Source organism: Coregonus lavaretus (genome assembly GCF_964263955.1).
Source record: "Coregonus lavaretus genome assembly, contig: HAP1_SCAFFOLD_3755, whole genome shotgun sequence".
Taxonomy (NCBI): Eukaryota; Metazoa; Chordata; class Actinopteri; order Salmoniformes; family Salmonidae; genus Coregonus; species Coregonus lavaretus.
Window position 1 is genome coordinate 1 of NW_028159018.1, and position 58,793 is coordinate 58,793.

Sequence of the window (58,793 nt, forward strand, 5' to 3'; positions counted from 1 at the left end):
CTGCCAAGTAGATGAGCTATAGGTGACCTAACGGTAGGAGTCTCTCAGAGCGTTCGTAGCCACTGACTATTCAGATCCCAGCGTGCGACAGAGCTGCAGGAGTTGTGACCCATTTTTGTTGGTTGTTTTGTCGTAGTTCTGTCTAGGGGGGCATATGGGGGAGGGAATGCGTTCACCTCCAGGTAGGTGTTTGTCCCCCTGTATGCTGAGAGTGTCAGGTAACCCTCTCCCTTCCCCCTGTCCCTGTCCCTGTGCTCTCCCATCTCTCCCTCTCTTTCCCCGTCTCAGCCCCCCAGGCAGTGGCTACTCAGTGATCCGGTTGTGGATGGGTCAGTTTGAGACCTAGTACTCTCAGAGGGGAGTGTTGGGTGCTAACAGTAATCCCCCATCATGAACTCTTTCAGCAGATCAACCCCTGTTCCCGGGAACAGTAAAGCCCAGAGCAGGGAACACACACACACACACCCCTGGTCAAAGTAGTGCACTATTTAGGGAATAAGGTAACAATTGGGATGCAGCCCTGGGCTCTTCACATCAAGATTATAACCTGACTGAGTTTAATTGATTTGGCAACACACTGTTTCTGTACACACTGAACTGAACTGATTAACAACACACTGTTTCTGTACACACTGAACTGAACTGATTTACAACACACTGAACTGATTAACACACTGAACTGATTAACAAGTAGTCAATAGTAATGGTAGTCCTTTTTACCCATTGTAGACACAAATGAAAAAGTGACAAAAGATGAGTCGACAAATATTTAATAATTACCAAAAAACGAAATAGTGACCAAAACATACAAAGTTACCAAAAATGGAAAAAGTGAGCAGTGTTGTCATAAACTGTACTTCCAAAAGAGGTTCCCCCTCCCAGAGAGCTATGAACTGATGTCAGTGATAGGAGCCCTGAGTCAGAGAATGTTTTTTGAATGAGTTGCTTCGTTAGTGAGCCTGCTGATATGAGCCCCTCCACCCCATCAAAGGGAAACTTAAAGCCACAGTAGGGTCACATGGGTTGGGCCAGTAATCTCTCTTGATGATGTCCTGCTGATGTAGAGTCCAGTCAGGCATACCGGGAAACGCAAGTCAGAGAGGAGGTGGTCTGTCTGATTAGATCTGACCTCCTTCTGAGAGAGAGAGAAGTCTGACCTCCCTCTGAGAGAGAGAGAGAAGTCTGACCTCCCTCAGAGAGAGAGAGAAGTCTGACCTCCCTCAGAGAGAGAGAGAGAAGTCTGACCTCCCTCAGAGAGAGAGAGAGAAGTCTGACCTCCCTCAGAGAGAGAGAGAGCGAAAGAGAGAGACATTGTTTGGTTGTTTATTTCACTTTTGTTTATTATCTACTTCACTTGCTTTGGCAACGTAAACATATGTTTCCCATGCCAATAAAGCCCTTGAATTGAAATTGAGAGAGAGAGAGAGAGAGCAGAATTAGGCCGATACCCACTAATTATCAAAATCCAGAAAAGAGCCGTTAAATTCTCCAACCACCTAAAAGGAAGCAATTCCCAAACCTTCCATAACAAAGCCATCACCTACAGAGAGATGAACCTGGACAAGAGTCCCCTAAGTAAGCTGGTCCTGGGGATCTGTTCACAAACACAAACAGACCCCATAGAGCCACAGGACAGCAACACAATTAGACCCAACCAAATCATGAGAAAACAGAAAGATAATTACTTGACACGTTGGAAAGAATTTACAAAAAAACAGGGCAAACTAGAATGCTATTTGGCCCAAAACAGAGAGTACACAGTGGCAGAATACCTGACCACTGTGACTGACCCAAACTTAAGGAAAGCTTTGACTATGTACAGACTCAGTGAGCATAGCCTTGCTATTGAGAGAGGCCGCCGTAGGCAGACCTGGCTCTCAAGAGAAGACAGGCTATGTGCACACTGCCCACAAAATGAGGTGGAAACTGAGCTGCACTTCCTAACCTCCTGCCAAATGTTTGACCATATTAGAGACACATATTTCCCTCAGATTACACAGACCCACAACGAATTCGAAAACAAATACATTTTGATAAACTCCCATATCTATTGGGTGAAATACCAGTGTGCCATCACAGCAGCAAGATTTGTGACCTGTTGCCACAAAAAAAGGTCAACCAGTGAAGAACAAACATCATTGTAAATACAACCCATATTTATGTTGATATATTTTCCCATTTGTACTTTAACTATTTGCACATTGTTACAACACTGTATATAGACATAATATGACATTTGAAATGTCTTTATTCTTTTGGAACTTCTGAGTGTAATGTTTACTGTTAATTTTTATAGTTTATTTCACTTTTGTTTATCATCTATTTCAGTGCTTTGGCAACGTTAACATATATTTCCCATGCCAATAAAGTCCTTAAATGAATTGAATTGAGAGAGACAGAGAGAGAGAGAGAGAGACAGAGAGAGAGAGACAGAGAGAGAGGAGAGAGAGAGAGAGAGAGAGAGAGAGAGAGAGAGAGAGACACAGAGAGAGAGAGACAGACAGAGAGAGAGAGAGAGAGAGACAGAGACAGAGACAGAGAGAGAGAGAGAGAGAGAGAGAGAGAGAGAGTCACCGGTCCCAGGCTGGCTAGTCTACTGAAACAGGGACTGTGACATGTATTGATCACCATAGAGAGAGTCACCGGTCCCAGGCTTGGCTAGTCTTCTGAAACAGGGACTGTGACATGTATTGATCACCATAGAGCTTAGAATTGTGGTTCTGATGACAGATGTCTTAAGTGTTAACTTATTTATTTTTATTTTTTAACTGCTTATATAATTAAAATGCATTTACGTATATCCTTAGGGGAAATTATCAATCAACATTTTTAATCCTGCCCATGTCTAAATAAACAAATTAGAGAGGGTTCAGGGAAGATAGACAACATTGAGAGGCTCTACTTTGGTGAATGAAGACACTATAATCAAGATGCTGTGGTGACAGAGGAGGCATTGACGTCTGGGGCAGATGGTCAGGCAGGCAGGCAGGTAGAGAGACAGGCAGGCAGGCAGGTAGAGAGAGGCAGGCAGGCAGGTAGAGAGACAGGCAGGCAGGCAGGTAGAGAGAGGGCAGGCAGGCAGGTAGAGAGAGGCAGGCAGGCAGGTAGAGAGACAGGCAGGCAGGCAGGTAGAGAGGTAGGTGTTACCTACATCAGGACTTTGGTAAACATAGCTCTGGCTTTCTCACAGTCCCATCTGTGTACAGAGGCTCTGTGTAGTGTGTGTGTGTGTGTGTGTGGTCAATAAACCTAAAGTTTGACAAAATCAAACCAGCTCCAAATGAGGCCTCAGAGCCAAGGCACACATTTCAACCTGCATGGGTTAATACAGTTCAAAATCACTAAAATAGCAAAGTTAATTAATAATTTTTCCCATTTGAATAATAAGTCCATTCATTATTGCTAAAGGCTATAAATTAAAAAATTAAAATTAAAAAATGTACATAGCTACTCTGTGTGTGTTTGTGTGCTGTAACAAATGGACAAATTAAGTTGTATTGTATGCAGGGCCGGCCCCAGGCATAAGCAGCATAAGTGGTCGCTTAGGGCCCCCATCCACTAGGGGCCCCCGTCCACTAGGGGCCCCCGTCCACTAGAGGCCCCCGTCCACTAGGGGCCCCCGTCCACTAGGGGCCCCGGTCCACTAGGGGCCCCCGTCCACTAGGGGCGCCATCCACTAGGGGCCCCCGTCCACTAGGGGCCCCCGTCCACTAGGGGCCCCCGTCCACTAGGGGCCCCCGTCCACTAGGGGCCCCCGTCCACTAGAGGCCCCCGTCCACTAGGGGCCCCCGTCCACTAGGGGCCCCGGTCCACTAGGGGCCCCCGTCCACTAGAGGGCCCCGTCCACTAGGGGCCCCCGTCCACTAGGGGCCCCCGTCCCAGTCAACTTACTATTGAGAGTATACTAGAATACACCAGCAGTTTGTCTTGTCATGTCACTGACAGTCACTCAATTAGCCATGTCAGCTAACAACTTTTAGATGGGTAGTTAGCCTAGCGGCCAGCTATCTGTAGTAATAGGGCGAGTACTGACTGGGCAAGCAGGGCGTATGCCCAGGGGCTCTGACCTCCGGGGGGCTCTGACCTCCGGGGGGCCCCCCATCACTCAGATATCATATTAACATGGCATGGCAAATGTGTAGAAATGCAGGAAATTAGCTTTAAAACTGCTAAAATGTCTCCACCTCATGGCAACATGGCTAGAATTGAGGGAAATTAGCTGTAAAACTGCACTTTCGTTTTTCTCTGCCCCATGGCAAAATGAGTAGAATTGCAGAAAAAATAAACATGTTTTCTTCACCGTCAAGTGGGGGTCCGAGAGGTGGGGGGCCCCCAACCAAATGTTTCACACAAATGTGCTGCAAATGGGAAAGAGACAGAGAGACAGAGAGAGAAATACCACAGTGTGCATCACAGCAGCAAGATCTGTGACCTGTTGCCACAAGAAAAAGTGCAACCGGTGAAGAACAAACACCATTGTAAATACAACATACAGTGGCTTGCGAAAGTATTCACCCCCCCCCCCCCCCTTGGCATTTTTCCTATTTTGTTGCCTTACAACCTGAAATTAAAATTTATTTTGGGGTGGGGGGGGGGGGGGGGGGGGTTGTATCATTTGATTTACACAACATGCCTACCACTTTGAAGATGCAAAATATGTTTGGGATGAAACAAATAAGTAATCTCTGGAAGAATTTCCCTGTATTTAGCGCCATCCATCATTCCTTCAATTCTGACCAGTTTCCCAGTCCCTGCCGATGAAAAACATCCCCACAGCATGATGCTGCCACACCATGCTTCACTGTGGGGATTGTGTTCTCGGGGTGATGAGAGGTGTTGGGTTTGCGCCAGACATAGCGTTTTCCTGGATGCCCAAAAAGCTCAATTTTAGTCTCATCTGAGCAGAGTACCTTCTTACATATGTTTAGGGAGTCTCCCAAATGCCTTTTGGCGAACACTAAACGTGTTTGCTTATTTTTTTCTTTAAGCAATGGCTTTTTTCTAGCCACTCCTCCATAAAGCCCAGCTCTGTGGAGTGTACAGCTTAAAGTGGTCCTATGGACAGATACTCCAATCTCCGCTGTGGAGCTTTGCAGCTCCTTCAGGGTTATCTTTGGTCTCTTTGTTGCATCTCTGATTAATGCCCTCCTTGCCTGGTCTGTGAGTTTTGGTGGGAGGCCCTCTCTTGGCAGGTTTGTTGTGGTGCCATATTCTTTCCATTTTTTAATAATGGATTTAATGGTGCTCCGTGGGATGTTCAAAGTTTCAGATATTTTTTTATAACCCAACCCTGAACTGTACTTCTACACAACTTTGTCCCTGACCTGCTTGGAGAGCTCCTTGGTCTTCATGGTGCCGCTTGCTTGGTGGTGCCCCTTGCTTAGTGGTGTTGCAGACTCTGGGGCCTTTCAGAACAGGTGTATATATACTGAGATCATGTGACAGATCATGTGACACATAGATTGCACACAGGTGGACTTTATTTAACTAATTATGTGACTTCTGACGGTAATTGGTTGCACCAGATCTTATTTAGGGGCTTCATAGCAAAGGGGGTGAATATATAATATGCACGCACCACTTTTCCGTAATTTTTATTTTTTATTTCACTTCACCAATTTGGACTACTTTGTGTAAGTCCATTACATGAAATCCAATAAAAAATCATTTATGAATATGAATAATCATATTTGTCTTGGTAAAATGTATTTTATAACATAAGGAAGTTACATTTAAATCACCAAAGCGCGTTTTCACCCACTCTGGGCAGTTGAGCCAGGAGAAGATGTGAATGAGGCAGGTCATAAATGAAGATGTGAATGAGGCAGGTCATAAATGAAGATGTGAATGAGGCAGGTCATAAGTGAAGAATGAGGCAGGTCATAAATGAAGATGTGAATGAGGCAGGTCAAAAATGAAGAATGAGGCAGGTCATAAATGAAGATGTGAATGAGGCAGGTCAAAAATGAAGAATGAGGCAAGTCATAAATGAAGATGTGAATGAGGCAGGTCATAAATGAAGATGTGAATGAGGCAGGTCAAAAATGAAGAATGAGGCAGGTCATAAATGAAGATGTGAATGAGGCAGGTCATAAATGAAGAATGAGGCCGGTCATAAATGAAGATGTGAATGAGGCAGGTCAAAAATGAAGAATGAGGCAGGTCATAAATGAAGATGTGAATGAGGCAGGTCAAAAATGAAGAATGAGGCAAGTCATAAATGAAGATGTGAATGAGGCAGGTCATAAATGAAGATGTGAATGAGGCAGGTCAAAAATGAAGAATGAGGCAGGTCATAAATGAAGATGTGAATGAGGCAGGTCATAAATGAAGAATGAGGCCGGTCATAAATGAAGACGTGAATGAGGCAGGTCAAAAATGAAGAATGAGGCAGGTCATGAATGAAGATGTGAATGTGGCAGGTCATAAATGAAGAATGAGGCAGGTAATAAATGAAGATGTGAATGAGGCAGGTCAAAAATGAAGAATGAGGCAGGTCATAAATGAAGATGTGAATGAGGCAGGTCAAAAATGAAGAATGAGGCAAGTCATAAATGAAGATGTGAATGAGGCAGGTCATAAATGAAGATGTGAATGAGGCAGGTCATAAATGAAGAATGAGGAACGTCATAAATGAAGATGTGAATGAGGGAGGTTAAAAATGAAGAATGAGGCAGGTCATAAATGAAGATGTGAATGAGGCAGGTCATAAATGAAGAATGAGGCAGGTCATAAATGAAGATGTGAATGAGGCAGATCATAAATGAAAATGTGAATGAGGCAGGTCAAAAATGAAAATGTGAATGAGGCAGGTCAAAAAAGACAAATGAGGCAGGTCATAAATGAAGAATGAGGCAGGTCATAAATGAAGATGTGAATGAGGCAGATCATAAATGAAGATGTGAATTAGGCAGGTCATAAATGAAAATGTGAATGAGGCAGGTCAAAAATGACAAATGAGGCAGGTCATAAATGAAGATTTGAATGAGGCAGGTCATAAATGAAGATGTGAATGAGGCAGGTCATAAATGAAGAATGAGGCAGGTCATAAATGAAGATGTGAATGAGGCAGGTCAAAAATGAAGATGTGAATGAGGCAGGTCATAAATGAAGATGTGAATGAGGCAGGTCATAAATGAAGATGTGAATGAGGCAGGTCATAAATGAATGAGGCAGGTCATAAATGAAGATGTGAATGAGGCAGGTCATGAATGAAGAATGAGGCAGGTCATAAATGAAGATGTGAATGAGGCAGATCATAAATGAAGATGTGAATTAGGCAGGTCATAAATGAAAATGTGAATGAGGCAGGTCAAAAATGACAAATGAGGCAGGTCATAAATGAAGATTTGAATGAGGCAGGTCATAAATGAAGATGTGAATGAGGCAGGTCATAAATGAAGAATGAGGCAGGTCATAAATGAAGATGTGAATGAGGCAGGTCAAAAATGAAGATGTGAATGAGGCAGGTCATAAATGAAGATGTGAATGAGGCAGGTCATAAATGAAGATGTGAATGAGGCAGGTCATAAATGAATGAGGCAGGTCATAAATGAAGAATGAGGCAGGTCATAAATGAAGATGTGAATGAGGCAGGTCATGAATGAAGAATGAGGCAGGTCATAAATGAAGAATGAGGCAGGTCATAAATGAAGATGTGAATGAGGCAGGTCATAAATGAAGAATGAGGAAGGTCATAAATGAAGATGTGAATGAGGAAGGTCATAAATGAAGAATGAGGCAGGTCATAAATTAAGTTGTGAATGAGGCAGGTCATACATTAAGATGTGAATGAGGCAGGTCATAAATGAAGAATGAGGCAGGTCATAAATGAAGATGTGAATGAGGCAGGTCATAAATGAAGAATGAGGCAGGTCATAAATGAAGATGTGAATGAGGCAGGTCAAAAATGAAGAATGAGGCAAGTCATAAATGAAGATGTGAATGAGGCAGGTCATAAATTAAGATGTGAATGAGGCAGGTCATAAATGAAGAATGAGGCAGGTCATAAATGAAGATGTGAATGAGGGAGGTTAAAAATGAAGAATGAGGCAGGTCAGAAATGAAGATGTGAATGAGGCAGGTCATAAATGAAGAATGAGGCAGGTCATAAATGAAGATGTGAATGAGGCAGATCATAAATGAAGATGTGAATTAGGCAGGTCATAAATGAAGAATGAGGGAGGTCATAAATGAAGATGTGAATGAGGCAGGTCAAAAATGACAAATGAGGCAGGTCATAAATGAAGATGTGAATGAGGCAGATCATAAATGAAGAATGAGGCAGGTCATAAATGAAGATGTGAATGAGGCAGGTCAAAAATGAAGATGTGAATGAGGCAGGTCATAAATGAAGAATGAGGCAGGTCATAAATGAAGATGTGAATGAGGCAGGTCATAAATGAAGAATGAGGAAGGTCATAAATGAAGATGTGAATGAGGGAGGTTAAAAATGAAGAATGAGGCAGGTCATAAATGAAGATGTGAATGAGGCAGGTCATAAATGAAGAATGAGGCAGGTCATAAATGAAGATGTGAATGAGGCAGATCATAAATGAAGATGTGAATTAGGCAGGTCAAAAATGAAGAATGAGGCAGGTCATAAATGAAAATGTGAATGAGGCAGGTCAAAAATGACAAATGAGGCAGGTCATAAATGAAGATTTGAATGAGGCAGGTCATAAATGAAGATGTGAATGAGGCAGGTCATAAATGAAGAATGAGGCAGGTCATAAATGAAGATGTGAATGAGGCAGGTCAAAAATGAAGATGTGAATGAGGCAGGTCATAAATGAAGATGTGAATGAGGCAGGTCATAAATGAAGATGTGAATGAGGCAGGTCATGAATGAAGAATGAGGCAGGTCATAAATGAAGAATGAGGCAGGTCATGAATGAAAATGTGAATGAGGCAGGTCATAAATGAAGATGTGAATGAGGCAGGTCATAAATGAAGATGTGAATGAGGCAGGTCATAAATGAATGAGGCAGGTCATAAATGAAGAATGAGGCAGGTCATAAATGAAGATGTGAATGAGGCAGGTCATAAATGAAGATGTGAATGAGGCAGGTCATGAATGAAGAATGAGGCAGGTCATAAATGAAGAATGAGGCAGGTCATAACTTAAGATGTGAATGAGGGAGGTTAAAAATGAAGAATGAGGCAGGTCATGAATGAAGACGTGAATGAGGCAGGTCATGAATGAAGATGTGACTGAGGCAGGTCATCAATGAAGATGTGAATGAGGAAGGTCATAAATGAAGAATGTGGCAGGTCATAAATGAAGAATGAGGCAGGTCATACATTAAGATGTGAATGAGGCAGGTCATACATTAAGATGTGAATGAGGCAGGTCATAAATGAAGAATGAGGCAGGTCATAAATGAAGATGTGAATGAGGCAGGTCAAAAATGAAGAATGAGGCAAGTCATAAATGAAGATGTGAATGAGGCAGGTCATAAATGAAGATGTGAATGAGGCAGGTCATAAATGAAGAATGAGGCAGGTCATAAATGAAGATGTGAATGAGGGAGGTTAAAAATGAAGAATGAGGCAGGTCAGAAATGAAGATGTGAATGAGGCAGGTCATAAATGAAGATGTGAATGAGGCAGATCATAAATGAAGATGTGAATGAGGCAGGTCATAAATGAAGATGTGAATGAGGCAGGTCATAAATGAAGATGTGAATTAGGCAGGTCATAAATGAAGAATGAGGCAGGTCATAAATGAAGATGTGAATGAGGCAGGTCATAAATGAAGAATGAAGCAGGTCATAAATGAAGATGTGAATGAGGCAGGTCATAAATGAAGAATGAGGCAGGTCATGAATGAAGAATGAGGCAGGTCATAAATGAAGAATGAGGCAGGTCATAAATGAAGAATGAGGCAGGTCATAAATGAAGAATGAGGCAGGTCATAAATGAAGATGTGAATGAGGCAGGTCATAAATGAAGATGTGAATGAGGCAGGTCATAAATGAAGATGTGAATGAGGCAGGTCATTAATAAAGAATGAAGCAGGTCATAAATGAAGATGTGAATGAGGCAGGTCATAAATGAAGAATGAGGCAGGTCATAAATGAAGAATGAGGCAGGTCATAAATGAAGAATGAGGCAGGTCATAAATGAAGATGTGAATGAGGCAGGTCATAAATGAAGATGTGAATGAGGCAGGTCATAAATGAAGATGTGAATGAGGCAGGTCATTAATAAAGAATGAAGCAGGTCATAAATGAAGATGTGAATGAGGCAGATCATAAATGAAGATGTGAATTAGGCAGGTCATAAATGAAGAATGAGGGAGGTCATAAATGAAGATGTGAATGAGGCAGGTCAAAAATGACAAATGAGGCAGGTCATAAATGAAGATGTGAATGAGGCAGGTCATAAATGAAGAATGAGGCAGGTCATAAATGAAGATGTGAATGAGGCAGGTCAAAAATGAAGATGTGAATGAGGCAGGTCATAAATGAAGAATGAGGCAGGTCATAAATGAAGATGTGAATGAGGCAGGTCATAAATGAAGAATGAGGAAGGTCATAAATGAAGATGTGAATGAGGGAGGTTAAAAATGAAGAATGAGGCAGGTCATAAATGAAGATGTGAATGAGGCAGGTCATAAATGAAGAATGAGGCAGGTCATAAATGAAGATGTGAATGAGGCAGATCATAAATGAAGATGTGAATTAGGCAGGTCAAAAATGAAGAATGAGGCAGGTCATAAATGAAAATGTCAATGAGGCAGGTCAAAAATGACAAATGAGGCAGGTCATAAATGAAGATTTGAATGAGGCAGGTCATAAATGAAGATGTGAATGAGGCAGGTCATAAATGAAGAATGAGGCAGGTCAAAAATGAAGATGTGAATGAGGCAGGTCATAAATGAAGATGTGAATGAGGCAGGTCATAAATGAAGATGTGAATGAGGGAGGTTAAAAATGAAGAATGAGGCAGGTCAGAAATGAAGATGTGAATGAGGGAGGTTAAAAATGAAGAATGAGGCAGGTCAGAAATGAAGATGTGAATGAGGCAGGTCATAAATGAAGAATGAGGCAGGTCATAAATGAAGATGTGAATGAGGCAGATCATAAATGAAGATGTGAATGAGGCAGGTCATAAATGAAGAATGAGGCAGGTCATAAATGAAGATGTGAATTAGGCAGGTCATAAATGAAGAATGAGGCAGGTCATAAATGAAGATGTGAATGAGGCAGGCCATAAATGAAGAATGAAGCAGGTCATAAATGAAGATGTGAATGAGGCAGGTCATAAATGAAGAATGAGGCAGGTCATGAATGAAGAATGAGGCAGGTCATAAATGAAGATGTGAATGAGGCAGGTCATAAATGAAGAATGAGGCAGGTCATAAATGAAGATGTGAATGAGGCAGGTCATAAATGAAGATGTGAATGAGGCAGGTCATAAATGAAGATGTGAATGAGGCAGGTCATTAATAAAGAATGAAGCAGGTCATAAATGAAGATGTGAATGAGGCAGGTCATAAATGAAGAATGAGGCAGGTCATAAATGAAGAATGAGGCAGGTCATAAATGAAGAATGAGGCAGGTCATAAATGAAGAATGAGGCAGGTCATAAATGAAGATGTGAATGAGGCAGGTCAAAAATGAAGATGTGAATGAGGCAGGTCATCAATGAAGATGTGAATGAGGCAGGTCATAAATGAAGATGTGAATGAGGCAGGTCATAAATGAAGATGTGAATGAGGCAGGTCATAAATGAAGATGTGAATGAGGCAGGTCATAAATGAAGATGTGAATGAGGCAGGTCATGAATGAAGATGTGAATGAGGCAGGTCATGAATGAAGATGTGAATGAGGCAGATCATAAATGAAGATGTGAATGAGGCAGGTCATCAATGAAGAATGAGGCAGGTCATAAATGAAGATGTGAATGAGGCAGGTCATGAATTAAGTTGTGAATGAGGCAGGTCATACATTAAGATGTGAATGAGGCAGGTCATAAATGAAGAATGAGGCAGGTCATAAATGAAGATGTGAATGAGGCAGGTCATAAATGAAGACGTGAATGAGGCAGGTCATAAATGAAGAATGAGGCAGGTCATAAATGAGGACGTGAATGAGGCAGGTCGTAAATGAAGATGTGAATGAGGCAGGTCATAAATGAAGAATGAGGCAGGTCATAAATGAAGATGTGAATGAGGCAGGTCATCAATGAAGTTGTGAATGAGGCAGGTCATAAATGAAGACGTGAATGAGGCAGGTCATAAATGAAGAATGAGGCAGGTCATAAATGAGGACATGAATGAGGCAGGTCGTAAATGAAGATGTGAATGAGGCAGGTCATAAATGAAGAATGAGGCAGGTCATAAATTAAGAATGAGGCAGGTCATAAATGAAGATGTGAATGAGGCAGGTCATGAATTAAGTTGTGAATGAGGCAGGTCATACATTAAGATGTGAATGAGGCAGGTCATAAATGAAGAATGAGGCAGGTCATAAATGAGGACATGAATGAGGCAGGTCGTAAATGAAGATGTGAATGAGGCAGGTCATAAATGAAGAATGAGGCAGGTCATAAATGAAGAATGAGGCAGGTCATAAATGAAGATGTGAATGAGGCAGGTCATAAATGAAGACGTGAATGAGGCAGGTCATAAATGAAGAATGAGGCAGGTCATAAATGAAGATGTGAATGAGGCAGGTCATAAATGAAGATGTGAATGAGGCAGGTCATAAATGAAGACGTGAATGAGGCAGGTCATAAATGAAGATGTGACTGAGGCAGGTCATAAATTAAGATGTGAATGAGGCAGGTCATAAATTAAGACTGAGGCAGGTCATGAATGAAGATGTGAATGAGGCAGGTCATGAATGAAGACGTGAATGAGGCAGGTCATAAATGAAGACGTGAATGAGGCAGGTCATAAATGAAGACGTGAATGAGGCAGGTCATGAATGAAGACGTGAATGTGGCAGGTCATGAATGAAGATGTGAATGAGGCAGGTCATGAATGAAGATGTGAATGAGGCAGGTCATACATTAAGATGTGAATGAGGCAGGTCATAAATGAAGACGTGAATGAGGCAGGTCATGAATGAAGACGTGAATGAGGCAGGTCATGAATGAAGATGTGAATGAGGCAGGTCATGAATGAAGATGTGAATGAGGCAGGTCATACATTAAGATGTGAATGAGGCAGGTCATGAATGAAGATGTGAATGAGGCAGGTCATGAATGAAGACGTGAATGAGGCAGGTCATGAATGAAGATGTGAATGAGGCAGGTCATGAATGAAGATGTGAATGAGGCAGGTCATGAATGAAGATGTGAATGAGGCAGGTCATACATTAAGATGTGAATGAGGCAGGTCATACATTAAGATGTGAATGAGGCAGGTCATACATTAAGATGTGAATGAGGCAGGTCATTAATGAAGATGTGAATGAGGCAGGTCATACATTAAGATGTGAATGAGGCAGGTCATACATTAAGATGTGAATGAGGCAGGTCATTAATGAAGATGTGAATGAGGCAGGTCATTAATGAAGATGTGAATGAGGCAGGTCATACATTAAGATGTGAATGAGGCAGGTCATTAATGAAGATGTGAATGAGGCAGGTCATACATTAAGATGTGAATGAGGCAGGTCATACATTAAGATGTGAATGAGGCAGGTCATTAATGAAGATGTGAATGAGGCAGGTCATACATTAAGATGTGAATGAGGCAGGTCATTAATGAAGATGTGAATGAGGCAGGTCATACATTAAGATGTGAATGAGGCAGGTCATACATTAAGATGTGAATGAGGCAGGTCATTAATGAAGATGTGAATGAGGCAGGTCAAGTATAGTATGTGTGAAAAGAAGACCATTTGTCATCTAACATTAGACCACCACTGAGTTGGGCCACTGTGGTCAAAACAGTTGGACACAGAAAAACCAAACTTTTCTAAAATGATCACACAAAAAATGTATTGGGCACAAAGTAGCCTACCAATCCTTTCAAACAGCTTATTCAGGTCAGAAACTCATTGTCTACAATCTACACCAGACCAGCATGGTTCAAAACCAGCATGTATTATTTGATTTTTGAAATGTAAAATGGACTAAGTGTCTCCAATCAGAAGGCAGTTGTTTGACCCCTGGGTGGGTCACAGAATAGCTGCACCCTCCAGGCCTTACTCTCCTTTAAACCCTGTGTGTGTTGCAAATGGCACCCTACTCCCTGTGTAGCGCCCCTATGGGCTCTGGGTCCAAAGTAGTGCACTATATAGGGAATAGGGTGCCATTTGGCTTCCCGTAGGTTTCCCATGGAGAGTAGATCCCCGTTGAAGGCTGTGTTTAATAAAGCCAGAGGAAGCACTGATTAGCCTTCCATTCCAGCAGAGCAGCTTATTTAGAATCCTACATTAGTTTATGACCCTGCCCTGCCCCCCCCCCACAACTACCCCTGGTGTGGCCTGCTAGCCAGCCCTGCCCCCCCCCCCCTCCCACAACTACCCCTGGTGTGGCCTGCTAGCCAGCCCTGCCCTGCCCCCACCACAACTACCCCTGGTGTGGCCTGCTAGCCAGCCCTGCCCTGCCCCCACCACAACTACCCCTGGTGTGGCCTGCTAGCCAGCCCTGCCCTGCCCCCCCCCACAACTACCCCTGGTGTGGCCTGCTAGCCAGCCCTGCCCTGCCCCCACCACAACTACCCCTGGTGTGGCCTGCTAGCCAGCCCTGCCCTGCCCCCACCACAACTACCCCTGGTGTGGCCTGCTAGCCAGCCCTGCCCCCCCCCCACAACTACCCCTGGTGTGGCCTGCTAGCCAGCCCTGCCCCCCCCCCACAACTACCCCTGGTGTGGCCTGCTAGCCAGCCCTGCCCTGCCCCCACCACAACTACCCCTGGTGTGGCCTGCTAGCCAGCCCTGCCCCCCCCCCACAACTACCCCTGGTGTGGCCTGCTAGCCAGCCCTGCCCCCCCCCCACAACTACCCCTAGTGTGGCCTGCTAGCCAGCCCTGTCCTGTCCCCCTTTCCCACCCTAGTCCTGAGAGCCCTGACCCCGATCCCACCTCCACCCTGCCCCCCATCCCACCTCCACCCTGCCCCCCATCCCACCACCACCCCCACTACCACTACTACTACCACCAAACAAGGTGACCGCACCTCCACCCTGCCCCCCATCCCACCACCACCCCCACTACCACTACTACTACCACCAAACAAGGTGACCGCACCTCCACCCTGCCCCCCATCCCACCACCACCACCCCCACTACCACTAACACCAAACAAGGTGACCCCACCTCCCCCTACTCCCCTGCCCTCCCCCCTGCCGTTGTAAATCAAAGGCCACAGCAAACTGCTGGAAGAAAGGACAGGAAAGGTCAACACACCATGTTGACATTTCCCCAATGGCTCTCTCTTTCCCTCTCTACCTTCTCTCTCGCTCTCTCAATTCAATTCAAAGGGCTTTATTGGCATGGGAAACATATATTTACGTTGCCAAAGCAAGTGAAGTAGATAATAAAACAAAAGTGAAATAAAAAATAAAAAATTAACAGTAAACATTACACTCAGAAAATACATTTTAAATGTTAAATTATTGGCAATGTTGTAAGAATGTGCAAATAGTTGAAGTATGAAATACAGGTTGTATTTACAATGGGGTTTGTTCTTCACTGGTTGACCTTTTCTTGTGGCAACAGGTCACAAATCTTGCTGCTGTGATGGCACACTGTGGTATTTCACCCAGTAGAGCCAGGTCTGCCTATGGCGGCCTTTCTGAATAGCAATGCTATGCTCACTGAGTCTGTACATAGTCAAAGCTTTCCTTAAGTTTGGGTCAGTCACAGTGGTCAGGTATTCTGCCACTGTGTACTCTCTGTTTAGAGCCAAATAGCATTCTAGTTTGCTCCGTTTTTTTGTTGATTCTTTCCAATGTGTGAAGTAATTATCTTTTTGTTTTCTCATGATTTGGTTGGGTCTAATTGTGATGTTGTTGTTGTCCTGGGGCTCTGTGGGGTCTGTTTGTGTTTGTGAGCAGACTCCCTGTACCAGCTGGCAGAGGGGACTCTTCTCCAGGTTAACCTCTCTGTAGGTGAGGGCATTGTTATGGGAGGTTTGAGAATCACTTATTTTTAGGTGGTTGTAGAATTGAATTGCTCTTTGGATTTTGAAACCATAAAGGGCAATGGGTTCTATAACTGATTCAAGTATTTTAAGTCAGATCCTAATTGGGATGTCGAGTTTTATGTTCCTTTTGATGGCATAGAAGGCCCTTCTTATCTCAGATCGCTCACAGCTTTGTGGAAGCTACCTGTGGCGCTGATGTTTAGGCCGAGGTAGGCTTAATTCTTTGTGTGCTCTAGGGCAACGGTGTCTAGATAGAATTTGTATTTGTTGTCTTGGCTACTGGACCTTTTTTGGAACACCATTATTTTTGTCTTACTGAGATTCACTGTCAGGGCCCAGGTCTGACATAATCTGTGCAGAAGATCTAGGTGCTGCTGTAGGCCCTCCTTGGTTGTGGACAGAAGCACCAGATCATCAGCAAACAGTAGACATTTGACTTCAGATTCTAGTAGGGTGAGGCCTGGTGCTGCAGACTGTTCTAGTGCCCTCGCCAATTCGTTGATATATATATATATATATATATATATATATATATATATATATATATATATATATATATATATATATATATATATATAGATATGTTGAAGAGGGTGGGGCTTAAGCTGCATCCCTGTCTCACCCCACAGCCCTGTGGAAAAAAATGTGTGTTTTTTGCCAATTTTAAATCACACACTTGTTGTTTGTGTACATGGATTTTATAATGTTGTATGTTTTCCCCCCAACACCACTTTCCATCTATTTGTAAAGCAGACCCTCATGCCAAATTGAGTCAAAAGCTTTTTTGAAATCAACAAAGACTTTGCCTTTGTTTTCGTTTGTTTGTTAATTAGGGTGTGCAGGGTGAATACGTGGTCTGTCGTAGGGTAATTAGGTAAAAAGCCAATTTGACATTTGCTCAGGATATTGTTTTCACTGAGGAAATGTAGGAGTCTGCTTTTAATGATAATGCAGAGGATTTTCCCAAGGTTTCTGTTGATGCATATCCCACAGTAGTTATTGGGGTTGAATTTGTCTCCACTTTTGTGGATTGGGGTGATCAGACCTTGGTTCCAAATATTGGGGAAGATGCCAGAGCTAAGGATGATGTTGAAGAGTTTATGAATAGCCAATTGGAATTTGTGGTGTGTATATTTTATCATTTCATTGAGGATACCATCAACACCAAAGGCCTTTTGGGTTGGAGGGTTTGGATTTTGGCCTGTAGTTCATTCAATGTAATTGGAGAATCCAGTGGGTTCTGGTAGTCTTTAATAGCTGATTCTAAGATTTGCCAAAAAGATTGGAGAAGTGGTTTATCCATACATCTCCGTTTTGGATAGATAACTCTTTGTGTTGTTGTTTGTTTAGTGTTTTCCAATTTTCCCAGAAGTGGTTAGAGTCTATGGATTCTTCATTTACATTGAGCTGATTTCTGACAGGCTGTTCCTTATTTTTCCGTAGTGTATTTCTGTACTGTTTTAGTGATTCACCATAGTGAAGGTGTAGGCTCAGGTTTTCTGGGTCTCTGTGGTTTGGGTTGGATAGGTTTCTCAATATCTTTCTTAGGTTTTTGCATTCGTCATCAAACCATTTGTCATTGTTGTTCATTTTCTTAGGTAATTCCCTCCCTCTCTCCCTCCCTCTCTCCCTCCCTCCCATTGGCTCTGCTCAGCTGTGGGGTTTATATTGAAACCAGCAAGACAAACTCGGGAAACAAGAGGCAGGAGATTTCTCACTCACTCACTATCACCCATTCAGCAAATTCAACCACATCCCCCCACTGACAGAAACCAAACTGTGACAAAATTATAATCATTATATTATAACAGAAGCTGTCTGTTCTCAGTGTTCTGTTGCTGGAAGAGCCCTAGTCTGCCTCCCAAATGGCACCCTATTCCCTATTAAGTGAACTACTTTTGACCAGTGTGCACTACATAGATAATATGCTGCCATTTGGGACTCACACTAGTATCTAGTGAAGTAATAACACTACTTTACTCTGAAACTAATTAGAACTTGATGTGAATATAAACGGAGTGTACAAAACATTAGGAACACCTTTCCATGACATACACTGAACAAAAAATATAAAACGCAACATGCAATAATTTCAAAGATATCACTGAGTTACAGTTCATATAAGGAAATCAGCCAATCGAAATAAATTCATTAGGCCCTATTCTGGAATGTTGTCCCACTCCTCTTCAATGGCTGTGCGAAGCTGCTGGATATTGGCGGAAACTGGAACACACTGTCGTACACGTCGATCTAGAGCATCCCAAACATGCTCAACGGGTGACATTGTCTAGTGAGTATGCAGGCCATGGAAGAACTGAGACATTTTCCGCTTCTAGGAATTGTGTACGGATCCTTGCGACATGGGGCCGTGTATTATCACGCTGAAACATAAGGTGAGGCATGGGTCCTCAGATTCTCAAAAAGGTTCTACAGCTGCACCATCGAGAGCATCCTGACTGGTTGCATCACCGCCTGGTATGGCAACTGCTTGGCCTCCGACCGCAAGGCACTACAGAGGGTAGTGCGTACGGCCCAGTACATCACTGGGGCCAAGCTTCCTGCCATCCAGGACCTCTATACCAGGCGGTGTCAGAGGAAGGCCCTCAAAATTGTCAAAGACTCCAGCCACCCTAGTCATAGACTGTTCTCTCTGCTACCGCACGGCAAGCGGTACCAGAGCGTCAAGTCTAGGTCCAAAAGGCTTCTCAACAGCTTCTACCCCCAAGCCATAAGACTCCTGAACAGCTAATCATGGCTACCCGGACTATTTGCACTGCCCCCCCACCCCATCCTTTTTACGCTGCTGCTACTCTGTTAATTATTTATGCATAGTCACTTTAACTCTACCCACATGTACATATTACCTCAACTACCTCAACTAGCCAGTGCCCCCGCACATTGACTCTGCAACGGTACCCCCCTGTATATATAGCCTCCCTACTGTCACTTTATTTTACTTCTGCTCTTTTTTCTCTCAACACTTTTTTTGTTGTTGTTTTATTTTTACTTTTTTTGTAAAAAATAAATGCACTGTTGGTTAAGGGCTGTAAGTAAGCATTTCACTGTAATGTCTACACCTGTTGTATTCGGCGCATGTGACCAATACAATTTGATTTGGATTTGATTTGATGGCGGCGGATGAATGGCACGACAATGGGCCCCAGGATCTCGTCACGGTATCTTTGTGCATTCAAATTGCCATTAATAAAATGTGTATTTGTTGTCCGTACCATAACCCAACCGCCACCATCTGTTCACAACGTTGACATCAAACCGCTCACTCACACGACACAATACATGCTGTCTGGGATTCATCCGTGAAGAGTACACTTCTCCAGCGTGCCAGTGGCCATCGAAGGTGAGCATTTTGCTGAAGTCAGTTACGACGTCGAAATGCAGTCAGGTCAAGACCCTGGTATGGATGACAAGCAAGCAGATGAGCTTCCCTAAGATGGTTTTCTGACAGTTTGTGCAGAAATTCTTTGGTTGTGCAAATCCAGTTTCATCAGCTGTCCAGGTGGCTGGTCTCAGACGATCCCGCAGGTGAAGAAGCCGGATGTGGAGGTCCTGTGCTGGCGTGGTTACACGTGGTCTGCGGTTGTGAGGTCAGTTGGACGTACTGACGAATTCTCTAAAATGTCGTTGGAGGCGGCTTATGGTAGAGAAATTAGCTTAAAATGATCTGGCAACAGCTCTGGTGGACATTCCTGCAGGTCAGCATGCCAATTGCACGCTCCCTCAAAACTTAAGACATCTGTAGCATTGTGTTGTGTGACAAAACTGCACATTTTAAAGTGGCATTTTATTGTCCCCAGCACAAGGTGCACCTGTGTAATGATCATGCTGTTTAATCAGCTTCTTGATATGCCACACCTGTCAGGTGGATGGATTATCTTGGCAAAGGCGAAATACTCACTGGGATGTAAACACATTTGTGCACAGAATTTGAGAGAAATAAGCTTTTTGTGCGTATGGAACATTTCTGGGATGTTTTATTTCAGCTCATGAAACATGGAACCAACACTTTACATGTTGCATTTATATTGTTGTTCAGTGTAGTGTAGGCCTCCCGAGTGGCGCAGTGCTAGCTGTGCCACTCGAGATCCTGGTTCGAATCCAGGCTCTGTCGTAGCCGGCCGCGACCGGGAGACCCATGGGGCGGCGCACAATTGGCCCAGCGTCGTCTAGGGTAGGGGTGGGAATGGCCGGCAGGGATGTAGCTCAGTTGGTAGAGTTGGGGTTGTGGGTTCGATTCCCACGGGGGGTATGAAAAAATACTACTAATAATAATAATAATAATGTATGCACTCACTAACTGTAAGTCGCTCTGGATAAGAGTGTCTGCTAAATGATGTAAATGTAGTATATTTTCATATAAACATTATTTGTTTTTTAATGTTTCACTATTTTTATTTTTATGAAATTCACTGAGTAGAATGGTCCTCCCCTTCCTCCACTGCTTTACACTTAATCTCAGATGCTTGTCTATTTTTGGACGGCTCACATGAGCCTCCCTCCACCGCTCCACAGCTCCACAGGGCCAAGGCGCTCTGCTCTGTTCTGCCTGAATACAGCTCAGTGTTTCTCTGCTCCCTGGTCGTCGGGACAAAGGGAGGGCCAGGCCAACAGATCAGAATGTCTCCCAAATGGCATCCTATTCTCTATATAGTGCACTACTTTGGACCCAGAGCTGCTCCAGTCTTGGCCCAGTCCCCTCTCCCTCTCTCCCTCCGTCTCTCTCTCTCTTCTATCTGAGCGCCACATGGCAGAGACCATTTAACTCCATTGACACAAAGCTGCCAGCCATCACAGCACCGTCATCATGGCTGAAGGAAACTAAAAGGGAAACTTGCTTCAAAACCAGTGGGACATCATGCAGCAACCACAGCTATATGAGTCACTGGGGTTGTGTCCCAAATGGCACCCTATTCCATATATAGCTCATCGGGCTCTGGTCAAAAGCAGTGCACTATATAGGGTGTCATTTGGGACGCATCCTGGGACGTTAATACTGGGATAACTGGCTCCACTTGGGGCCCTGCAGTCCTGTTGAAGGAGATCCAGAATGAGTAATGTGATGACTAATAAACTGTTTTATACTAAAAGGCAGAGGTCTGTCAGTCACCTGAATGAAACGTAAACTCTCTCTCTCTCTCTCTCTCTCTCTCTTGTTGGCTCTATTATTACATCTCTCTCCCCCTCTATATCTCTCCCCCCTCTCTCTCTCTCTCTCTCTCCCCCTCGCGCTCTCTCTTTCCCTCTCTTCCCCTCTCCCTCTCTCTCTCCCTCTCTCTCTCCCTCTCCCTCCCTCTCTTCCCCTCTCTCTCCCTCTCTTCCCCTCTCCCGCTCTCTCCCTCTCTTCCCCTCTCCCTCTCTCTCCCTCTCTCTCCCTCTCTTCCCCTCTCCCTCTCTCTCCCTCTCTTCCTCTCTCCCTCTCTCTCTCCCTCTCTTCTTGCCGCCCTGGGTTGGTCAGACAACCCCTGTTTATTAATAGGAGTGTTTTTTCCAGCAACTCTGCTGAGGAGGTCTCTTTTCATTTCAGATCGAGTGTCTCTCAACTTTGATGTGCGGCCGACACAGAATGTTTTCAGGGTGCCTATCTCCGTAGCACGGAACACTGTATTCCAAAAGTGTCATGGCGACACAACCTCAGAGTCTCTGTTATGTAATAACATTGTGTAAAATATCACTGAGATAAAACAATGTAATAACTGAAAAATACACGTAGAGAAGAATATCAACATTCTCTGAAGATGTCAGCTGAGTGAATGACCAACGTTTTGTAGATTTCCTTTATTTTCAGAGAATAGAAAACCCAAACGAGACTATGAGAGACAAAGAGGAAGTCATCAAGACGCTCCTACTGAGATAGAGGAAGTAGTTGACCAACCACAGCACAGCAGCTTCCTGTGAGAGAGTTGACCACAAACATAGCTGGGGTTAACAACTAACACAAAAAGCCCACAACATCCCCATTCAGTCTCTCCAGTGGTGTAAAGTACTTAAGTCGTTTTTGGGGGGTATCTGTACTGTACTATTTATGTTTTTGACTACTTTTTACTTCACTACATTCCTAAAGAAAATGATGTACTTTCTACTCCAAACATTTTCCCTGACACTCAAAACTACTCGTTACATTTTGAATGCTTAGCAGGACAGGAAAATGGTCCAATTCACACAACTATCAAAGGACATCCCTGGTCATCCCTACTGCCTCTGATCTGGCGGACTCACTAAACACACATGCTTAGTTTGCTATCTGGCTATCTGGCTACCTGGCTATCTATCATATATTCTGGAAATGTACAAAAACAAATAGAAAATGGTGCTTAATATAAACAATTTGAAATTATTTATAATTTGACCTTTTGATACTTAAGTATATTTTAAGAATTACATTTACTTTTGATACTTAAATATATTTAAAACCAAATACTTTTAGACTTTTACTCAAGTAGTATTTTACTGGGTGACTTTCACTTTTACTTGAGTCGTTTTCTATTGAGATATCTTTACTTTTCCTCAAGTATGACAATTGGGTACTTTTCCCACCACTGAGTCTCTCCTGCTATTGTCTCAGACAAAGACACAGACAGAAGGAAGCCGAGAACAGGGAAGGGAAGGTTCAGACTCCATTGAGTCTCATTTGTGCATTCAAGTGCTTGACAACACAGTGTATAGAGATCAAACACAAGCCCACACATAGACACAGAGGAGTCCCAGGACTCCCCAATGAGGTGTGTGTGGTTATTTACAAGACTAAACTATTATAGTGTAGTTTCATTATTTATCATAGAGTAGTGGTTTCATTATTTATCATAGAGTAGTGGTTTCATTATTCTCTCTCTCTCTCTCTCTCTCTCTCTCCTCTCCCCTCTCCCCTCTCCCCTCCCCCCAACCCCTAGTAACCTACGACTCCAGGAGAAGAGTAGAGGCCTGCCCTAAATGGGCCAGATGTGCTCCAGATGTGGAACCTAAAAACATCTGATTCTGAAAGCTCTCATTTTATCCTACTACATCATGTCTGCCCACAACCAATTGGGAAGAAAGTCGTTGGCCTAAATTTGAGAAAACTGACTGAAAACATTTTGCACATTAAGTAGCCTACATGAACAAGTTTTTAAACTTAAGTGGCCCAGTCCCTCTAATACAACCACTATATATCTACAGTGAGGGAAAAAAGTATTTGATCCCCTGCTGATTTTGTACGTTTGCCCACTGACAAAGACATGATCAGTCTATTATTTTAATGGTAGGTTTATTTGAACAGTGAGAGACAGAATAACAACAACAAAATTCAGAAAAACGCATGTCAAAAATGTTATAAATTGATTTGCATTTTAATGAGGGAAATAAGTATTTGACCCCTCTGCAAAACATGACTTAGTATTTGGTGGCAAAACCCTTGTTGGCAATCACAGAGGTCAGTTGTTTCTTGTAGTTGGCCAACAGGTTTGCACACATCTCAGGAGGGATTTTGTCCCACTCCTCTTTGCAGATCTTCTCCAAGTCATTAAGGTTTCGAGCCTGACGTTTGGCAACTCGAACCTTCAGCTCCCTCCACAGATTTTCTATGGGATTAAGGTCTGGAGACTGGCTAGGCCACTCCAGGACCTTAATGTGCTTCTTCTTGAGCCACTCCTTTGTTTCCTTGGCCGTGTGTTTTGGGTCATTGTCATGCTGGAATACCCATCCACTACCCATTTTCAATGCCCTGGCTGAGGGAAGGAGGTTCTCACCCAAGATTTGACGGTACATGGCCTCGTCCATCGTCCCTTTGATGCGGTGAAGTTGTCCTGTCCCCTTAGCAGAAAAACACCCCCAAAGCATAATGTTTCCACCTCCATGTTTGACGGTGGGGATGGTGTTCTTGGGGTCATAGGCACCATTCCTCCTCCTCCAAACACGGCGAGTTGAGTTGATGGCAAAGAGCTCGATTTTGGTCTCATCTGATCACAACACTTTCACCCAGTTCTCCTCTGAATCATTCAGATGTTCATTGGCAAACTTCAGACGGGCCTGTATATGTGCTTTCTTGAGCAGGGGGACCTTGCGGGCGCTGCAGGATTTCAGTCCTTCACGGCGTAGTGTGTTACCAATTGTTTTCTTGGTGACTATGGTCCCAGCTGCCTTGAGATCATTGACAAGATCCTCCCGTGTAGTTCTGGGCTGATTCCTCACCGTTCTCATGATCATTGCATCTCCATGAGGTGAGATCTTGCATGGAGCCCCAGGCCGAGGAAGATTGACAGTTATTTTGTGTTTCTTCCATTTGCGAATAATCGCACCAAGTATTGTCACCTTCTCACCAAGCTGCTTGGCGATGGTCTTGTAGCCCATTCCAGCCTTGGGTAGGTCTACAATCTTGTCCCTGACATCCTTGGAGAGCTCTTTGGTCTTGGCCATGGTGGAGAGTTTGGAATCTGATTGAGTGATTGCTTCTGTGGACAGGTGTCCTTTATCCAGGTAACAAACTGAGATTAGGAGGACTCCCTTTAAGAGTGTGCTCCTAATCTCAGCTCGTTACCTGTATAAAAGACACCTGGGAGCCAGAAATCATTCTGATTGAGAGGGGGTCAAATACTTATTTCCCTCATTAAAATGCAAATCAATTTATAACATTTTTGACATGCGTTTTTCTGGATTTTCTGGTTTTTCTTTGTTATTCTGTCTCTCACTGTTCAAATAAACCTACCATTAAAATTATAGACTGATCATGTCTTTGTCAGTGGGCAAACGTACAAAATCAGCAGGGGGATCAAATACTTTTTTCCCTCACTGTATAGTTTACCCCCAGTCCCTGTAATACAACCACAATCCACTATGTATCTCTAGTTTACCCCCAGTCCATCTAGTACAACCACTAAATCTATCTAGTTTACCCCAGTTCCTTTAGTACAACATTTAACAATTAAGTAATTTAGCAGACGCTCTTATCCAGAGCGACTTACAAATACAACCACTATACATCTCTAGTTTAACCCCAGTCCCTATAATACAACCACAATCCACTATATGTCTCTAGTTTACCCCCAGTCCTGTCTTGTCTTGTCCTGTCTTGTCTTGTCCTGTGTAGAGTACACTGAAGCAGAGTCTGGCAAGAGGGGAGGCTCCATTGAACCATTATTTTAGCTGTAAACTGAAGCCCCAGACACTATGTTCCAATAGTGCACTGCTTTCGACCAGGGCCTACAGGGCTGTTCCTGGCTCTTAATAACAGCATTATTACACAGGTATAGAGAGTTAACGTACATAAGGTGCTATTATTAAACTTACTTGAGGAAGTATCTTTGTCCAGAGGGGGTCTTGGCCATCTCCCAGCCCGGGGGCAGGGGCATGTCCTCCGGGATCTCATAAGACGACTGTCGGAGGTGTGATGGGGGGGGCGCCAGCAGGACCATGCCCAACAGGGGAGATACTGCCCCTTAGCTGCAGGGAGGCCGGGGACGAGTGGCGCGCACGTGGTGGGGGGCGATGGCACCAGCCGTACCTGCGTCTGTGCTGGCCTGGGAGGAAGAGAGAAGAGGGTGGAGGAGAGAGGAGAAGATGGAGGAGGAGAGAGGAGGAGAGGGAAGATGAGGAGGAGAGGGGAGAAGAGGATGGAGGAGAAATTAAGAGGAGGAGGAGGAGTAGGAGAGGAGGAGGAGGAGTAGGAGAGGAGGAGTAGGAGAGGGGAGTAGGAGAGGAGGAGTAGGAGAGGAGGAGTAGGAGGAGGAGGAGTAGGAGAGGAGGAGGAGGAGTAGGAGAGGGGGAGTAGGAGAGGGGGAGTAGGAGAGGAGGAGGAGGAGGAGGAGTAGGAGAGGAGGAGTAGGAGAGGGGGAGTAGGAGAGGGGGAGGAGGAGTAGGAGAGGAGGAGTAGGAGAGGGGGAGTAGGAGAGGAGGAGGAGGAGGAGGAGTAGGAGAGGAGGAGGAGGAGTAGGAGAGGGGGAGTAGGAGAGGGGAGTAGGAGGAGGAGGAGTAGGAGAGGAGGAGGAGGAGTAGGAGAGGAGGAGGAGGAGTAGGAGAGGGGGAGTAGGAGAGGGGGAGTAGGAGGAGGAGGAGTAGGAGAGGAGGAGGAGGAGTAGGAGAGGAGGAGTAGGAGAGGGGGAGTAGGAGAGGAGGAGGAGGAGGAGGAGTAGGAGAGGAGGAGGAGGAGTAGGAGAGGGGGAGTAGGAGAGGGGGAGTAGGAGGAGGAGGAGTAGGAGAGGAGGAGGAGGAGTAGGAGAGGAGGAGGAGGAGTAGGAGAGGGGGAGTAGGAGAGGGGGAGTAGGAGGAGGAGGAGTAGGAGAGGAGGAGGAGGAGTAGGAGAGGAGGAGGAGGAGTAGGAGAGGGGGAGTAGGAGAGGGGGAGTAGGAGAGGAGGAGGAGGGGTAGGAGAGGAGGAGTAGGAGAGGGGGAGTAGGAGAGGAGGAGGAGGAGGAGAGTAGGAGAGGAGGAGGAGGAGTAGGAGAGGGGGAGTAGGAGAGGGGGAGTAGGAGGAGGAGGAGTAGGAGAGGAGGAGGAGGAGTAGGAGAGGAGGAGGAGGAGTAGGAGAGGGGGAGTAGGAGAGGGGGAGTAGGAGGAGGAGGAGTAGGAGAGGAGGAGGAGGAGTAGGAGAGGAGGAGGAGGAGTAGGAGAGGGGGAGTAGGAGAGGGGGAGTAGGAGAGGAGGAGGAGGAGTAGGAGAGGAGGAGGAGGAGTAGGAGAGGGGGAGTAGGAGAGGGGAGTAGGAGAGGAGGAGGAGGAGTAGGAGAGGAGGAGTAGGAGAGGAGGAGTAGGAGAGGAGGAGGAGGAGTAGGAGAGGAGGAGTAGGAGAGGGGGAGTAGGAGAGGAGGAGGAGGAGAGGAGGAGGAGGAGTAGGAGAGGAGGAGTAGGAGAGGGGAGTAGGAGAGGAGGAGGAGGAGTAGGAGAGGAGGAGTAGGAGAGGGGGAGTAGGAGAGGAGGAGGAGGAGAGGAGGAGGAGGAGTAGGAGAGGAGGAGTAGGAGAGGGGGAGTAGGAGAGGAGGAGGAGGAGTAGGAGAGGAGGAGTAGGAGAGGGGGAGTAGGAGAGGAGGAGGAGGAGTAGGAGAGGAGGAGTAGGAGAGGGGGAGTAGGAGAGGGGGAGGAGGAGTAGGAGAGGAGGAGTAGGAGAGGGGGAGTAGGAGAGGGGGAGGAGGAGTAGGAGAGGAGGAGTAGGAGAGGGGGAGTAGGAGAGGGGGAGTAGGAGAGGAGGAGTAGGAGAGGGGAGTAGGAGAGGAGGAGGAGGAGAGGGGGAGTAGGGGAGTAGGAGAGGGGGGAGTAGGAGAGGAGGAGGAGGAGTAGGAGAGGAGGAGGAGGAGAGGGGGAGTCAGGGAAGTGATTCACTCTAACAATGGCACATGACCAGTAATGTACACCAGATTACTGATGGAAAGTTTGTATACAAAACACCTCATTAAATGTTGTTCAATCATGTTCCTCACTATTCACTTCAAAGTAATTAAATCAATTCATTATAGTCACGTTTTATAACGAGTTGAGTAGCTCAGCTGGTAGAGCATGGCGCTTGTAACGCCAAGGTAGTGGGTTCGATCCCCGGGACCACCCATACGTAAAAATGTATGCACGCATGACTGTAAGTCGCTTTGGATAAAAGCGTCTGCTAAATGGCATATTATTATTATTATTATTATTATTATTATTATTATTATTTAAAAAAGAAATAAAGTGGTTGTTGTTCCATGCAATAAGAACAAACTTTCTGTTCATAAACTTGAATAACCAAACATTGTGATAATAAATTGGCCTAGTATCACTGCTCGGCTTCTAAAGACGGAGGAGAGGAGAAGAGGGCTGCTGCAGCAGCCTGCTAAAGTGGAACAGGGAATCAGGGACAACAACTCTGGAAGTCCCGAAAGCGCATACTCCGACACGTCTATGCCACCGTGAAACCGCGCATGCGCACTGTTGGCTCAACTCACTCATTAAAGATCATAAACTGAAAGGGAAAACATTGTAAATAGGCTACGAGTGATCCCACCACATGATTTCGTAAGCTTTTTACTAACATTAAAGGGCATGCATTGTTTAACTAAACCGGCAGGTTCTACTCCTGCACAAACGGACCTGTTGCAAGCATAGGGCCTAGGCTGCAGTCCATTTTTCGATCACAGACATTTTCTTTTCATTTACAAACATCAAACGTAACAACTTTTTTATCAATCTTAAAACGAATATTATGTTAATCTTGGTGTATTAATTAAATAATAATTTTCGCCAATGCAATACACTACATTATATGAAGCCTACATAAGATATATCTGCAACTTGAAACTATTGGAATAACTTACAAAATTAACTATAGTAATAGCACGTAGTACTAGTCATATGCGTAACACTTAAAAAAGTTATTCAACAACTCCTCAAAAAATTAACCTTCTCAAGCTGATTCATCTTGATTTAGGTAACAGCAGATAACTTCTAATTTAATATAATTAACGTTTTTGGGACACTCCTGACTAGGAACATGCGTGGGTAAAAGTAAAACAACTGAACGGATTTTTCTCTTTATAGTTGCTGAAGTGTCTGGGGGTTAGGGTTAGGGCTGTAGCTGGGGTGTGCGTGAGGGTGGTCTCTCTCGTCTTACTTGTCTGGAGTGGGATTTTGGCTCTGGCGGTTTGAAGAAGGAATCGGGAAGCTTCCTCATCCTCATAGGGACGGAGGGGGGGACGATGGTATTTTTCGGGTTCATAACAGCGTTGAAAAGGGCCTCCAGGTCAGTCTCGGAGTCGCCACGGACGTGGATGATCTGGTGGCCGGCTGGGGGGTTGTGTTGGCTCGGATCCATGTTTATTCCAAAAACAATCCAAAAAGTATTTGCCAGAGAAAAAAATATGTATAAAAAGATTAAACTCAAAGAGCCCAAAATCAATCCAGAGTTTTTCGGAGAGCGAAACTCGAAACCTCGATCATCGAAAGTTAGTCAAAGTGAGTCCAAAAGTAAATTTGGTAAAGTTATCCCAACAGCTATCTATCGTAATCTCCAGAAACTGTACACTTCTTTTTGATGTTTCGGAAGGACACACTGTGCAATACAACAACGCGCATATCTACCGAACTGTATCTGTAACTTTTCCACAAAAAAAACACAAAGAAAAAGTTGAAAACGTTTACCTGGCTAAACTCAAATTACTGCACAGATTTACCATCGAAAGTTTTCAGATTTTTCCATCGAAAAACGAGTGACAGCGCACATTGCAAATCACTGCCTTCTCACTGTTGTAAAGTTGAGTGTGACTTGGTTGTAAACTTCGGGCAGGACATCAAACTCTGACTCATGTGATCTGAGCCCAGAACGGGCGGGGCTTTAAAGAGACGGAGAACTTTCTGGACAGGCAAATCCCTGCTACCGTTCTTTATGTTTTAGACAAATCTGGAGTTGTTATTTTAATTATACTGAACAAAAATATAAATGCAACATGCAACAATTTCAAAGATTTTACTGAGATACAGTTCATATAAGGAAATCAGTAAATTGAAATAAATTCATTAGGACCTAATCTATAGATTTCACATGACTGGGAATACAGATAATAATATTATAATAATATGCCATTTAGCAGACGTTTTTATCCAAAGCGACTTACAGTCATGCGTGCATACATTATTTATTTTTTTGTGTATGGGTGGTCCCGGGGATCAAACCCACTACCTTGGCGTTACAAGCGCCATGCTCTACCAGCTGAGCTACGGCGCTAGTCACAAATACCTTTTTAAAAAGGTAGGGGCGTGGATCCGAAAACCAGTCAGTCTCTGGTGTGACCACCATTTTCCTCATGCAGAGCGTAACATCTCCTTCGCATAGAGTTGATCAGGCTGTTGATTGTGGCCTGTGGAATATTGTCCCACTCCTCTTCAATGGCTGTGCAAAGTTGCTGGATACTGGCGGAACTGGAACACGCTGTCCTATGCGTCGATCCAGAGCATCCCAAACATGCTCAATGGGTGACATGTCTGGTGAGTATGCAGAACTGGGACATTTTCAGCTTCAAGGAATTGTGTACAGATCCTTGTGACATGGGGCCGTGCATTATCATGCTGAAAACATGAGGTGATTGGTGGCGGATGAATGGCACGACAATGGGCCTCAGGATCTTGTCACGGTATCTCTGTGCATTCAAATTGCCATCGATAAAATACAATTGTGTTTGTTGTCCGTAGCTTATGCCAGCCCATACCATAACCCCACCGCCACCATGGGGCACTCTGTTCACAACGTTGACATCAGAAAACCACTCGCCCACACGACGCCATACACGTGGTCTGCGGTTGTGAGGCCGTTTGGGCGTACTGCCAAATTCTCTAAAACGATGTTGGAGGTGGCTTATGGTAGATAAATTAACATTCCTGCAGTCAGCATGCCAATTGCACGCTCCCTCAAAACTTGAGACATCTGTGGCATTGTGTTGTGTGACAAAACTGCACATTTTACAGTGGTCTTTTATTGTCCCCAGCACAAGGTGCACCTGTGTAATGATCATGCTGTTCAATCAGCTTCTTGATATGCCACCTGTCAGGTGGATGGATTATCTTGGCAAAGGCGAAACGCTCACTAACAGGGATGTAAACACATTTGTGCAAAGAATTTGAGAGAAATAAGCTTTCTGAGCGTATGGAACATTTCTGTGATCTTTTATTTCAGCTCATGAAACATAGGACCAACACTTTACATGTTGCGTTTATATTTTTGCTCAGTGTATTATAGCAAGTTATTTGTCATTTAGAAACACTTATATCATGCTAGTAAGTTATTTATAAACTATAGTTGTCATGTTCTAACTTTGCTTTGTTGTCAAAACATCTCTAACATTAGATTAAACTCAACAGTCTTTACCTCTGCCTGCTGTTCCCCCTATGGTCATCCCCCCACCCCCTCAACAGTCTTTACTCTGCCTGCTGTTCCCCCTATGGTCATCCCCCCACACCCTCAACAGTCTTTACTCTGCCTGCTGTTCCCCCTATCGTCCCCCCCCCCCCCCCACCTCCTCAACAGTCTTTACTCTGCCTGCTGTTCCCCCTATCGTCCCCCCCCCCCACCTACTCAACAGTCTTTACTCTGCCTGCGCTCATCCCCCCCACCTCCTCAACAGTCTTTACTCTGCCTGCTGTTCCCCCTATCGTCATCACCCCCTCAACAGTCTTTACTCTGCCTGCTGTTCCCCCTATGGTCATCCCCCCCACCTCCTCAACAGTCTTTACTCTGCCTGCTGTTCCGCCTATGGTCATCCCCCCCACCCCCTCAACAGTTTTTACTCTGCCTGCTGTTCCCCCTATGGTCACCCCCCCCCCCCCCCACCTCCTCAACAGTCTTTACTCTGCCTGCTGTTCCCCCATCGTCGTCCCCCCCCACCTCCTCAACAGTCTTTACTCTGCCTGCTGTTCCCCCTATGGTCATCCCCCCCACCTCTTCAACAGTCTTTACTCTGCCTGCTGTTCCCCCTATCGTCCCCCCCCCCCCCCCCCCCCCATGTCCTCAACAGTCTTTACTCTGCCTGCTGTTCCCCCTATGGTCATCCCCCCACACCCTCAACAGTCTTTACTCTGCCTGCTGTTCCCCTATCGCCCCCCCCCCCCACCTCCTCAACAGTCTTTACTCTGCCTGCTGTTCCCCCTATCGTCGTCCCCCCCCCACCTCCTCAACAGTCTTTACTCTGCCTGCTGTTCCCCCTATCGTCCCCCCCCACCTACTCAACAGTCTTTACTCTGCCTGCTCATCCCCCCCCACCCCCTCAACAGTCTATACTCTGCCTGCTGTTCCCCCTATCGTCATCACCCCCTCAACAGTCTTTACTCTGCCTGCTGTTCCCCCTATGGTCATCCCCCCCCCCACCTCCTCAACAGTCTTTACTCTGCCTGCTGTTCCCCCTATGGTCATCTCCCCCCCCCCCCCACCTCCTCAACAGTCTTTACTCTGCCTGCTGTTCCCCCTATGGTCATCCCCCCCACCCCCCCTCAACAGTTTTTACTCTGCCTGCTGTTCCCCCTATGGTCACCCCCCCCCCCCCCCCCCCACCCTCCTCAACAGTCTTTACTCTGCCTGCTGTTCCCCCTATCGTCCCCCCCCCCCACCTCCTCAACAGTCTTTACTCTGCCTGCTGTTCCCCCTATCGTCCCCCCCCCATGTCCTCAACAGTCTTTACTCTGCCTGCTGTTCCCCCTATCACCCCCCCCCCCCCATGTCCTCAACAGTCTTTACTCTGCCTGCTGTTCCCCCTATCACCCCCCCCCCCCCCCCCCATGTCCTCAACAGTCTTTACTCTGCCTGCTCTTCCCCCTATGGTCATCCCCCCCCCACCTCCTCAACAGTCTTTACTCTGCCTGCTGTTCCCCGTATGGTCATCCCCCCCCACCCCCTCAACAGTCTTTACTCTGCCTGCTGTTCCCCCTATGGTCACCCCCCCCACCCCCTCAACAGTCTTTACTCTGCCTGCTGTTCCCCCTATCGTCATCACCCCCTGAACAGTCTTTACTCTGCCTGCTGTTCCCCCTATCGTCATCCCCCCCACCCCCTCAACAGTCTTTACTCTGCCTGCTGTTCCCACTATCGTCCCCCCCCCCCCATGTCCTCAACAGTCTTTACTCTTTCTCCACCCCAATGGTCATGTATGTACTCATCACTGCTACGGTTCTGATATATAGTGCTCTTTCTATTTCTATTGTGGGTTTTTATTACCATTGTCATTATTTTATTTCACTAGTCCTGTAATCACACCTGGAACCCTGTGCATGTGACTATTAAAACTCTGATCTGAATCTGACAAAGTAGGATGGATATTCTATTTATACACCATTTCCCAAGAAGAAACAAGAACAATGGGACAATTGATAATGAGCAGCTAATAACATTCGCAAATAAATTTAATCTCGTCACATCAAATAATCACAAACCGCACTTGAAGTTGTCTAGTCAGTCATTATAAATAACAAAACAGCTCTCTCTCTCTCTCTCTCTCTCTCTCTCTCTCTCTCTCTCTCTCTCTCTCTCTCTCTCTCTCTCTCTCTCTCTCTCTCTCTCTCTCTCTCTCTCTCTCTCTCTCTCTCTCTCTCTCTCTCTCTCTATACAGTGATGCTAGAAAAAGTAGTCCCATGCAGTTCCCATAATTGTTATGCAAATGTCCTCCATGCTTCATTGAGAAATCATTTTGTCAAGACCCAGTCTCTTTGGACATAGACCATGTTTCCCTAAACCCCTATTAATGCTCTGCAGGCACTGTAAAGAACTGTTGAATGGGAGAGAGTAGTCACTATGTCTGTCTGTCTCTGCTATTTATTAATTTATTCACACAGACAGATAATATCTAAAAGTTGGCAGTGCTTTATCTAGCTAACTTAAACAGTGTTAGTGTAACTCTGTAAGTTCCAGAACATTTGATTTATCTTTTTTAAGAGGTAGGAAACATGCAATAATACCACCTTTATAACATGTTTACAACACAACACTAGCTATTATTTTCTTTGTTTATTACAAAAATATTTTGTTCGTTTATTACTACTATTTTGTTCCATGAATCTTCAGAAGTTGTGACGGATTTTCGAGAGCAGCTGTATTAAATAGAGGTAGAGATGTATAGTAGCAGTATATAGACTGCCCTGACTCTTCATATATAGACTGCCCTGACTCTTCATATATAGACTGCCCTGACTCTTCATATATAGACTGCCTTGACTCTTCATATATAGACCCCCCTGACTCTTCATATATAGACCCCCCTGACTCTTCATATATAGACTGCCCTGACTCTTCATATATAGACTGCCCTGACTCTTCATATATAGACTGTTGATGACTCTTCATATATAGACTGCCCTGACTCTTCATATATAGACTGTTGATGACTCTTCATATATAGACTGCCCTGACCCTTCATATATATATTGCCCTGACTCTTCATATATAGACTGCCCTGACTCTTCATATATAGACTGCCCGGACTCTTCATATATATACTGCCCTGACTCTTCATATATAGACTGCCCTGACTCTTCATATATAGACTGCTCTGACTCTTCATATATAGACTGTTGATGACTCTTCATATATATACTGTTGATGACTAATAGACTGTTGATGACTCTTCATATATAGACTGTTGATGACTCTTCATATATAGACTGTTGATGACTCTTCATATATAGACTGTTGATGACTCATAGACTGTTGATGACTCTTCATATATATACTGCCCTGACTCTTCATATATATACTGTTGATGACTCATAGACTGTTGATGACTCTTCATATATAGACTGTTGATGACTCATAGACTGTTGATGACTCTTCATATATATACTGCCCTGACTCTTCATATATAGACTGTTGATGACTCATAGACTGTTGATGACTCTTCATATATATACTGCCCTGACTCTTCATATATAGACTGTTGATGACTCATAGACTGTTGATGATAATTCATATATAGACTGTTGATGACTCGTAGACTGTTAATGACTCTTCATATATAGACTGTTGATGACTCATAGACTGTTGATGACTCTTCATATATAGACTGTTGATGACTCATAGACTGTTGATGACTCTTCATATATAGACTGTTGATGACTAATAGACTGTTGATGACTCTTCATATATAGACTTTTGATGACCCTTCATATATATATACTGCCCTGACTCTTCATATGTAGACTGTTGATGACTTATAGACTGTTGATGACTCTTCATATATAGACCTTTGATGACTCTTCATATATATATACTGCCATGACTCTTCATATATATACTGCCCTGACTCTTCATATATATACTGCCCTGACTCTTCATATATACACTGCCCTGACTCTTCATATATATACTGCCCTGACTCGTCATATATATACTGCCCTGACTCTTTAGATATAGACTGCCCTGAATCTTCATATATAGACTGCCCTGACTCTTCATATATAGACTGCCCTGACTCTATATATATATACTGCCCTGACTCTTCATATATATACTGCCCTGACTCTTCATATATAGACTGCCCTGACTCTTCATATATAGACTGCCCTGACTCTTCATATATAGACTGCCCTGACTCTTCATATATAGACTGCCCTGACTCTTCATATATATGCTGCCCTGACTCTTCATATATATACTGTTGATGACTCATAGACTGTTGATGACTCTTCATATATATACTGTTGATGACTCTTCATATATAGACTGTTGATGACTCAGAGACTGTTGATGACTCTTCATATATAGACTGTTGATGACTTTTCATATATAGACTGTTGATGACTCTTCATATATAGACTGTTGATGACTCTTCATATATAGACTGTTGATGACTTCATATATAGTCTGTTGATGACTCATAGACTGTTGATGACTCTTCATATATATACTGCCTTGACTCTTCATATATATACTGTTGATGACTCATAGACTGTTGATGACTCTTCATATATAGACTGTTGATGACTCATAGAGTGTTGATGACTCTTCATATATATACTGCCCTGACTCTTCATATATAGACTGTTGATGACTCATAGACTGTTGATGACCCTTCATATATAGACTGTTGATGACTCATAGACTGTTGACGACTCTTCATATATATACTGCCCTGACTCTTCATATATAGACTGTTGATGACTCATAGACTGTTGATGATTCTTCATATATAGACTGTTGATGACTCATAGACTGTTGATGACTCTTCATATATAGACTGTAGATGACTCATAGACTGTTGATGACTCTTCATATATAGACTGTTGATGACTCATAGACTGTTGATGACTCTTCATATATAGACTGTTGATGACTCTTCATATATAGACTTTTGATGACTCTTCATATATATACTGCCCTGACTCTTCATATGTAGACTGTTGATGACCTAAAGACTGTTTATGACTCTTCATATATAGACCTTTGATGACTCTTCATATATATACTGCCCTGACTCTTCATATATATACTGCCCTGACTCTTCATATATAGACTGCCCTGACTCTTCATATATAGACTGCCCTGACTCTTCATATATAGACTGCCCTGACTCTTCATATATAGACTGCCCTGACTCGTCATATATATACTGCCCTGACTCTTCATATATAGACTGCCCTGACTCTTCATATATATACTGCCCTGATTCTTCATATATAGACTGCCCTGACTCTTCATATATAGACTGCCCTGACTCTTCATATATTGACTGCCCTGACTCTATATATATATACTGCCCTGACTCTTCATATATATACTGCCCTGACTCTTCATATATAGACTGCCCTGACTCTTCATATATAGACTGCCCTGACTCTTCATATATAGACTGCCCTGACTCTTCATATATAGACTGCCCTGACTCTTCATATATAGACTGTTGATGACTCTTCATATATATACTGTTGATGACTCTTCATATATATACTGCCCTGACTCTTCATATATAGACTGTTGATGACTTATAGACTGTTGATGACTCTTCATATATATACTGTTGATGACTCATATACTGTTGATGACTCTTCATATATAGACTGTTGATGACTCTTCATATATAGACTGTTGATGACTCTTCATATATAGACTGTTGATGACTCATAGACTGTTGATGACTCTTCATAAATATACTGCCCTGACTCTTCATATATATACTGTTGATGACTCATAGACTGTTGATGACTCTTCATATATAGACTGTTGATGACTCTTCATATATATACTTCCCTGACTCTTCATATATAGACTGTTGATGACTCATAGACTGTTGATGACCCTTCATATATAGACTGTTGATGACTCATAGACTGTTGATGACTCTTCATATATACTGCCCTGACTCTTCATACATAGACTGTTGATGACTCATAGACTGTTGATGACTCTTCATATATAGACTGTTGATGACTCATAGACAGTTGATGACTCTTCATATATAGACTGTTGATGACTCTTCATATATACAGTGGGGAGAACAAGTTTTTGATACACTGCCAATTTTGCAGGTTTTCCTACTTACAAAGCATGTAGAGGTCTGTAATTTTTATCATAGGTACACTTCAACTGTGCGAGACGGAATCTAAAACAAAAATCCAGAAAATCACATTGTATGATTTTTAAGTAATTAATTTGCATTTTATTGCATGACATAAGTATTTGATACATCAGAAAAGCAGAACTTAATATTTGGTACAGAAACCTTTGTTTGCAATTACAGAGATCATACGTTTCCTGTAGGTCTTGACCAGGTTTGCACACACTGCAGCAGGGATTTTGGCCCACTCCTCCATACAGACCTTCTCCAGATCCTACAGGTTTCGGGGCTGTCGCTGGGCAATACGGACTTTCAGCTCCCTCCAAAGATTTTCTATTGGGTTCAGGTCTGGAGACTGGCTAGGCCACTCCAGGAACTTGAGATGCTTCTTACGGAGCCACTCCTTAGTTGCCCTGGCTGTGTGTTTCGAGTCGTTGTCATGCTGGAAGACCCAGCCACGACCCATCTTCAATGCTCTTACTGAGGGAAGGAGGTTGTTGGCCAAGATCTCGCGATACATGGCCCCATCCATCCTCCCCTCAATACGGTGCAGTCGTCCTGTCCCCTTTGCGGAAAAGCATCCCCAAAGAATGATGTTTCCACCTCCATACTTCACGGTTGGGATGGTGTTCTTGGGGTTGTACTCATCCTTCTTCTTCCTCCAAACACGGCGAGTGGAGTTTAGACCAAAAAGCTATATTTTTGTCTCATCAGACCACATGACCTTCTCCCATTCCTCCTCTGGATCATCCAGATGGTCATTGGCAAACTTCAGACGGGCCTGGACATGCGCTGGCTTGAGCAGGGGGACCTTGCGTGTGCTGCAGGATTTTAATCCATGACGGCATAGTGTGTTACTAATGGTTTTCTTTGAGACTGTGGTACACTTCAGGTCATTGACCAGTTCCTGCCGTGTAGTTCTGGGCTGATCCCTCACCTTCCTCATGATCATTGATGCCCCACGAGGTGAGATCTTGCATGGAGCCCCAGACCGAGGGTGATTGACCGTCATCTTGAACTTCTTCAATTTTCTAATAATTGTGCCAACAGTTGTTGCCTTCTTACCAAGCTGCTTGCCTTTTTGTCCTGTAGCCCATCCCAGCCTTGTGCAGGCCTTACACAGCTCTCTGGTCTTGGCCATTATGGAGAGGTTGTTTGATTGAGTGTGTGGACAGGTGTCTTTTATACAGGTAACGAGTTCAAACAGGTGCAGTTAATACAGGTAATGAGTGGAGAACAGGAGGACTTCTTAAAGAAAAACTAACAGGTCTGTGAGAGCCGGAATTCTTACTGGTTGGTAGGTGATCAAATACTTATGTCATGCAATAAAATGCAAATTAATTACTTTAAAATCATACAATGTGATTTTCTGGATTTTTGTTTTAGATTCCGTCTCTCACAGTTGAAGTGTACCTATGATAAAAATTACAGACCTCTAAATGCTTTGTAAGTAGGAAAACCTGCAAAATCGGCAGTGTATCAAATACTTGTTCTCCCCACTGTATACTGCCCTGACTCTTCATATATATACTGTTGATGACTCTTCATATATAGACTGTTGATGACTCTTCATATATAGACTGTTGACTCTTAATATATAGACTGTTGACCCTTCATATATAGATTGTTGACTCTTCATATATAGATTGTTGACTCTTCATATATAGACTGTTGACTCTTCATATATAGACTGTTGACTCTTCATATATAGACTGTTGACCCTTCATATATAGATTGTTGACTCTTCATATATAGATTGTTGACTCTTCATATATAGATTGTTGACTCTTCATATATAGATTGTTGACTCTTCATATATAGACTGTTGACTCTTCATATATAGATTGTTGACTCTTCATATATAGATTGTTGACTCTTCATATATAGATTGTTGACTCTTCATATATAGACTGTTGACTCTTCATATATAGATTGTTGACTCTTCATATATAGATTGTTGACTCTTCATATATAGATTGTTGACTCTTCATATATAGACTGTTGATGACTCTCTAATAAATCACATTATTTGTTCAGCATATCAATGATGATCGGACACTTATCCGCTTGACTACATCAGAATAAAACACTGCATGCCCCCCAGTCAAGGCATTTCCATTTTGTCGGTGGAAGCCTTGGTTTTCAGATCATGCTAATGCATTCAGACCCATTAGTGTAAAGATGGGCTCCCATGTTGAAGACTTCTAGGCTGGGTCCCAAATGGCACCCTATTCAATATAACATACTTATACAAAGTAGTGCACTAAATAGGCAGTAGTTTGTCTTGTGGGACAAACATCAAGACTTCTCCTCAGTTATCCTGCAGCCTCAGCCTGACTGCCTGGAGGGCTATGGACCACCCACCTAGCGGTATGGGGGCTCTTTGGTCAACACCATGTCTGCATCACAAATGGCACCTTATTCCCTATTCAGTGCACTATCTTTGACCAGGGCACATAGGCACAACTGTCTATATCCATCTGGACTGGTGTGACTTATCTCAACTGTCTGTCTGCTCTATATCCATCTGGACTGGTGTGACTTATCTCAACTGTCTGTCTGCTCTATATCCATCTGGACTGGTGTGACTTATCTCAACTGTCTGTCTGCTCTGTATCCATCTGGACTGGTGTGACTTGCTATTGGACACATGGAGGATGGCAGCGTATATTATTTTAGTGTATTGGAGTTGTAAGAAATTGTTCAGATGTGTTTAATTTTTAATTTAATGAATTTAAAATGTAAAATTACATAACATTATAATGGTTAAATAAACTAAATGTTTTGTTGAAGCTGTACAAATGTAAGAAAAGGTATTGTGTTGTATTGCATGATCTACTATATGGTTTCTCATGGGGTAGTTTACCATGGGGTAGTTTACCATGGGGTAGTTTACCATGGGAGAGTTTACCATGGGGTAGTTTACCATGGGGGAGTTTACCATGGGGTAGTTTACCATGGGAGAGTTTACCATGGGGTAGTTTACCATGGGGTAGTTTACCATGGGAGAGTTTACCATGGGGGAGTTTACCATGGGGTAGTTTACCATGGGGTAGTTTACCATGGGGTAGTTTACCATGGGGTAGTTTACCATGGGGTAGTTTACCATGGGGGAGTTTACCATGGGGTAGTTTACCATGGGAGAGTTTACCATGGGGTAGTTTACCATGGGGTAGTTTACCATGGGAGAGTTTACCATGGGGTAGTTTACCATGGGGTAGTTTACCATGGGGTAGTTTACCATGGGGTAGTTTACCATGGGGTAGTTTACCATGGGGTAGTTTACCATGGGGTAGTTTACCATGGGGTAGTTTACCATGGGAGAGTTTACCATGGGGTAGTTTACCATGGGAGAGTTTACCATGGGGTAGTTTACCATGGGGTAGTTTACCATGGGGTAGTTTACCATGGGGTAGTTTACCATGGGAGAGTTTACCATGGGAGAGTTTACCATGGGGTAGTTTACCATGGGGTAGTTTACCATGGGGGAGTTTACCATGGGGTAGTTTACCATGGGAGAGTTTACCATGGGGTAGTTTACCATGGGGTAGTTTACCATGGGAGAGTTTACCATGGGGTAGTTTACCATGGGGTAGTTTACCATGGGGTAGTTTACCATGGGGTAGTTTACCATGGGGTAGTTTACCATGGGGTAGTTTACCATGGGGTAGTTTACCATGGGGTAGTTTACCATGGGAGAGTTTACCATGGGGTAGTTTACCATGGGAGAGTTTACCATGGGGTAGTTTACCATGGGGTAGTTTACCATGGGGTAGTTTACCATGGGAGAGTTTACCATGGGGTAGTTTACCATGGGAGAGTTTACCATGGGGTAGTTTACCATGGGGTAGTTTACCATGGGGTAGTTTACCATGGGGTAGTTTACCATGGGAGAGTTTACCATGGGGTAGTTTACCATGGGGTAGTTTACCATGGGAGAGTTTACCATGGGGGAGTTTACCATGGGAGAGTTTACCATGGGGGAGTTTACCATGGGGTAGTTTACCATGGGGTAGTTTACCATGGGGTAGTTTACCATGGGGTAGTTTACCATGGGGTAGTTTACCATGGGAGAGTTTACCATGGGGGAGTTTACCATGGGGTAGTTTACCATGGGAGAGTTTACCATGGGGGAGTTTACCATGGGGTAGTTTACCATGGGGTAGTTTACCATGGGGTAGTTTACCATGGGGTAGTTTACCATGGGGTAGTTTACCATGGGAGAGTTTACCATGGGGTAGTTTACCATGGGGGAGTTTACCATGGGAGAGTTTACCATGGGGTAGTTTACCATGGGGTAGTTTACCATGGGAGAGTTTACCATGGGGTAGTTTACCATGGGGTAGTTTACCATGGGGTAGTTTACCATGGGGTAGTTTACCATGGGGTAGTTTACCATGGGGGAGTTTACCATGGGAGAGTTTACCATGGGGTAGTTTACCATGGGAGAGTTTACCATGGGGTAGTTTACCATGGGGTAGTTTACCATGGGAGAGTTTACCATGGGGTAGTTTACCATGGGGTAGTTTACCATGGGGTAGTTTACCATGGGGTAGTTTACCATGGGGTAGTTTACCATGGGGTAGTTTACCATGGGAGAGTTTACCATGGGGTAGTTTACCATGGGAGAGTTTACCATGGGGTAGTTTACCATGGGGGAGTTTACCATGGGGTAGTTTACCATGGGGTAGTTTACCATGGGGTAGTTTACCATGGGGGAGTTTACCATGGGAGAGTTTACCATAGGGTAGTTTACCATGGGGTAGTTTACCATGGGGTAGTTTACCATGGGAGAGTTTACCATGGGAGAGTTTACCATGGGGGAGTTTACCATGGGGTAGTTTACCATGGGGTAGTTTACCATGGGGTAGTTTACCATGGGGTAGTTTACCATGGGGTAGTTTACCATGGGAGAGTTTACCATGGGGTAGTTTACCATGGGGTAGTTTACCATGGGGTAGTTTACCATGGGGGAGTTTACCATGGGAGAGTTTACCATGGGGTAGTTTACCATGGGAGAGTTTACCATGGGAGAGTTTACCATGGGGTAGTTTACCATGGGAGAGTTTGTGTGCCCCCTACAGTAAGTAGGTCATGTAAACAATGAACACACACACACACCCCACCCCCATTTAATAATAAATTGCTCTCCTTCTCTTGTTTTAACAAAAGCAGGATTAGGGTTAGGTTTAGAGTTAACTTAACCCTAACCTAAAAAAAAATGCTCAGTTGGTAGAGCATGGCGCTTGCAACGCCAGGGTTGTAGGTTCGATTCCCACAGGGGACTAGTATGAAATGTATGCACTCACTAAGTTCCTCTGGATAAGAGCATCCACAAAAATGTAAAGCTATAAAATGTTAATGTGTTATTTTTTTTGTATTTTGTGGGCACTGAACTCGCTACATAATGAGGCGTGACATAACAAAGCGTGTGGGAATGAAAGGAAGAACACATCACACAAGCTCTGACTTGCACCGCTCTAGAAGGCTCACATTACATGGTATATTTTAGCATGACCTTTCTTGTCCGTCAGAGTTTGGTTTCTGGGAGTCAATTCAACAAGAAGAAGAAGAAGGTTGGTGAAGTACCTGTTGCATCACAGTTTCTACAGCTCAACCAACCAGAATCAGACATGGGTATTGTTACAGTAAGCCATGGGTTTTGTTACAGTAACCATGGGTTTTGTTACAGTAACCATGGGTTTTGTTACAGTAACCATGGGTTTTGTTACAGTAAGCCATGGGTTTTGTTACGATAAGCCATGGGTTTTGTTACAGTAACCATGGGTTTTGTTACAGTAGCCATGGGTTTTGTTACAGTAGCCATGGGTTTTGTTACAGTAAGCCATGGGTTTTGTTACAGTAACCATGGGTTTTGTTACAGTAACCATGGGTTTTGTTACAGTAGCCATGGGTTTTGTTACAGTAAGCCATGGGTTTTGTTACAGTAACCATGGGTTTTGTTACAGTAACCATGGGTTTTGTTACAGTAACCATGGGTTTTGTTACAGTAAGCCATGGGTTTTGTTACAGTAACCATGGGTTTTGTTACAGTAAGCCATGGGTTTTGTTACAGTAACCATGGGTTTTGTTACAGTAACCCATGGGTTTTGTTACAGTAAGCCATGGGTTTTGTTACAGTAACCATGGGTTTTGTTACAGTAACCATGGGTTTTGTTACAGTAGCCATGGGTTTTGTTACAGTAGCCATGGGTTTTGTTACAGTAAGCCATGGGTTTTGTTACAGTAACCATGGGTTTTGTTACAGTAACCATGGGTTTTGTTACAGTAACCATGGGTTTTGTTACAGTAAGCCATGGGTTTTGTTACAGTAACCATGGGTTTTGTTACAGTAAGCCATGGGTTTTGTTACAGTAACCATGGGTTTTGTTACAGTAACCATGGGTTTTGTTACAGTAACCATGGGTTTTGTTACAGTAAGCCGTGGGTTTTGTTACAGTAACCATGGGTTTTGTTACAGTAGCCATGGGTTTTGTTACAGTAACCATGGGTTTTGTTACAGTAAGCCATGGGTTTTGTTACAGTAACCATGGGTTTTGTTACAGTAGCCATGGGTTTTGTTACAGTAACCATGGGTTTTGTTACAGTAAGCCATGGGTTTTGTTACAGTAACCATGGGTTTTGTTACAGTAAGCCATGGGTTTTGTTACAGTAAGCCATGGGTTTTGTTACAGTAAGCCATGGGTTTTGTTACAGTAACCATGGGTTTTGTTACAGTAAGCCATGGGTTTTGTTACAGTAACCATGGGTTTTGTTACAGTAACCATGGGTTTTGTTACAGTAAGCCATGGGTTTTGTTACAGTAAGCCATGGGTTTTGTTACAGTAACCATGGGTTTTGTTACAGTAACCCATGGGTTTTGTTACAGTAACCATTGGTTTTGTTACAGTAACCATGGGTTTTGTTACAGTAAGCCATGGGTTTTGTTACAGTAACCATGGGTTTTGTTACAGTAAGCCATGGGTTTTGTTACAGTAAGCCATGGGTTTTGTTACAGTAACCATGGGTTTTGTTACAGTAACCATGGGTTTTGTTACAGTAAGCCATGGGTTTTGTTACAGTAACCATGGGTTGTGTTACAGTAACCATGGGTTGTGTTACAGTAACCATGGGTTTTGTTACAGTAACCATGGGTTTTGTTACAGTAACCATGGGTTTTGTTACAGTAAGCCATGGGTTTTGTTACAGTAACCATGGGTTTTGTTACAGTAACCATGGGTTTTGTTACAGTAACCATGGGTTTTGTTACAGTAGCCATGGGTTTTGTTACAGTAACCATGGGTTTTGTTACAGTAACCATGGGTTTTGTTACAGTAGCCATGGGTTTTGTTACAGTAGCCATGGGTTTTGTTACAGTAGCCATGGGTTTTGTTACAGTAGCCATGGGTTTTGTTACAGTAAGCCATGGGTTTTGTTACAGTAGCCATGGGTTTTGTTACAGTAAGCCATGGGTTTTGTTACAGTAGCCATGGGTTTTGTTACGATAAGCCATGGGTTTTGTTACAGTAGCCATGGGTTTTGTTACAGTAAGCCATGGGTTTTGTTACAGTAGCCATGGGTTTTGTTACAGTAAGCCATGGGTTTTGTTACAGTAGCCATGGGTTTTGTTACAGTAAGCCATGGGTTTTGTTACAGTAGCCATGGGTTTTGTTACAGTAGCCATGGGTTTTGTTACAGTAAGCCATGGGTTTTGTTACAGTAAGCCATGGGTTTTGTTACAGTAAGCCATGGGTTTTGTTACAGTAGCCATGGGTTTTGTTACGATAAGCCATGGGTTTTGTTACAATAGCCATGGGTTTTGTTACGATAAGCCATGGGTTTTGTTACAGTAGCCATGGGTTTTGTTACGATAAGCCATGGGTTTTGTTACAGTAGCCATGGGTTTTGTTACAGTAAGCCATGGGTTTTGTTACAGTAGCCATGGGTTTTGTTACAGTAGCCATGGGTTTTGTTACAGTAAGCCATGGGTTTTGTTACAGTAAGCCATGGGTTTTGTTACAGTAAGCCATGGGTTTTGTTACAGTAGCCATGGGTTTTGTTACGATAAGCCATGGGTTTTGTTACAATAGCCATGGGTTTTGTTACGATAAGCCATGGGTTTTGTTACAGTAGCCATGGGTTTTGTTACAGTAGCCATGGGTTTTGTTACAGTAAGCCATGGGTTTTGTTACAGTAGCCATGGGTTTTGTTACAGTAGCCAGGGGTTTTGTTACAGTAAGCCATGGGTTTTGTTACAGTAAGCCATGGGTTTTGTTACAGTAAGCCATGGGTTTTGTTACAGTAACCATTGGTTTTGTTACGATAAGCCATGGGTTTTGTTACAGTAGCCATGGGTTTTGTTACGATAAGCCATGGGTTTTGTTACAGTAAGCCATGGGTTTTGTTACGATAAGCCATGGGTTTTGTTACAGTAAGACATGGGTTTTGTTACAGTAGCCATGGGTTTTGTTACAGTAACCATGGGTTTTGTTACAGTAAGCCATGGGTTTTGTTACAGTAAGCCATGGGTTTTGTTACAGTAGCCATGGGTTTTGTTACAGTAAGCCATGGGTTTTGTTACAGTAAGCCATGGGTTTTGTTACAGTAGCCATGGGTTTTGTTACAGTAAGCCATGGGTTTTGTTACAGTAAGCCATGGGTTTTGTTACAGTAGCCATGGGTTTTGTTACAGTAACCATGGGTTTTGTTACAGTAAGCCATGGGTTTTGTTACAGTAAGCCATGGGTTTTGTTACAGTAGCCATGGGTTTTGTTACAGTAAGCCATGGGTTTTGTTACAGTAGCCATGGGTTTTGTTACAGTAAGCCATGGGTTTTGTTACAGTAAGCCATGGGTTTTGTTACAGTAGCCATGGGTTTTGTTACAGTAAGCCATGGGTTTTGTTACAGTAAGCCATGGGTTTTGTTACAGTAAGCCATGGGTATTGTTACAGTAAGCCATGGGTTTTGTTACAGTAACCATGGGTTTTGTTACAGTAGCCATGGGTTTTGTTACAGTAACCATGGGTTTTGTTACAGTAAGCCATGGGTTTTGTTACAGTAGCCATGGGTTTTGTTACAGTAAGCCATGGGTTTTGTTACAGTAAGCCATGGGTTTTGTTACAGTAGCCATGGGTTTTGTTACGATAAGCCATGGGTTTTGTTACGATAAGCCATTGGTTTTGTTACGATAAGCCATGGGTTTTGTTACAGTAAGCCATGGGTTTTGTTACAGTAAGCCATGGGTTTTGTTACAGTAACCATTGGTTTTGTTACAGTAACCATGGGTTTTGTTACAGTAAGCCATGGGTTTTGTTACAGTAGCCATGGGTTTTGTTACAGTAAGCCATGGGTTTTGTTACAGTAAGCCATGGGTTTTGTTACAGTAAGCCATGGGTTTTGTTACAGTAGCCATGGGTTTTGTTACAGTAGCCAGGGGTTTTGTTACAGTAAGCCATGGGTTTTGTTACAGTAAGCCATGGGTTTTGTTACAGTAAGCCATGGGTTTTGTTACAGTAACCATTGGTTTTGTTACGATAAGCCATGGGTTTTGTTACAGTAGCCATGGGTTTTGTTACGATAAGCCATGGGTTTTGTTACAGTAAGCCATGGGTTTTGTTACGATAAGCCATGGGTTTTGTTACAGTAAGCCATGGGTTTTGTTACAGTAGCCATGGGTTTTGTTACAGTAACCATGGGTTTTGTTACAGTAAGCCATGGGTTTTGTTACAGTAAGCCATGGGTTTTGTTACAGTAGCCATGGGTTTTGTTACAGTAAGCCATGGGTTTTGTTACAGTAAGCCATGGGTTTTGTTACAGTAGCCATGGGTTTTGTTACAGTAAGCCATGGGTTTTGTTACAGTAGCCATGGGTTTTGTTACAGTAACCATGGGTTTTGTTACAGTAAGCCATGGGTTTTGTTACAGTAAGCCATGGGTTTTGTTACAGTAGCCATGGGTTTTGTTACAGTAAGCCATGGGTTTTGTTACAGTAGCCATGGGTTTTGTTACAGTAAGCCATGGGTTTTGTTACAGTAAGCCATGGGTTTTGTTACAGTAGCCATGGGTTTTGTTACAGTAAGCCATGGGTTTTGTTACAGTAAGCCATGGGTTTTGTTACAGTAAGCCATGGGTATTGTTACAGTAAGCCATGGGTTTTGTTACAGTAACCATGGGTTTTGTTACAGTAGCCATGGGTTTTGTTACAGTAACCATGGGTTTTGTTACAGTAAGCCATGGGTTTTGTTACAGTAGCCATGGGTTTTGTTACAGTAAGCCATGGGTTTTGTTACAGTAAGCCAAGAGTTTTGTTACAGTAGCCATGGGTTTTGTTACGATAAGCCATGGGTTTTGTTACGATAAGCCATTGGTTTTGTTACGATAAGCCATGGGTTTTGTTACAGTAAGCCATGGGTTTTGTTACAGTAAGCCATGGGTTTTGTTACAGTAACCATTGGTTTTGTTACAGTAACCATGGGTTTTGTTACAGTAAGCCATGGGTTTTGTTACAGTAGCCATGGGTTTTGTTACAGTAAGCCATGGGTTTTGTTACAGTAAGCCATGGGTTTTGTTACAGTAACCCATGGGTTTTGTTACAGTAAGCCATGGGTTTTGTTACAGTAGCCATGGGTTTTGTTACAGTAAGCCATGGGTTTTGTTACAGTAACCATGGGTTGTGTTACAGTAACCATGGGTTGTGTTACAGTAACCATGGGTTTTGTTACAGTAAGCCATGGGTTTTGTTACAGTAACCATGGGTTTTGTTACAGTAACCATGGGTTTTGTTACAGTAAGCCATGGGTTTTGTTACAGTAACCATGGGTTTTGTTACAGTAACCATGGGTTTTGTTACAGTAACCATGGGTTTTGTTACAGTAACCATGGGTTTTGTTACAGTAACCATGGGTTTTGTTACAGTAGCCATGGGTTTTGTTACAGTAACCATGGGTTTTGTTACAGTAACCATGGGTTTTGTTACAGTAGCCATGGGTTTTGTTACAGTTACCATGGGTTTTGTTACAGTAAGCCATGGGTTTTGTTACAGTAGCCATGGGTTTTGTTACGATAAGCCATGGGTTTTGTTACAGTAACCATGGGTTTTGTTACAATAGCCATGGGTTTTGTTACGATAAGCCATGGGTTTTGTTACAGTAAGCCATGGGTTTTGTTACAGTAAGCCATGGGTTTTGTTACAGTAAGCCATGGGTTTTGTTACAGTAAGCCATGGGTTTTGTTACAGTAAGCCATGGGTTTTGTTACAGTAAGCCATGGGTTTTGTTACAGTAAGCCATGGGTATTGTTACAGTAGCCATGGGTTTTGTTACAGTAAGCCATGGGTTTTGTTACAGTAGCCATGGGTTTTGTTACAGTAGCCATGGGTGTTGTTACAGTAAGCCATGGGTTTTGTTACAGTAGCCATGGGTTTTGTTACGATAAGCCATGGGTTTTGTTACAGTAACCATGGGTTTTGTTACAGTAACCATGGGTTTTGTTACAGTAAGCCATGGGTTTTGTTACAGTAAGCCATGGGTTTTGTTACAATAGCCATGGGTTTTGTTACGATAAGCCATGGGTTTTGTTACAGTAGCCATGGGTTTTGTTACGATAAGCCATGGGTTTTGTTACAGTAACCATGGGTTTTGTTACAGTAGCCATGGGTTTTGTTACGATAAGCCATGGGTTTTGTTACAGTAAGCCATGGGTTTTGTTACAGTAAGCCATGGGTTTTGTTACAGTAGCCATGGGTTTTGTTACAGTAAGCCATGGGTTTTGTTACAGTAAGCCATGGGTTTTGTTACAGTAGCCATGGGTTTTGTTACAGTAACCATGGGTTTTGTTACTGTAAGCCATGGGTTTTGTTACATTAAGCCATGGGTTTTGTTACAGTAGCCATGGGTTTTGTTACAGTAAGCCATGGGTTTTGTTACAGTAAGCCATGGGTTTTGTTACAGTAGCCATGGGTTTTGTTACAGTAAGCCATGGGTTTTGTTACAGTAAGCCATGGGTTTTGTTACAGTAGCCATGGGTTTTGTTACAGTAAGCCATGGGTTTTGTTACAGTAAGCCATGGGTTTTGTTACGATAAGCCATGGGTTTTGTTACAGTAAGCCATGGGTTTTGTTACAGTAAGCCATGGGTATTGTTACAGTAAGCCATGGGTTTTGTTACAGTAACCATGGGTTTTGTTACAGTAGCCATGGGTTTTGTTACAGTAACCATGGGTTTTGTTACAGTAAGCCATGGGTTTTGTTACAGTAGCCATGGGTTTTGTTACAGTAAGCCATGGGTTTTGTTACAGTAAGCCATGGGTTTTGTTACAGTAGCCATGGGTTTTGTTACGATAAGCCATGGGTTTTGTTACGATAAGCCATTGGTTTTGTTACGATAAGCCATGGGTTTTGTTACAGTAAGCCATGGGTTTTGTTACAGTAAGCCATGGGTTTTGTTACAGTAAGCCATGGGTTTTGTTACAGTAAGCCATGGGTATTGTTACAGTAAGCCATGGGTTTTGTTACAGTAAGCCATGGGTTTTGTTACAGTAGCCATGGGTTTTGTTACAGTAAGCCATGGGTTTTGTTACAGTAAGCCATGGGTTTTGTTACAGTAGCCATGGGTTTTGTTACGATAAGCCATTGGTTTTGTTACGATAAGCCATGGGTTTTGTTACAGTAAGCCATGGGTTTTGTTACAGTAGCCATGGGTTTTGTTACAGTAGCCATGGGTTTTGTTACAGTAAGCCATGGGTTTTGTTACAGTAACCATGGGTTTTGTTACAGTAGCCATGGGTTTTGTTACAGTAACCATGGGTTTTGTTACAGTAAGCCATGGGTTTTGTTACAGTAGCCATGGGTTTTGTTACAGTAAGCCATGGGTTTTGTTACAGTAAGCCATGGGTTTTGTTACAGTAGCCATGGGTTTTGTTACGATAAGCCATGGGTTTTGTTACGATAAGCCATTGGTTTTGTTACGATAAGCCATGGGTTTTGTTACAGTAAGCCATGGGTTTTGTTACAGTAAGCCATGGGTTTTGTTACAGTAAGCCATGGGTTTTGTTACAGTAAGCCATGGGTATTGTTACAGTAAGCCATGGGTTTTGTTACAGTAAGCCATGGGTTTTGTTACAGTAGCCATGGGTTTTGTTACAGTAAGCCATGGGTTTTGTTACAGTAAGCCATGGGTTTTGTTACAGTAGCCATGGGTTTTGTTACGATAAGCCATTGGTTTTGTTACGATAAGCCATGGGTTTTGTTACAGTAAGCCATGGGTTTTGTTACAGTAGCCATGGGTTTTGTTACAGTAGCCATGGGTTTTGTTACAGTAAGCCATGGGTTTTGTTACAGTAGCCATGGGTTTTGTTACAGTAGCCATGGGTTGTGTTACAGTAACCATGGGTTTTGTTACAGTAGCCATGGGTTTTGTTACAGTAGCCATGGGTTTTGTTACAGTAGCCATGGGTTTTGTTACAGTAGCCATGGGTTTTGTTACAGTAGCCATGGGTTTTGTTACGATAAGCCATTGGTTTTGTTACAGTAAGCCATGGGTTTTGTTACAGTAAGCCATGGGTTTTGTTACAGTAAGCCATGGGTTTTGTTACAGTAAGCCATGGGTTTTTACCCTATCCGTGTGTGTGCACCACGTTTTTTAAGTGCTATCCTCTATGGATCCAATCTTGTTGTATCATTCCCCCCCCCCAAAAAAAATGTTCAATTACAATGAACTTCTTTAAGTTATCAACTGATGATATTGGCTCTTATACCTGTGCAGTAACACTTTAAATACTACTACATTGTTGTTACATGATTCATTCATAATAGTAATAGCGAACGTGTTGCATTCAAACCTCAAAGTCCTAGCCTGGTCCCATATCTGTTTGTACTGTCTGTTAGCCTGGTCCCAGATCTGTTTGTACTGTCTGTTAGCCTGGTCCCAGATCTGTTTGTACTGTCTGTTAGCCTGGTCCCAGATCTGTTTGTACTGTCTGTTAGCCTGGTCCCAGATCTGTTTGTACTGTCTTGCCAACTCCTATGGCCATTGTCACAGCAAACAGAAACAGATCGGGGACCAATCAATCACATTTACTTATAAAGCCCTTTTTACATCAGCAGATGTCACAAAGTGCTTATACAGAAACCCAGCCTAAAACCCCAAACAGCAGCAATGCAGATGTAGAAGCACGGTGGCTAGGAAAAACTCCCTAGAAAGGCAGGAACCTAGGAAGAAACCTAGAGAGGAACCAGGCTCTGAGGGGTGGCCAGTCCTCTTCTGGCTGTGCCGGGTGGAGATTATAACAGTACATGGCCATTAAGGCCAGATTTTTCTCCAAGATGTTCAAACGTTCATAGATGACCAGCAGGGTCAAATAATAATCCCAGTGGTTGTAGAGGTTGCAACAGGTCAGTACATCAGGAGTAAATGTCACTTGGCTTTTCATAGTTGAGCATTCAGAGGTCAAGACAGCAGGTGTGTGTGGGTGGGGAGAGAGAGAGAGAGAGAGAGAGAGAGAGAGAGAGAGAGAGAGAGAGAGAGAGAACAGCCGGTCTGGGACAAGGTAACACGCCCGGTGAACAGGTCAGGGTTCCATAGCTGCAGGCAGAACACCAGAAACTGGATCTGCAGCACTTCCTGTTCCTAGAGAGTGTGGTTAGGCAATGAATGGTTCCAAATGGCACCCTATTCCCTCCGTAGTGCATTATGTAGGGAATATGCTGCCATTCAGGATTCAATCAACTCAGTCAAGGCCAGGTGGTGTCAGGTCAACTCAGTCAAGGCCAGGTGGTGTCAGGTCAACTCAGTCAAGGCCAGGTGGTGTCAGGTCAACTCAGTCAAGGCCAGGTGGTGTCAGGTCAACTCAGTCAAGGCCAGGTGATGTCAGGTCAACTCAGTCAAGGCCAGGAGTTGTCAGCCCGAAGGACATAGTGTGTCAGATGTAACTATGGAAAGGACTCTACAAGTGGCTACACCTGACGGCTATTCTGTCTGGACACTGTGTATGTTGTGTGTGTGGGAGGTGTGTCTGTGTGTATGTTGTGTGTGTGGGAGGTGTGTCTGTGTGTATGTTGTGTGTGTGGGAGGTGTGTCTGTGTGTATGTTGTGTGTGTGGGAGGTGTGTCTGTGTGTATGTTGTGTGTGTCTGTGTGTGTAGGATAACGAGGAAGGTCCACACTCAGAACTGACATGTATACAGGACTACTATCCCCTTCCTCCAGTAACCCCAGTGGACCAGAACTTTCTCTGATCTGTTCACTGCTTTGATGTGCAGCAGCTGATTGGTGGGAGAATACATTGATCGGACTCTACTCCACCACAACGGACACGACGACCTGACATATTAGTACCTCAAAAAGCCTGTCATGAGGAGGTCAAAGGGTGAAAATGCTGTACAGTCCATGTAGAGGACTGCAAAACAAACTAAACAAACCCAACTAATATCAAACAAAAAAGATGCATTAGGTGATTTACTTACATTTGTTAAATATATAATACTTGAGCATCTTAAATCAGGCCTCTCGGAGAAGATTTTAAGGGAGAAAAACATGTAGTAGCCCTGCCCTCAAGGTTCTAGAAACCTGTTTGGTGGGTGTGCAGCACAAAAACCTTTCGTCACATCTGAAAGAGAGAAATTCTTGCCTGATGCGTGCTGCTTCTGTCTCCTCCTCAGACAAGTCACAGCAAGCTGACTGGAGACACAGGGAGAAGTGTTCACAGCAAGCTGACTGGAGACACAGGGAGAAGTGTTCACAGCAATCTGACTGGAGACACAGGGAGAAGTGTTCACAGCAATCTGACTGGAGACACAGGGAGAAGTGTTCACAGCAATCTGACTGGAGACACAGGGAGAAGTGTTCACAGCAATCTGACTGGAGACACAGGGAGAAGTGTTCACTGCAATCTGACTGGAGACACAGGGAGAAGTGTTCACAGCAATCTGACTGGAGACACAGGGAGAAGTGTTCACAGCAATCTGACTGGAGACACAGGGAGAAGTGTTCACTGCAAGCTGACTGGAGACACAGGGAGAAGTGTTCACTGCAAGCTGACTGGAGACACAGGGAGAAGTGTTCACAGCAATCTGACTGGAGACACAAGGAGAAGTGTTCACAGCAATCTGACTGGAGACACAGGGAGAAGTGTTCACTGCAATCTGACTGGAGACACAGGGAGAAGTGTTCACTGCAAGCTGACTGGAGACACAGGGAGAAGTGTTCAATGCAAGCTGACTGGAGACACAGGGAGAAGTGTTCACAGCAATCTGACTGGAGACACAGGGAGAAGTGTTCACTGCAAGCTGACTGGAGACACAGGGAGAAGTGTTCACAGCAAGCTGACTGGAGACACAGGGAGAGGTGTTCACAGCAAGCTGACTGGAGACACAGGGAGAAGTGTTCACTGCAAGCTGACTGGAGACACAGGGAGAAGTGTTCACAGCAAGCTGACTGGCGACACAGGGAGGCACACTTAAATCACTGATTGCCATTCCCCTTAATACAGAATGTTTGATAATGCTTTACATTAAGAAGTTTATAGACAGTTCGTTACAAGTTAAAATGTGTTTAGATATCATTAATAAAACGGTAATAAACCATTGGTTGAAATTGTTTAAACATGTTACAGTAGTCGTAATAGTTTAGAAACAGCATTTACATTTTATAGTAACAGAGTTGAGCGCTTTTTCTATTGACCAAAGACCAATAGGAGCTGTTGTTACTGTTGAACCGCTTGTTGACCTTGTTGGATCAGTGACCAATAGGAGCTGTTGTTACTGTTGAGCCCCTTGTTGACCTTGTTGGGTCAGTGGAGTGAGTCTGCTTCACAAGTTACACATTTAATCTCACTCAGCTGCCATCCAACAACAGTTAACACACCTATGATAAAGTTGAATTGAATTGAATTGAATACACCTTTGACATTGCATCATATGAACGGTTTCACATCTTATGAACATCCTTTTCACAGAGTTAACTTGTGACCCCTAGAGGACAATCTACAATTCCCACCAAACAGCATCTACATCACCTTCAGAAACAAAACAAACTTGAGGACAGGGTGATTTTATTCATTTATTTATTTATTTATTTTTGGTCATTTAGCAGACGCTCTTATCCAGAGCGACTTACAGGAGCAATTAGGGTTAAGTGCCTTGCTCAAGGGCACATCGACAGATTCATGATCAAGATTAGCTTACACACTGCCACACATCTGTATACAATCGTATTGGTATCATTGTGTATAATACATTATATACACTGCACAATTTTCAGAAAATAAATATATTTATTTCATACAAAAATAATCTCTATCAATGAAAGGCCAAACCAAATAGCAAAGCCTGACTGTATATAAGACAGAAGCTATAATGTGTCAATAAGTCAATATAAGTACTGTAATTTGATAATATAATTATTCACAGCCCTGGTTTTGGAAGTCTTCATCCCAGCAGAGACAGTTAGTGGTGGTGCTGAAACCTGGGGAGTGTTATTGTAAAGTGATGTGTTATACAGCAGTGTATAAGGTTAGAGTAATGCACAAGCAGACAAAGTGACAATCAGGCGGCCATATTGGAACATTGTTGGACCGTTGTGTCAGAATCTCCTCTGGGTTCTAGAGCGGTTGCTGGTGGAAACTGGGCGGTGCTTGCGGTGTGGGGCAGCAGCCGTCCCTTCCTCTGTCTGGGAGGAGTCAGGAAACGGTCATGACAGGAAATAGTCATGGTCAACAACACTCAAATCAACGATCATGTACAAATTTATTCAATCAATCGAGTATGGTAAAAACGTTATTCTTTCAGAAACCACTGAGATACTCACAAAGGGCGCTTCACCATGTAAGAAAGCTTTAGCAGCAGGGTTGCCTCCAACAAACGCTTGCACATCTGCAATGTATCATGTCAGAGAGTGAGTAGGGGGTGGAGATGTGACCACTGAAAAACTCTTGAGCTCTATTTAGGGTCCCTAGACACTGGCAATATCAGCCTGGTCATTGCAGGGTTGTACTCACATTGCAGCCGATGGTTGAGTCGATCCAGGGACAGCAGCACTTTCTGCTCCTCCAGGGAGATGGTGGTGATGGTGGAGACCTGGACCTGGTGCTGCCCCTCCCATGCGGCCTGCTGTTGGTACCCCTGGCCCTGGCTGGTAGTGATCCATTGGCCCTGGTGTTGGTTGTGGCCTCCACCTGGCTCGAGCCTCTGTGTTTGCGCCGTCTCCTTGGCAGCCACTATATCACTGTCGGCCATCACGCCTTCACTGTGGGCCTCTGCTTCTGCATACTCTGAACCAAAAAGCACAGTCAATACAGTTAACACAGTCAGCATAGACAACGCAGTCAGCACAGACATTACAGTCCACACTGTCAACACAGTCCACACTGTCAACACAGTCAGCAGTCAGCACAGACAACACTGTCAACACAGACAACACAGTAAATACAGTCAACATAGACATTACAGTCAACATAGTAATCACAGTCAGTACAGTCAACACACACACACACACACACGTATTTTGTCTCCACGTGATGTCTATCGCCGATAAGCTACCAAGGAAAGGGCTAAGAATAGCCCATTTTAATATGTGTAGCCTTAGAAATAAGGTTCATGAAATCAATAACTTGCCAACATCGGATAACATTCATATACTATCCATGTCTGAAACTCACTTAGATCATTCATTTGATTATACAGCAGTAGCAATACAGGGATATAACATCTACAGAAGAGACAGGAATGCCAATGGGGGAGGTGTTGCTGTAGATGTTTAGAGCCATATTCCTGTAAAGCTTAGAGAGGATCTCATGTCTAATGCTGTTGGGAGTGTTGTGGTTGCAAGTTCACCTGCCTCATCTAAAGCCTCTTCTTTTGGGGTGCTGCTATAGACCACCAAGCGGTAACAGTCAGTATTGGGATAATATGTGTGCAATGCTTGCTAATGTAAGTGATGTTAACAGAAGGTCTATTTTCTGGGTGACCTGAACATTGACTGATTAGCAACTAGCTGTCCTCTCAAGAGGAAGATTCAAAAAATGTATCATTCAAATAAATTATGCAAAAGAGGTGACAAACAAGTTAGGCTGCTCAGCTGATTGGTTGACATACTGTAAATTGAGAAATGTTCACAAAAATGTTCACAAAAAGAACAAGAAATTATATTACCAAATAATGATGAATCACATAAAAGACAATTGGAAAATAATTTGGAGTACATTTACATTTACATTTACGTCATTTAGCAGACGCTCTTATCCAGAGCGACTTACAAATAGGAGTACCTTAAATCATTTATAACAAAACCTTTCGATATTGCCAATCATTTCAATGACTATTTCACTAGTAAAGTGGACAAACTGAGAAGTGAAATGACAACATTGAACAGTGAACCATCATATTTTTGTATAAAATATCTAATAATGAAAGAGAAGGATTGCTGTTTTGAATTTGGTCAAGTTAGTGTAGGAGAGGTGGAAAACCGATTGTTATCCATCAATAATGATAAGCCACCAGGTACAGACAACCTTGATGGGAAACTATTGAGAATGGTAGCAGACTGTATTGCCACCCCTATTTGCTATATCTTTAACCAAAGCCTAATGGAGTGTGTGTGTCCACAAGCTTGGAAGGAAGCTAACGTAATTCCACTGCCTAAAAATAGTAAAGCACCCTTTGCTGGCTCTAACAGCCGCCCAATCAGTTTGCTGCCTGCTCTTAGTAAACTGATGGAGAGGGTGGTGTATACAATGATATTTTTCAGAGAACAAGTTAACTACTGACTTTCAGCCTTCATATAGACAAGGGCACCCAACTTGTACTGCACTGACTCAGACGACTGATGATTGGTTTAAATAAATGGATAATAAGATGACAGTTGGAGCTGTATTGGTAGAGTTCAGTGCAGCCTTTGATGTTATTGATCATAAATTGTTATTGAAAAAAATCAACTTACAGCTTACATCACCTGGTTGGAGAGTTATTTATCCAATAGAACCCAGAGAGTCACATGGTTGGGGAGTTATTTATCCAATAGAACCCAGAGAGTGTTCTTCAATGGAAGCTTCTCTAACATCAGTTATGTACAGTGCGGTGTCCCTCAGGGCAGTTGCCTTGGGCCATTACATTTTAGTCATTTAGCAGACGCTCTTATCCAGAGCGAATTACAGTTAGTGAGTGCATACATTTTCATACTGGCCCCCCGTGGGAAACGAACCCACAACCCTGGCGTTGCAAGCGCCACGCTCTACCAACTGAGCTACACGGGAATCAGTTATACACTATTGCAGTCCATGGACACATTCTGCCTGGTGTCAACGGTACAGGCTGGTGGCGGTGGTGTACAGAAACTGCATGATGCCATTGTGTCAGCATGGACCAACATCCCAGTGGAACGTTTTCGACAGGTATAATCCATCCCCCTAAGAATTCAGGCTGTTCTGGAGGTAAAGGGGAGTGAACCGGTAATATGGGGGTGTACCTAATAAACTGTCCGGTGAGTGTACATCACAGTCAACATCACAGTCTACACATACAACACAGTCAGCACTGATGCTCTGAACCAAGGAGCACAGTCAGCACTGATTCTCTGAACCAAGGAGCACAGTCAGCACTGATTCTCTGAACCAAGGAGCACAATCAGCACTGATTCTCTGAACCAAGGAGCACAGTCAGCACTGATTCTCTGAACCAAGGAGCACATTTAGCACTGATGTTAGTCTGAAGAAAGGAGCACATTTAGCACTGATATCAATGTCTGCAGGTATACAGTAAGAATTAACACACGGGTTACCTATAGATACACACTACTCATACAGACATTACCTATAGATACACACTACTCATACAGACATTACCTATAGATTCACACTACTCATACAGACATTACCTCTAGATACACACTACTCATACAGACATTACCTATAGATACACACTACTCATACAGACATTACCTATAGATACACACTACTCATACAGACATTACCTCTAGATACACACTACTCATACAGACATTACCTATAGATACACACTACTCATACAGACATGACCTATAGATTCACACTACTCATACAGACATTACCTCTAGATACACACTACTCATACAGACATTACCTATAGATACACACTACTCATACAGACATTACCTATAGATACACATTACTCATACAGACATTACCTATAGATACACACTACTCATACAGACATTACCTATAGATACACACTACTCATACAGACATTACCTATAGATACACACTACTCATACAGCCATTACCTATAGATACACACTACTCATACAGACATTACCTATAGATACACACTACTCATACAGACATTACCTATAGATACACACTACTCATACAGACATTACCTATAGATACACACTACTCATACAGACATTACCTATAGATACACACTACTCATACAGACATTACCTATAGATACACACTACTCATACAGACATTACCTATAGATACACACTACTCATACAGACATGACCTATAGATACACACTACTCATACAGACATTACCTATAGATACACACTACTCATACAGACATTACCTATAGATACACACTACTCATACAGACATTACCTATAGATACACACTACTCATACAGACATTACCTATAGATACACACTACTCATACAGACATGACCTATAGATACACACTACTCATACAGACATTACCTATAGATACACACTACTCATACAGACATTACCTATAGATACACACTACTCATA

General features: G+C 43.4%; 1 protein-coding gene across 1 annotated transcript; it reads right to left on the minus strand.

The window, feature by feature from the left end:
• Positions 1-25,000: 25,000 nt before the first annotated feature.
• LOC311123359 (transcriptional coactivator YAP1-like) lies at positions 25,001-29,303 on the minus strand. Its single transcript, XM_084197628.1, has 3 exons — positions 28,665-29,303; positions 25,553-25,610; positions 25,001-25,522 (listed from the first exon to the last, which is right to left on the minus strand). Exons 1-3 carry the CDS (start codon positions 28,863-28,865, stop codon positions 25,377-25,379), a joined length of 405 nt encoding a protein of 134 aa, XP_084053754.1. The 5' UTR covers positions 28,866-29,303; the 3' UTR covers positions 25,001-25,376.
• Between the last annotated feature and the right edge of the window lie 29,490 nt (positions 29,304-58,793).

Coding starts and splice junctions, on each gene's coding strand:
- LOC311123359 (XM_084197628.1), bottom strand. CDS start 28,865: ATGGATCCGAGCCAACACAACCCCCCAGCCGGCCACCAGATCATCCAC. Junction 25,611..28,664: donor CAAAATCCCACTCCAGACAA/GTAAGACGAGAG, acceptor TCTTCCTCCCAG/GCCAGCACAGACGCAGGTAC. Junction 25,523..25,552: donor CCACCACGTGCGCGCCACTC/GTCCCCGGCCTC, acceptor GCTAAGGGGCAG/TATCTCCCCTGTTGGGCATG.